Source organism: Temnothorax nylanderi, unplaced genomic scaffold (genome assembly GCF_030848795.1).
Source record: "Temnothorax nylanderi isolate EJ_2023f unplaced genomic scaffold, tnyl_v1.0 TNYL_tig0938_pilon, whole genome shotgun sequence".
NCBI lineage: Eukaryota > Metazoa > Arthropoda > Insecta > Hymenoptera > Formicidae > Temnothorax > Temnothorax nylanderi.
The window spans coordinates 1-51003 of NW_027250000.1; the positions used below are offsets into that span (position 1 = coordinate 1).

The 51003-nt window shown below is 39.7% G+C and overlaps 3 protein-coding genes and 4 long non-coding RNA genes across 12 annotated transcripts; 3 read left to right on the forward strand and 4 right to left on the reverse strand.

The window, feature by feature from the left end:
• Positions 1-4767: 4767 nt before the first annotated feature.
• Positions 4768-5995, reverse strand: LOC139786023 (uncharacterized). Its single transcript, XR_011722158.1, has 2 exons — positions 5068-5995; positions 4768-5012 (listed from the first exon to the last, which is right to left on the reverse strand). It is a non-coding gene; the product is annotated as an uncharacterized lncRNA (long non-coding RNA).
• Positions 5996-7872: 1877 nt separating this feature from the next.
• On the reverse strand, positions 7873-9769 carry LOC139786025 (uncharacterized). Its single transcript, XM_071725188.1, has 2 exons — positions 9195-9769; positions 7873-9122 (listed from the first exon to the last, which is right to left on the reverse strand). The coding sequence occupies exons 1-2, from the start codon at positions 9361-9363 to the stop codon at positions 7873-7875; spliced, it is 1419 nt and encodes a 472-aa protein (XP_071581289.1). The 5' UTR covers positions 9364-9769.
• A 512-nt stretch (positions 9770-10281) lies between these two features.
• LOC139786018 (uncharacterized) lies at positions 10282-13868 on the forward strand. Of its 3 annotated transcripts, none has more exons than XR_011722152.1 (4): positions 10282-10389; positions 10929-11215; positions 11300-11517; positions 12181-13868. It is a non-coding gene; the product is annotated as an uncharacterized lncRNA (long non-coding RNA). The 3 variants fall into 3 exon arrangements; XR_011722153.1 differs by lacking the exon at positions 10282-10389 and adding an exon at positions 10674-10716; XR_011722151.1 differs by lacking the exon at positions 10282-10389 and having other exon boundaries at positions 10680-11215.
• A 4930-nt stretch (positions 13869-18798) lies between these two features.
• On the reverse strand, positions 18799-21009 carry LOC139786020 (uncharacterized). Of its 2 annotated transcripts, none has more exons than XM_071725186.1 (6): positions 20708-21009; positions 20255-20459; positions 20148-20207; positions 19664-20080; positions 19348-19581; positions 18799-19231 (listed from the first exon to the last, which is right to left on the reverse strand). In XM_071725186.1, the coding sequence occupies exons 1-6, from the start codon at positions 20849-20851 to the stop codon at positions 19158-19160; spliced, it is 1134 nt and encodes a 377-aa protein (XP_071581287.1). In that variant the 5' UTR covers positions 20852-21009; the 3' UTR covers positions 18799-19157. The 2 variants fall into 2 exon arrangements, with proteins under 2 accessions (XP_071581287.1, XP_071581288.1); XM_071725187.1 differs by having other exon boundaries at positions 18799-19271.
• A 184-nt stretch (positions 21010-21193) lies between these two features.
• Positions 21194-26441, forward strand: LOC139786021 (uncharacterized). 3 transcript variants are annotated; one of them, XR_011722155.1, is made up of 7 exons: positions 21194-21570; positions 21699-21837; positions 21942-22064; positions 22332-22546; positions 22639-22842; positions 22968-23125; positions 23216-26441. It is a non-coding gene; the product is annotated as an uncharacterized lncRNA (long non-coding RNA). The 3 variants fall into 3 exon arrangements; XR_011722156.1 differs by having other exon boundaries at positions 21699-22064; positions 22968-23129; XR_011722154.1 differs by having other exon boundaries at positions 21699-22064.
• A 4392-nt stretch (positions 26442-30833) lies between these two features.
• LOC139786022 (uncharacterized) lies at positions 30834-40850 on the reverse strand. Its single transcript, XR_011722157.1, has 3 exons — positions 38025-40850; positions 36159-36270; positions 30834-31507 (listed from the first exon to the last, which is right to left on the reverse strand). It is a non-coding gene; the product is annotated as an uncharacterized lncRNA (long non-coding RNA).
• Positions 40851-41649: 799 nt separating this feature from the next.
• On the forward strand, positions 41650-43694 carry LOC139786019 (uncharacterized). The gene has a single exon (XM_071725185.1). It carries the CDS (start codon positions 42286-42288, stop codon positions 43690-43692), a length of 1407 nt encoding a protein of 468 aa, XP_071581286.1. The 5' UTR covers positions 41650-42285; the 3' UTR covers positions 43693-43694.
• The last annotated feature ends 7309 nt before the right edge of the window (positions 43695-51003 follow it).

A 51003-nucleotide genomic window follows, 5' to 3' on the forward strand; every position in this document is an offset into this window, starting at 1 on the left:
GAGAGAGAGAGAGAGAGAGAGAGAGAGAGAGAGAGAGAGAGAGAGAGAGAGAGAGAATAATAGGGGGAGGGGGAGGGAACTCGACGAAGGGAAGGAAAAAGATCATCCATTTGTATTATTATCGCTCTTAATCGAATTCAAATAATTGTAAATGTTTTTTCATATTAATGATACGCAGCAACTGTGTTCTGCGCCACCACCATCGCCCGCTGTTATTGTGATTATGTACAGTGATGTGCCACTGAGACTAATTATTATATCGGAGTGTGACCACCCACCCACCCCGTACTATTATTATTATTATGATAATACTAATCTAAGTACCACTACTGCATTGTCACATTGTTTACTGCCAAGTGATGAAGATCAGCGATGTTGACATAGGGATTGTGATGGCTTGTATTAGTTAAGAGAACTCATTGAAGCCTGCGGTTTATTACGCGATGACTAGATGTTTTGAATCTATATGACGAAGCATGTGTGTTAGATAGCTCGAATGAAATAAATAACGTGGGAGAAGAACGGAGAAGTTACAAACGGAAATTAGAAATTGAAGAGACGGAAGTCCAACTTTGAGGAAACAGAAAATGTAATAGGTGTAGACAAGCAGAAGACGTAGGGCGAGAATGTGATATTTAGTGAGTATGCGCACGCGAGAGAGAGAGAGAGAGAGAGAGAGAGAGAGAGAGAGAGAGAGAGAGAGAGAGAGAGAGAGAGAGAGAGAGAGAGAGGGAGAGAGGGAGTCTTTAAACGGAATGTGTCTGTGTGTATTTGTGCGTGGGGCACGCTATCAAGCGTGCTGCAAGACCTTCTATTGTTGGTCTATAAATGTGTACAGTCAGTGAAACTATTATTATTAAGAGTCACACAGGTAAAGTTTTACAAAAGTAGCGAGTATGAAACGTTGCAACGGCTCTGCGAATGTCTCCCAGATTAGGTTTTGATTACGGTCACGCGAGGGTTCTATTGGGTAAAAAAAGGGGAAAATGAAAAAAAAGAGTATTGCTCACAATCGAGAGAAAACCCACTTGTACAGTAAATTTTTCAATGACAGTATCCAAGTAGCAAGGTAAACTCGGATCCAAATTATAATATATTTATTTGTTAATGTGTTTCTTTTTTATATTTGAAAAATTAAAAAATCGATCGTTGAAAACAAATATCTAAAGTGAATTTTCCCTTTGAAAGGGAAATAAAAAAGAGTGTATTGTTTCTTCTAAATTTTATGTAAAAAGTAAATTTGTTTCTTGTATTCTTTTACAAAAGAAAAAGAAAGAGAAGTTTTTAAAGATGACTGACTACGAATTTGATAATGATAGTCACAGATTGAAGTAGGATGTAAAATGTAATGTTTACAAATGCATGAACACATACAGCACACATTTTGAGTGTTGACTTGTTGTTATTGTTAGTCTGTTAGTTAATTAGTAAGAGTTGTAAGTGCGGGCTGTAGTTGGTCCCTGTCCCTGGAGCCCAGACACCCCCTGTTCTGGATGATTATTTGAAAAAGGAAAGAAAAAATGAAAACACGCAAATCATTTGTATTTTACATGCACCCCCGGAATATGAAGACAAACATGGCGTAAAGACAAAAAAAGAAAAATAAGAATATTGTAATAACGGAATAGCATATCAGACTTCTGTTTGTTATAATACACCAAATGAGACGCGACACAACTGCATACATACATATATACGTGGCTATATGCGCATACGTGTGCGTGCGTCCGCGCACGACCACATCCATCTATTCTTAATCCACATATGCGCTCTCAAAAAAACACGCACGCATGCGCACGCGCGCGCGCACACACACACACACACACACACACACACACACACACACACCGCACGCACGCACGCATGCGTGTACGCGCGTAACACTTGACATATAATGGTTATACATATTAGCCTCTCGGATTGGATTTGGTACAATAGTAGGATTGACGGATGATGTATGTATGTAACACGATATTAAGTAATTTTACACCAAACAATAATGCCACAGATCAATTAATCAGAGATAAAAAAGATCGCATATACATCCTACTGTAATGTGGTAATTACTATGTATAATTTTATAGATTCACGCTACATATACTACACAACATACACACACACACACACACACACACGGTAAAAAATGCGAAATGATAGACGCACCAACGGACGAAAAGTCTGGATGACAGATAGATTGTTCGCCGACCTCGTATTTTATGAACACTTTGTTAATTTTTATTCATGTTTTACTTAAGTCTAATACTTCGTCATTGATACTGTTTTACTGGTAACGATGAATTAACGACATCTAGTAGTAATGATTAGACAAGAGAAAAATTTCCCGTTCTTATATATACGTCTTGTCCCCAGTAATTGCGATCATTGTTTCTAAAAACGAAAAAAAGAAAAGGAAAGGAAAATTCGAGCGAATTGCGAAAACGCGGTTTGCGTTAGCTATCTACTTTTCATTCTCGTGCCCTCTCCTTTTTCCACCGTCCCTGATTATTCGCTTACCATATTTTATATCTACTTACCTACTCTACTTACCTACACATCCTATTTATAAAAGCATAATATCGAGGATATAATAATATTAATATTAACAATATGATAAGGATGATATTGCTAATCATAATTGAGTGGGTTTTTGTGACACATGATAATATTCCAGTATAAAAGAAAAAAATCTGGTTTTTTCATGCAAAAAATGTAATTAATAAAAGGAAATAATAAGAGCATGATAGAGAAAAGAATAAAGGCAAAAAAAAGATATTGAAAAAGAAGCAAGAGGATATGTTATATATATTACACATGTATACACACACACATACATAGATGCAGAGATACGATTAAAGAGAGAGTTCGGCTTGCGGGGGCAAGGAAGCATAACTTGGCTAAAGCGGAGACAGTTCACGGTGACGAGATTCTTAGACTGATCTAGGTACTAGCGTTTATCGATAATACTACCGGCTCTGCCCCAGTTAAAAAGGCGCCCCAAAAGTATCACTATCGTATTCCTTTCCCGTTTTCACTATCGCCACTCTTATCCTCCTCCCATCCTAATTACCCGTTCTTACTCTATTTTTTCCACTTTCCTCTTCCTCTTTTCTACTCTGATAATCGGTGTGGCAGCTGGGGTGCCTGGGGTGGTTATCGGTTGCATTTTAGGATAATGCACCACACACACTGTGGCTGGCGATGCCGTAGCCGTGCGCGTGCGCGCTTTTCTTTTTTTTTGCCCGGCCAATGCCCCGATTAAATAATAACAATAATTCGCAGCACATCATGTCCTTTTTTTTCTTTTTTTTTTTAAATCGTTCACATTATTCGGGGCTTGTATCGCGATTGGCCACCTCTCACGTGTCAGGCGGATATTGTGTGATCCATGGGCCGAAATGTTGCGAACGTTAGTTCAAAGTGGCCCACGAACCACGTGTTTTTTTAATTATATATATAAAATATATTATATATTATATTCCTACGAATATGCATTTTTGTGACGTGATGTTATTTAGCACTAATTAACGAGAAAGAAGGAAATCGTACGATAATTAACGAAAGATTTAATAAGAAATACCGCCTCCAAATCCCCAAAAAGGAAAGAAAAAAAGATACATATGTATGTTATATCTTTTTTGCGCTACATGTCAGCTCTGCGGCTGTAAAACAGATATGCAAAATTTTTATCGCCAAATTCTTCATATCACTGCTAATTGTATTTTGCGTTTTCTCGGATTCTTTAATTATTCACCTCCTCTACCAATCGCTTCGCTTTTTAATTCCCGCAATTTTTATTTCTCCAAGTTGCCCCTAATTTTAGTGTGAAACGTAGTTAAACATAATGATTAATGATGAATTTAAAGACAAATGTTATAACATGGTTCCTTTTTTCGGGCTAGGAGCTTGATTTAAAGTGTCAAAGATTTTTGTGTATGACCAGATGTATTCTACATGTCTCAATAAACAGTTGTATGTGAATTACCTTTCTTAAATATGCGCTGCTCTTCATTTCGTAATCCTTGTTCCTGATTCTCTGTCAGTCTCCCCTTGATTGTAGTAACATTACATACATACGTATACACATATATGTAGATATACGTATGTGTCCACGGCGCGTGGATATGTGAAGTAATAAAATATCTTTATATAATTATTACAGACTTGTGACTATTAAAGAAGCATTGTAACATACATCAGCTAAGTTTTATGTTACATTGGGAGCTTACCAGCAAGCGACACAAGTCGACACAAACATCGTTCTGTCTTTCTTTAGCAATAAGTAACAAAAATAAAACGATATTTGTGTCGCTTGTGTTGCTTGCTGGAAAGCTTCCAATATAAAATGTAAATGCTCCTTATAGTTAACCAATATACCTATATTTTTTAAATAATTCAACTTTTAAATAGTTGACATTTTAGATGAATATTTAATCAGGATGTCTAGAAGCAAAATTTACATTTTTCAATATTTTTTACTATTGATAAATAGTAATACAATTTTATTCTGTATTTCACTATTCTGTAAAAATTCTTTTCAAGTAAAAATAAATCCCTGAGTAAGTGTGTCCAAAGTGATGTTTAGCCTTTCTAGTACCATTAATAGAACTAGAAAGAAATCTAGATAATTTACCATAATATATGCTTATACTCTATTGTGTAACAATTACTTAAAATGTTATGCTTTCAAAAGTTTTACAATATCAGAAGGAAAATGTGATGTGTGCAATAAATTTTTTATAGCATGGTTTTTTATATTAAATATATACATATAATATTGTAATATATTTTATTGTATTAAAATATTTAAAAATTGAAGAAAAAAGGGCTATCAGGGTCGAACGCGGATCTTAGTGCGTGATGTCAATCATTAGATTTATTCTTCAAAATACAGTACGTTTCGGCTCCATTCGAGCCATCCTCAGCAATAACAATAATGTGTCACAACGTTCTAAATGCCCATTGGCAAGTTTACCGATTAGAATTGTCGGAAACACTGACCAAATGATCGATATCTGAAAAATATCTTTGTAAGAGTCATGTAATAAAAAGAAAACTACAGCAACTCACCAAAAGGCCGAACAATGTGGGACATAAAACCGTGTAGAGACAAAATGATTCGCGAGGAGACTTAACGGTCTCCTCGACACACCAACAGCGACGAAATGACAATCATTCCGAAGGTAAGCGTGTCACGACAAAGCGTGTCGAGTCAAAACAACAGTGCGGATAATACATAGTGAGTAAAGTCGATGAGAGAAATATTAGATAAAATGTAACCAATAGCAAAAGCAGGATCTGGCCGCGTTAACAAGTTGAATACGAATGGTAAAACGTTCATGGGTGTGGATTATAATTTATTTAAGACATCTATATATGCATGGTGTAAAAATTCCGTATCATTTTGTGAGTTAATCCCATTTTTTTGTAGCTTAATGTGAGACATTTCAGATACAAGTCTTCTGGAGAGATATCTTTCACTGTCCAAAATTTCGACGTTCTCCCAGTCAAAGTCATGATCGAAATTCAATCTGTGTTCTGTAATAACCGATTGAGTAGTAGTATTTCTGTGAATGTGGTTACGGTGTTCTGAGACTCTCGTTTTCAATTGTCTCATCGTCTGGCCTACATACGACGCGTCACAGTTGTTACAAGATATTTTGTAAACCACATTCTTATTAGATTGAGTTGGGAGAACGTCTTTTTGTACTTTGATAAATTTCCGAAGTTTATTTAGACTGTAGAAGGACAAGTTGACATTTTGGTCCTTGACGACCCTTTTAAATTCTTCAGAAATACCAGGAACATATGGGACAGTGAACCAATTACGACGTTCATCTTCAACCGTAGATGGAGATACATTTTGTTTGCGAGTATATTTGTAAAGTAATGATTTTATGCGAGTGTTAATGGTATCAAAAATAAATGTCAACGGATAATCATTCTCCAGAAGAACGTCTATTATGAACTTAATGTTCTTAACGTGGAATTTTGGATGAGAAAGTAAAAAGGCCCTATCCACCATACCCATAATCGTGCCTCTTTTCTAGTATGTTTTCATTTTTGATAATTGTCAAATCTAAAAAATTCAACCTATCACCCCCAACTTCAATAGTGAACTGAAGTCTGGGGTGATAAGAATTAAAAAGTTTCAAAATAGTGTCAAGAGCATAAAAAGGTACAGCCATGGCTATGTCATCTACGTATCTGAAATAAAAAGGTAAATTGAAGGTGAGTTGTCGCAACACACTGTCTTCAAGATCCTGCATTACCATATCCGCTGCGATGGGAGAAAACGGAGAGCCCATGGGAGAACCAAATTGTTGTTTGTAGATAATCTTGTTGAAACAAAAATAAGTAGAATTTAATATTAGTTCGACTGCTTTAATAAAATCATCCTTAGGTATCTTGCAGTTTTTTGAGATATGTGACCATCTATTTGAAATACTTTCCAAAACTAAATCTATCGGAATATTCGTGAAAAGGGAGATCACGTCTAAAGAAATCAGTATGTAATCATTATTCAATTGAGTTCCATTTAATTTCTTAACAAGTTCAAAACTGTTATCAATGTGGCTATCAGGTATCGGAATACTTTCGGAAATGATCTTATGTAGAAAAAATGCTAATGCGTATGTTGGACTGTCAATAGAGGAAACTATGATTCTGAAGGGATTACCTATTTTATGAATTTTTGGTAATCCATAAGCTCTCGGGAGAACCCCATCGGTACACAATAATTGTTTGTATTTCTGGTCAGAGATATATTTCTGATTTTTCCATCTCACGATAATATCCCTAATTTTTATGGGCATTTAGAACGTTGTGACACATTATTGTTATTGCTGAGGATGGCTCGAATGGAGCCGAAACGTACTGTATTTTGAAGAATAAATCTAATGATTGACATCACGCACTAAGATCCGCGTTCGACCCTGATAGCCCTTTTTTCTTCAATTTTTGAATTTCGAGGGTCTACTAGTAATTTATTTAAAATATTTAATATTTAATATTTGTAAATTATTAATATTTTTTATTATTTTATCTTGATTCTGTTCTATATGGAATAATTATTAAGAATCAAATACTTAAAAAAATCATATATCTACATTTAGAGCAATAACGACAGCATTGATCTATCCATCTCTATCTCTTCTCTATCCTATATAAAAAAATCCATTTGGTCCTATATTAAAAAAGTCATGGAGACGCGAGAAGTTGTTGTTTGGAGTCGAATATCTCGCACGTAGTGTTGCCGCTTTTCCGTGCCGGTGATTGGCCGGTCGAAGCCGGGCGATCGAGATTGCGGCGAGATTGAATAATATGTTGTGACGGAATGATAGTTCGTGTCATGTGAGATTAGTAGTGATAGTTTCGTAACCGACGTTTTGTTCCCCGGAAAAAATCTCCCGGAAATCAGTTCCCGGAAAAAATCTCTCCGGAAAAAATCTCCCCATCAAAAAATCTCCCCCGGAAAAAATCTCCCTCGGAAAATATCTCCCCCGGAAAAAATCTCCCCCGGAAAAAATCTCCCCCGGCAAAAATCTCCCCCGGAAAAAATCTCCCCCGGAAACATTTTCGGTGCCCAGCAAAAACCGAGGTGCCACATGGGTTTACAACTTTCCACGTGTGAAAAGCCCACGCACGTACTTTTCAAGGCACACTATGTGTATAGTTTAATGATAGTGGAGCCCCCCGCAGGGCCGTGACTAAAAACAAAGACAATAAATACATAACTCATGATAATTTAAAACAACGAAAGATTGACAGCAACATTCCTCAGGAATTTAAACGCATTCAACAAAGCGCAATTAACGTAATACAATCGGCGTAACTAACAACAAAGATAAATAACACATAAATCATAACACATTTTTATAACGACAGATTGGCAGCGACATTTTTCAAATATTGTAACACATCCTGTCGGTTGTATGCTGCAACGAGACTCTTCAATCGCGCATCGTTGTCTTTGTAGCGCTTGTTTCTATTATTCGCAGGAGCGTGAGCATTCGTGCGCGCAATGTGAGCCCCGACGAGACCCTGCTCTGCCTGAAGCAACTCGATCATTTTCCACAGTACGAGATGCGAACCATTTGCTCTCCGATTTAGTGCATGGTGCCATCCTTCCACTGCATTGTTGGTACGAGCAACAGCCACCATCACTGAGGAGTAGTGGTTCCACAAAGAAACATCAAACATTGCGCCGCGTCGTACTTTACGACGACCTAACACGCCAATCCAAGTGTGCTCAAAATAATCGAGGAAACCTCTCAAATCCTTCTCATTATCAGTGAAAAATTTCGACAGTAGCAAAGCATCGTACGCGTAATGTACATCGCAGAAAGGAACGAATGCCAATGCGAATAACATTCGTAAATTACGAGCCACGCGGCTGCTCTCGCGGTACAATGGCGCAAGGTCGTGATCTTGTATACTACGCCAAAGTGCTTGACCGAAATGGAATAAACACCCCTTGAGTTCACATTCGGGAAATTCTAGTGTAACGGCTTTTAAAAATGCCATCTCAAAATCCGACATTACATTTTTTGGGGCCACCCCGGGAATAGCATCTTTTAGAACCCGCAACAGAGTTTGATATGTTCTCTTGCGTCGATTAGGGCATAACGCATATACAAGAGGCACAACCTTGCCATTCACCTCCCCATGTACGGTGTACAGTTGGTCGAATATTTCAGGCACTACTTTAAAAGTACCATCACAATACCATGTGTCACATCCTCGCAACACCTGCAGATTATCCTCCGTAGCAAATATAAGCAGTCTGTTGTTAATATCCTCAGAGTCGAATAACAAGAATTTCACGCTCTTCAATGTCTGTTGAAAGTGTTCTGGTATTTCATACAGTGTGCTCTTCCTGGGATTAGGCGGTAAAGGATTGTTCCTTTGACGGATTCCTCGGACAGTCCGACTCAATGACTCAGCACTCGGTAATTGTGCAGCAACAGGAGACGACACCGTACCCAGCACAGACGCCACTAATGACGATGATGCTTCCTTGCTTGTCACCGCTTTCTTCCGTAATTTTGCAACAACGCGCTTTGTCTCAACTGCTGCAGCGTTAGGAGCGTGAGTTGTGTGCTCAGTTTGATGCAAAATGATGCCTATAATAAGCAAAAAGTAAAAGAGTAATGAAAAATTTCCGATACTGCTGTTAAGTACATTAATTTACGTACCATCGCGTAACACCGACGACGTGTGACAAATCCCACGACACCCGGTTTTATACTGCACACACCGCCAAATAACTTTTCCATTAGACCCCTCCCCATGCTTGTAATACAATTCACCATCAGCAATCAGCTGATTCTTTCCCTTGTTGCTTTTTACAAATTTGAGCGGCATGGTGCACGATAATATCGCTACCAGTACTTACAACAGACTGATTACTGTTAATCGAGGTGATATTGCTGACGATGAGTAAACACAGCACAATCAGTTGACGGTTCCGAATAATAACATATACAAGCACCAAATAAAGTCGCACAGTCTAGTGTAACGGCCCTTCAAAATGCCGTCTCAATTTGAAATACAGTAGTGCTGGATTTTTTCCGGGGGATATTTTATCGGGGGGAGATTATTTCCGGGGGAGATTTTTTCCGGGGGAGTTTTTTTCCGGGGGAGATTTTTTCCGTAGGAGATTTTTTCCGGGGGAGATTCTTTCCGGGGAGATTTTCCCGGGAACTTGTTTCCGGGGAGGATTTTTCCGGGGAGATTTCTTCCTAGAACCGATAGTTTTCAAATTTATTGTTTATTATTAATGTGGTGTGAAAGATAATGCGTGAGATCGGTGTAAGAAGGTAAAACGTGTATCGATATCATCAGTTAGTACGAATGACGCTAATATTGCGATTTAGTACGATGCGATAGTGCGAACTGTCACGGTTCGTGTCGAGTGAGGTTAATGTGGTTCTAAATTGTCTATTGTCTATTTGTCTTTTTATATTATATATATATATGTTGCAGTGTGTAATATGTTCCGTTTAACCAGCGGGAGAGGGAGAGAGAGAGAGAGAGAGAGAGAGAGAGAGAGAGGAGAGAGAGAGAGAGAGAGAGAGAGAGAGAGAGAGAGAGAGAGAGAGAGAGAGAGAGAGAGAGAGAGAGAGAGAGAGAGAGAGAGAGAGAGAGAGGAGAGAGAGAGAGAGAGAGAGAGAGAGAGAGAGAGAGAGAGAGAGAGAGAGAGAGAGAGAGAGAGAGAGAGAGAGAGAGAGAGAGAGAGAGAGAGAGAGAGAGAGAGAGAGAGAGAGAGAGAGAGAGAGAGAGAGAGAGAGAGAGAGAGAGAGAGAGAGAGAGAGAGAGAGAGAGAGAGTTTGGTTTTTTCTTTGAAGGGTAAAGTGCCTTTAACGTTGCATCGAAAACTTCGTTTATTAGGTAAGTTGGTAACGAAAGGTATATTTGCTTCATATATGCTATGTTTCAATATTTATTGCTTTTATTAAATATCTAAAGTACACGTAATAGTAATTATAGATTTTAATATGGATAATAATTATTGAAACATAGCCACATTTAATCTTGCAATCTTATATTTCATATGTAAGTAGGTGTAAATAATAATTTTTATGTTATTTTGCAGTATATTGTATCACGTTTAGCTAACGAGACAATTCTTACATAGTACAGATGTAATATTGAGTAAGTTCAGTAATAAGAAGAAAAAAGAGTGGGTAGAAGTTTCATTTCTCTCGAAAGGTTGAGGTAAAGCAGTATACATATTATTATTTACATCAATTTACATATGACATTAGATTATAAGGTTAAGTATGACTGTGTTTGATATTCATTTTTTGTACTGAAAATATATAATTATTCTTACATACACTTTAGATTTTAATACGAGCAATGGATACTGAAATGCAGTAAATTCTATGAAGTTAATTTTTAACTCAATTAACCTTTTCTCATTGCAGTAATTACATAATTTTAAAAACAGAGAAAGAGGGAAGTTTTGTCCTTTTCTTAGAAAATCCAGATGCTTTGAACGCTGCAGAAAGAATAATGCATACGTTATACATATAAGCATATACAGTATTTGAGGATATTGAAGATTGACTTTACACAATCTGAAAAACGCATTAAATTGGCCAGCATTTTCGTCACTATTGTCTATTATGGCAAGCAATACATTCCATGTATGGATGCTTGGGGCCGATGCATTGTCGATTTTACGCTAAAGGTCTCGCCGCTCTGATAACAGGTAAGACGCGAAATATTGTATATTTAAAACGCCGATAACATGAAGCATAATATATTATATGACACCATAATTTTTTTTACATAGGGCTTTAGCCTAGGAGGAGGACGATGATAAAGTGAAGAGGAAGGAGCAACGTAAAGAACGCAAAGAAAAAGAACGAGAAAAGAAACGTGACGAAGATGATGGCAAAGGAAAGTGGGAAACCGATAAAGGCGGCGTGGCTATTCCCTTCGAGAAACTGAAGATGTTTGCCAAGGACGCAGAAATTAATATTGGTGCGGTATTGAAAAAACTTTCTGTCGGTATGTATCATGTTACAAACTTACGATAAAATTAAACAAAGTCTACACTCATTTACGTCTTCTTTTTGATTAATTAATATTCAGTTATTATAAAGATTATAAAATGGTAAAGGGTTATACATATTTTAAAAGTTTAAACAAGTTAATAAGAAAATATTCAATTTTTCAATGTTTTGTTCAATTGTATTACGTGCACTTAATTTAGTACACATTGGTTGATAAAGTATAATTTAAAATGTGTCTATACTTTGTGTTAATACTGATTAGAAATGCGACCTGATTATGCGATTTTACTGTTGTATCTTTATCGATTTAATTTCTACGAGTTAATTTTCGATTTTATTATGTATTCTTTCAAAAATAATAAGATAATTTTATAATTTTGTTTATACATGTTCTATTTTGCTATCTTATGTATAAAAAAAATGCATATCGTAATTACTAATCTTGCGTTCGATTTCTCCCGCTGGAAAGTGGGAATCTATTGTTAACGTGATGTACACTATAGATTTTCATTATTGACGCTTTATAGTTTACGCTACATACATTATACATCTTCGGTTCCAGTGGGAGAAACCAAACGTATCTTAAATAATTACGACAAAATAATGTAAATATCTACATTATTATTGTAAGGAATTCATGTTTAACAATAATTTGCAGGGAAAGGCCAAAGAGAACATCGGTCTCATCCTCCTCGTATGCAGCAGAGCAATAAGCCTAAAGAAGCTCTGGTTAATGGTACAGTGGCTGAGCAACTACGTTGCGTTGTCGCTAATCGTCAATTGCTAATAACGTTGCTATGTTATACCTGATGAGAGTTGTTAACTCCCAGCATGTAACATGATGCATACCGACGCAAGGACTACACGATTATGGAACGCGGCATGATTAGTCTACGCTCGTTGTTAAGACTGTTTGCTACCGACATAAGAATACGGCAATTGTTTAAGAAATCGTCATTCTCCTTAAACAAATTTAAGGGCACAATATTAATATTTATGCATGGTTTAGTTTAATGATGGTAATTACAATGTCATGTTTGATATACGGATACATTCATTGGGAGATAGAGGAGTAGCATTTGGTAGAGAATTCCCCGATTGTGAAACTGTGCCTCATTTTTGTACCAAGCTCCTAACTTACGTGGCAGTGCTTTGGATGTACCGTATGGTATACCTTGGTTACTCATTAACGTTTAACGATCTAATATTAGGCTAGATAACGCGCGGCTCATACAATTATCGCTCTGGATAGGTTTTTTATCTAGATATGTCGCTCAGTACTTACACAATATATATAATTTGGTATTTGCAGTGTGATGTTCTGATATCGTTCTGATATCGAGTTTATTTAATTTAGCTTAATAGAGTTTTAATCCGATAGGCAAATTATTCAACATACTTTTCACGAATGTTCCGTATTGAGGTAAAATATGTATATTGTTGCTTTGATACTTTATCACTTTATTACTCGATCCGATAATCTCGTGGATTACTTTGATATGCGCTATCGGAGATGATTATAAAAATCGAAAAACGAATGCGATATAACTAAGATGCAACTCGATGCGGTACAAGGAAAATGGATTTTCGTTGTTATTTAATCGTAACAATGGTAGCTGCAATCTCCAAGAAATTCTGGTTCAAAGGTATTCTCAATAATGTTCCTTTCTATTTACATGAGAAAATTGAGTTTTTGATTTATGATTATTAGAGTTATTTAACAACACTAGATTTTTACGTTTCAAAGCTGTGTTAATTAATAGCATCATGATGATGGCGAAAATGACTTGTTCAATTCTAACATTCTTCTAAACTTTAGGATTCGATATCGAGTTTTTTTCTGCATTGTTTCGCGTGATTTAAAAAGAAAGTAAACGTATACTTAGTAATACCAATGTATGATGTGCTAGAGAGAAAGAATGATACATGTTTTATGATATCTAGCTAAAGTGCAGACTTAGCGCATACCTTTATTACTATAATACTACTCAGTCGAAATGTGGATATCTGAACAAATAAACTAGCTTTACTATACTAAGTTATAAAATAGATATGACCAATTGTTTTAAATTGATTATCAACATTTATTAAAAATCAGTTATCAATTTAAAACAGTTGTTTCTTCGGATATGACAACAACTATAATCAGACGTGTTTTATGAATTTTGCAAAAACACATGGCGGTTGATGCAATATATCGACACCTAACAAAACAGCTGTCATTTTATCTGAATATTCGTATAGCAGCCAAAAAATTGAGATATCCCTCAACCTGCTTGTTTCAGATACATTTGTATTGATTGTAATTTGTGCATAATTTAAGAATAAAACATTTCTGTACATAAACGCAATTGGTACGATAAACCTTTCTCTTAATATAAATAATGTGACACATTTTATTTTTTTGTAAAATTGTAGAAATAGTATCTCTTCCCTCTGCCTCCCTTGCTCACTTAATAATTATACACGCGGGGGTATACTCAAGTAGTGAGATTGAATTTTTTCAATTAAACTTGTTTAATTTTACATTCTATTTGATTAAATCTAATTAATTTAATAAATAAAACTTGCATGTTAGTAAAAGAGTGTTATATTAATTAAAGAAAACATTTGTACGACACAAATTGTAATGATCTTTCTTTATTCAGGAAAAACATTGAACGCGATTATTTTTGCATGTATATATATATATTTTGTCCAGTAAATAAGGACTACTCTAATATATATATATATATATATATATATATATATATATATATATATATATATATATATATGTAGGTATATATATATAGGTATATATATATATATATATATATATATATATATATTACGACTTACGACATCCATTGTAAACCCGGCCAAATAGCTCTGTGAACATGAGGCTGGATTTTCAAGGAAAGAAATAGCAGAATGAAATAATAGTAGAATTATTTTGATTTAGCCCTGTAGAACTAAAACAAGTATTACAAGGCTAACCAATCAAAATGATTCCGTTATTATTCCGTTCCACTTTTTCTTTTTTTATAAGGAATATAAGGATCCAGCCTGAATCAGACCGCGATCATAATAAAAGCAAAATGGCGAATAATCGCGATAAATCGATATATTTACCGTTAATGTCACCTTTCTGATTATCTAGGATTCTATGCACAACTTGCTTCGTGTGTGTCACAGTCAAATTGTCAGTAAAAATTTTAACAATTTCATTTTTGCAAGTTGAAGTTAAAATTAAAGAAGAAAGAGAGAAGAAGATAAAGAAGAAAAAATAAATAGCGTTACAAATAAAAGTAATGTACGTATATTATATTGTGTGTAATATTAGGTGCTTATATCAAAACTTAAATAATTGTCACTTGTGACGTTGTCCTATCCTTTTTGACAATTAATGAATAGTAAAGACAGAATGACGTCACAAGTGAGAATTATCTGAGTTTTGATGTAAATGGAAAGCATTTATTAATGTACTCTTAATAATGATGTATATATGTTATGGGCGAAGTTTGCATGGTATGCAATATTAATATAGTTCGGACAATATTAGCATTAAATCACGTATTTATATATACTGGCTCATATTCTCAATTTTCTTTTAGCGATAAAAAAGTGCGCTTTTATTTCTAAGATGCTATAATATATGTAACATGAACTATAACATTTCAGAAATAAATGCGCGCTTTTATCGATAAAAAAGAGTTGAGAATATGGACCGATATCAGAGTCTCCGATTAATGTGAGCCTCATGATTAAACTCACTCTTCGTCTCTTTCTAAGGGGAACAGTTAGAAAGAAATGCAGAGTGAGTTTAATCGGAGGATCACGTTAATCAGAGACTGTGATATCGGCCCTATATATGTATATTGTACATAACCTGGGCAATGTTGATACCTATATTATGCGAACTTCGCCCGTATATATCAGGTATATATATCAGGTAAATCAGGGATTATATTCTCGAGTTTGGTGCCCTATTCTCGAAAAATATCGCATACGATATTTTATAAGAATTTCACTAGAAAAATCACACTTTGCAAGTGTGCTATTGGTTGCAGAGTGTGATATTCATGACATATCGTATGCGATATTTTTCAAGAATAGGGGCCCTGTCTTAATAATTTTTGTATGCGACTTTCTATTTGAAAAGCATTGAATTTTGCATGCGAGTTTCATGAAAACGATTCGAGAATAGGGCTCATTAGGCACGTTCAGCAGACACAACTGTTGAGTTCGTCTTATCAACACACTGCTTTGATTGGTTGGTTCTAAAAGTAAAAACCAATCACGTTCGACTGCTATTGAGCGGCTTGGTCTGCTGAACGCGGCCATTATCAACCCAGCGAGTAAATCAATTCGAGTCGATATATCGATATATGTATGTACGTGTGTGTAGTGTACTGCGCTCAGGCTGTAAGCAGCTGTAAAGTCAGTTATAACCTAGAAATAGTGACGATCGTAATCATCGCTGCGTGATAGATAGTGAAATATATATTGACGACAGAGATCAAGGAGCTGTTCACACGAGGCGTTTCTGGCGCGTGGTTGCCGCGTGTAAACATTTGCATGAGCCGCGTGCTGTCGCAATTCGAGGCATCATTTATCATGTAATATAATATTTACGTTTTGAATGAATTGATACACCGTTTGTCTCGATTCTGATCAACTTGTTTTTAGGCATATCTGATAAATGAGTCAATGAGTAATACAAGATGCAAGTAAAAATATTATAACTGCCTACATGTATCAAGAATCTAATGATTGACCATACGTCCTTTAGAATTTAGAGATACTTTGGACGGCAGTGAAGATCGCGTTTGGGATTTACCGCCAAGAGGTGGTCATCAGGGAGAGTCGGTAATTCAGGGTATATAAGTGGCAGACAAGGTCGTCCTCCAACCAAGGTCGGTAAATGGACGACGGCGTAAAGGAAGGTCTTCTCACCCACTTCAACAACATTGGCACCAAAATGGCGGTCGCTATCTTACAGCTGTTCAAAGTAATAATTTCTTTGCCAGAGCTGTCAGTTTAAATAGAGGTTAAGAGTAGACAAGAGTTGTTCGAAAAGTAAATGCAATTAAAATTACAACGAGAAATGGTAAAATAAAAGGAAATAAAGTGTTTTGATAATAAAATTAATGTAATGAATTGTTAGTAGAAGATTTAAATATTTATTTATATTCAACAATTGTTTGAAACGTTATTATAAATTGTAACGATATAGTAATTTTGAAAATATATAACGTATGTGTTATTATTTTATATAAAAATAAAAAACCATGACATATAAATTCTCAGTTATATTTATTTTTCTTAACATAAAATATGTTATTATAAATTTAATATCACATCAAAAAGTATATAATGTATGAGAATTATTAACTAAACGCTTGTCTGAATGCACTTTTTGAACCAAAAGATTTATGTTTCGACTGTTTAATTATTTGCTTTTGGTTATTGACATAAATAATTTGACGAATGTGGATATAGCGACGGACAATATTTTGAAATGCATTACAAGATTTACAGGGTGGTATGGTAGAATGTACCCAAGTTTTAATCATAAGTAATAAGTGTTCAAATAATTGAGGATGTAGCGCACATCGATACAAATGCTCTTGAAGATGTGCTTCGACTGCAGTTATGTATTTAAAAAGTGGAGCGGAAGGATTTTCTAAAAATCCGAAGGAGAGAACTTTGGTATAAATAGAAAATCGATTGCTGTCATTCGTAGTAAGTGTCATTGCACATGATCGACAAACGTAATGTTTGCGGAGAACGTAAGATATAGCACTTCCAATAACATTATTGATGACATTACATTGAATTGTATTTTCTATGGGTGTAACATAGCTATAATCTTGTTCATCTGCGCATGGTACATTCATACATTTGTAAGGAGGAATACTTGTATCTTTTTCTTCTTTTTTATTTATACTTTGTTTTAAAGTAAAAAAATCAACGTAATGTTCATCATCATCAGATTCATAATTTTTTTTTGTCTTATGATTGTCAACAAATTGACAAGTAGTAATGAGACGAAGACATCTTTTCACTTGTAAAGCCGTTGGGTTAACATTTCCATGTCTTCGCAATGTAGAAAATAAGTTTTCCAAAGCATCCTGATTTAAGCGAGAAGTGAAAAAGTATTGATAACCATCTTTAAAAAGTTTGTCTACAATCCACATCGAATTTAAAGCTGATATTTTGATACCAGTTTGAACTGGCTTCCATGCTCTTCCAATTACAATATGCTCAATTAAATACAAGAAATTATCAATAACTGCCACTTTTTTCTGTTTATTTCCTGGTGTGATTGCATCATTTTGATATCTACCATTCATAACATTAAACCAGGATCTGACTGTTCTTAAGAACCAAGCTGTTGTTAACGCATCTCGTTCTATAATTTTTAGTTGTACTAAAGTCTCTAAAGCGGCTGCTGTTCTCTCCGAAAATATATGAGCTGCAGCTGCAACATTCATTTTATTGAAACTTGAAGGTTTCAAGATATCCGCAGTGATATTTGGCGCAAGTTTCAACTGATAACGTCTTTGAATCTCTTCTAATTGCTCGAGATATCGAAACCGAACTTCATTACAAGGTAATTCTTCAGATTGCATAACCGTTACAGCTACTTTTATAATCAGATTATTCATTAGAGCTGATCGTAAATTTTTTAATAGATGAGGAACATCTGGAAATATATATAAAGAATCATCCGGTCGTACGGGATGAGTTATAAAGGGTGTGTTATTATCTTTGCCCACTTTGAAACCTAATGTTCGCCAAACAGCTTGGTTCTTTGATCCCATATCTGAGACAAGACCATGTACTTTGTAACCTATTTTTTCTACATCCTCAATTATTTCTAAAATTAATTTACACATGTCTTCTTCATCTGATGATTTTGTTGTAAGATGCCACGCGATGTTTTGTTTCCAATTTTCATTTAATCCTCTCAGCATAAAAACAACAACACTTGAACTTAGTGTATTTTTATCTTTACATGTTGTTTGACCGATGAAAGATCCTAAAGCCGTAAATAAAACAAAGAGAAGGAACACTAAATATAGGTATAATTTATTACTACATACGTAAGAAACATCAAAATTTATGTGAAAATTAGGAAAAATGCAAATTAAATAGAAAAATTTAAACTAATAATCTAAAGCTGTAAAATAAAGTAAAGAATTTTTTGGATTTGGATTGGAAAAAATTGTTGGAGAGCATATATAAGTGTGAAGTGGGTGCTTGATTTATACAAAATGAAATAAATATACAATGTTAACAAGTTATTTCTTATTCACAATAATAGAACTTACTTATTTCATCGTGTTACTTTAATTAAGATACCAATATCAAAAAACCATTTTGTAATTTTAATAAATATCTACTATCTTACTAATACTACTTTCTACTTTTAATAAATACTAAAAATATTAATTGCTCTATTTATTCTGTAAATAACAGTTGTTTCCAGGAATTGCATACTCGTCTATTATGTTGAGATGTTGTTCATTCTCCAAAAAATTCTCGTATTAAATTGACTGTACAAAAACAGTCAAATCACCATGATCATGTTACAGATGGGGTGGGACCCGATTGCTCACGTCACCGATTTAATGTAAAAATATCAGATTAGCTGATCCAGTGGAAAAACTCCAAGCAACGGTCGCTGTGATCAATCGCAACGTGGTCAAACGGGGCGCTCCCTACAGACGACCAGTAGATTGATGGTGTTGTGACAATGAGCTATATTTTTATATTAATTTAACTATTTAATTATTTAATTTAAAAAATCTATTTCCATTTTAATGCTTTGTATTACCTGTGCTGACATCATACTCCAACGTTTTTTGAATATCCATCTCATCCATTAAAAGTACACAATCCGATTGATGTGAAGATTTGTGAGTTTTTCTTTTTTTTTCCATTAAGGAAATCACGTCTTTTAGCACGCCAGGGCTAAAATCTAGTTTATTTATATGTTTACATAATGTGGAATAAGATGGAAGAGGTAATCCCATATCTTTCTTTAAATACAAATATGCTTTCCATCCTACTGTAAGCCAAAGAACATATATCATCGTTTTATTTCATTATCATTCATGAATAAACAAGTACTCATAAACTATTCCACTTACCAGCATATCTTATTTGCGTAGCCAATTTTAAACATTCCGGGGACCATTTTGATTGTGAACCAATTAACTCTGATGCAAATTGTTTAAGAATTGGCATTTCTTCCAATTTTTTCGATAGTGTTGCATATTTTTTCTTCAAGTTTTTGTATGCTTTTATGTGTGCATTTGTGTGCTTCTCAGCTTTTAATCTCAATAGCCTTTCTTTTCCAAGTTTTGATTTAAGTATATTATTTTTTTGTTGTGTATGAACTAATTCTTTCTTAAAATATTTAATTAAATTGGCTTGTCTGATTGTTCCATTATTATTAGAATAGTATGCAGTTTGGAACGTTGTAACATTACTATCTTCCTCAGTTTGAGTGCCGGTATCTGCGGAAACGAACACAGGCTGACGATCATCATGCTGAACATTTGTGTCTACAAAATAAAGATAAGATTATGATTAAAATGTTTAAAATGACATAACATAATATTTACCACTTACCATTAATAACATTTTCTTCAGATAAAATAGTTGCAATTGGTTCAGTTTCATCTCGTGGACCTTCTTCAGAAAAATAGTTGCAGAAAATACAATTTCATCTCGTAAACCTTCTTCAGAAAAAATAGTTGCAGAAGATACAATTTCATCTCGTAAACCTTCTTCAGAAAAAATAGTTGCAGAAGATTCAGTTTCATCTCGTAAACCTTCAGTAACAATTTCCTCATTTACAAAAATAGTAGGAATAGCATTGGGTTTTAATTTGCGCCATCCATCCTGCCGCCCACCTTCAAATTGTGAATCGTCAAAATAAAACTGCAACGACAACAAATATTAATTGCTTATTTATTATATTTGTTAAGAATTGCAGCAAATGTTTAACTATACAATTTTAAAACCTAGTATATTAATAACACACTTGCTAAGTCTCGATACCTATTATGTCTTATTGTTAGTTAAATTAAATTTAATAATTTTTGATTTGCAAATTGTCCTGTACTAGGTTTTACAATTGAACACTATAGTATAAAATTATTAGTTACATCAAATAATATTATCAATACCTCACATAACCTCGAATTCTCTTTCGGATATGTATTACATTGCTTGCTCCAAATTTCTTTACGCTGTTTATCGCGAGGAAATCTAAATAGACGAAATCCTTGTTCCGCACGATTACGACAATTCTTTGCACAACAGGCTGGCATTATTAAATGTATTTCCGTTCCGAACTAAATATTTCCTTCCTTCAACAAATTTTACACTACCTCCTATTTTACACAGTCGCTTTTCTCGTAGTGTCACCGTGACTGCAATTAATAATGCTCGATAATAGTGCTCGATTGTATATGTATCAAGAGACACGGCAGTGTCTCGCGCCAAGTATACGCGGAGCGAGACCGACCGTGACTCTTTTACGCGACGCGACGGGTTGCGAGTATACGAGATGTTGAGATCTCGATAACGAGTAAACGGATCAAGTTCTAAGTAGGCTTGATCGATAGCTTGGGGTCGAATTAGGGGGGGGTTTCTGTTATAATATTCCGCTACGTGCCCTACGAGCGGAGATATTGCGACGCAAAGTCCAAATGTTGAAAATTTTATTTTAAGATACTTTCTTCTACGTCGACCGCTCTCATCTCAATATAACATATATATAACAGAAAAATGTCACTTTCACTTTTTCGACACTGGCGGCTAACGGCGTTAGTATCGCAGCGCAGTGCAGTGCAGTGCAGACAGTGCGTTTAGCGCGCTGTCAGTCAGTTCATCAATTATATCGCAGCGCAGTGCAGTACAGTGCAGACAGTGCGTTTAGCGCGCTGTCAGTCAGTTCATCAGTTAACCTATCTCGTCGAGAGACACGGTAGTACGCGCGGAGCGAGACCGACCGTGACTCTTTACGCGACGCGACGATTAATTCAAGGTAATTGTTTTATTATGTAATTATCTCCTATTCTATATATTACTGTTACTTATTTTACTGTTTACTACGTTTACGCGAGTGTTTACATACAGGTTAACCTATACTATATTATTATATATTGACGGCAGGGAACTGATACTGAGATCAATCAATCAAGGAGTTGACGGCAGGGAGCAGGGAGCTGATACTGAGATCAAGGAGCCTGTTCACACGAGGCGCGATTGCGGCCGCACGTTAACGTTTGCACGAGCCGCACGCTGTCGCGAGGTAAGGTGCGACAACGCGCGCATACGCGCGTACGCGAAACGGTAGTAACACCGTAATCGTGCCGGCGATATACTGAATTTGAATTGCTTCGTGCTTATCTGGAGATTTCGTATCCCTACATCGTGTTACCACCGCTGCCGGAAAAGAAGGTTCTCTACGCTTGGCAGAAAGTGACGACTGACACGTTCGATCCCGACTTCGTTGATCGCAGAAGAGCTGGACTCGAGGTACGTTTCCGATTTGCAATTATAACAGTATCGTGCGATGAATGTTGTACTAACCTCAAAGTCGGAGCATCCTTGCTCACCGCTACGGGATCGACGTAAAGTTTTAGCGGATTTTAATCTTCCGAATTAGCGTCGGAACAATATTAGTCTTCCATTATCTATTGCCTCACAACTTTTCGATTTTAATATTCTGTAGCTGTATAGTTATTTGTACACAATCGTGATATTAATATACATCAGATTGTTCATGTTTTTGTGCTGTTACAGTTCTATGATTTAGAGGAACTGTTTCGTAACGGTGGCCCCGTGCCAGATACAAATTACATATTCCTGGGAGATTTTGTCGATCGGGGCTAGCTTAGAAACGTTTACTCGTCTGCTCACACTTAAAGCTAAATGGTCCGACAGGATCCGACAGGATAACGTTACTACGCGGTAATCACGAAACTAGACAAATCACGCACGTTTATTTGGATTTTACGGTAAGTGCGCAACGATACTTTCTTTTCTGGGCTTTTTTTATTTGTGTATAATAAAGCTTTGATTTCATTGGTTTCTTCATTTTCTGTTCTAGATGAATGCCAAAACAAGTACGGCAATGCTAATGCGTGGAAGTACTGTTGTAGGGTATAACTCCACTTTTGATTACGCTCGAATAAAATTCTGTTTTAGTTAATTGATGAACAGGTTCTTTGTGTACACGGTGGATTGTCTCCAGCTATTAGAACACTAGATCAAATTAGAACGATTGAAAGAAATCAAGAGATTCCACACAAAGGTATTAATTGTATAAAGTGATATGTCATTGCAAAAGTTACATAATAATTAAAAGTTACATGACTGGATATTTACTGTTATTGTACAATAATAATAAAATATCGTTGCTTAATTGCCATATTACAGGTGCTTTCTGTGATTTGGTCTGGTCCGATCCAGAAGATGTAGAAACATGGACAGTAAGTCCGCGTGGTGCAGGCTGGCTGTTTGGCAGCAAAGTGACTTACATGTTCATGGAAGTGAATGATCTTAAACTCATCTGTAGGGCGCACCAATTAGTTCAGGTAGGTATGTCTTTGCTCAAATATTTCTGTCGCAGATTTTTTTAAATATCTCGGAAGTATGTATTGATGACGCATATTTTTATCATGCAGGTTATAGGTACATGTTTAATGACAAACTCGTCACAGTGTGGTCGGTCCCAAATTATTGTTATTGATGTGGTAACATAGCTAGTATCATGCAGTTCACGACAGTGGATCAGAGATCACCAGTGCTGTTCCAGGCAGTGCCTGATTCCGAGAGAGTAATCCCACCTCTAATGCCCACTCCGTACTTTTTGTGATCTATCTTAAGTGGCTCATCTGTACGAATGCGGAAGAGAAATGTCTGTGTCTAGACTCTACGGAATCACATGATTTGATTGGCCGGATCCAGGCTGGTACCATGACGGACCCACACATTCATGAGAATATATCATTGATTATATACATATTACTTTAGAAAATTTTGATTCCCTTAAAAGAAATTATTTGATGCGTTCTACGATCAAAGTACGATACTTAGAGAGGACTGAATTGTCGTGTGATTGATCTTATTCAGGGAATGTTCTTTAGATTTTTTAAGAACTTTATCAGGTTTTACATGTTGTAAAGTTAATTACATGTTGTAAAGCTAACTTTTATATATCTACATAGTATCTGCCATTGCATCAGCCTGATTTTTGTAGCTCGAGAAAAAAAAAGAAAACGATATTTTGCATCAGAGCAAATGTGAACATCCTGTGGTATAGACGCTTTTGCTGTCTACTATGTACATTCTGTAGAGCATTCATATCTCAGAGCAGCATTCTGGACTTTAATGTTCAAAAGACTAAGAGCTTTTAAATAATTTATGAGCGCGAATAACGCAAATAGTCCAGTGCTGTGTGTGAATATAAAAAGAAAAGAAAAGAAAAGAAATATCACGTTTAAACATTCCGGCAAAAAGTACACTCTCTGAGTACAGTAAATGCTTCTCTGACATTACAATCGTTGTGCGTAGAATTCAGATTTATTAAAGCGTGAGCATATATAGTACTGTTAAGGTCTTCCTGAACATATAAATGATCTGTTGCTGGTTTAGGTACTGTGTGTGCTGCGTACCGTTCTTTTTTCTTCTAAATGCGCAATCGGTGTTCTTAGCAAGAATCGTAAATTCGGCTCTTTTTCGCCGAAGTACAAATAGCGTGTAGCAGTAGCCAAAGTTTTCCTGCTTAGGTAAGGAAATCCGATAGCGGGATCGTTATAGCATCTGTAGAGAGTTGTCTTATTATTTTTATGCACATGGCATTTTTTTACGCTTAATTTTAAGAAATTCCGAGCTCAAATATTGTCTTTAAACTACCTTGACACACATTAATGTTCTTTTCAAGAAAGATATCCACCGTTCGTTCGTCACACACACTTCTCTCTTCTATATATATATATATATATATACATATATGCCAAATCGCTGACGTATTGAATAATCGTAATTAGCTAATTGTCATAAGTTCATTAATGTAGGGAGCAACTTGAAAAGAAAAAAAACCGAGACCCTTAGCAATGTGCCTCTAAATTAATAAGCGTTTGTGTAATATAATGATACGATATTGATATGACATAATTAATGGAAATGCACCGGCCATTGCGTATCATAAGCCTGAATTCTGACCATCGATTTTTGCTAGCTCACGATAATTCCTAAGCGATCACAGACCCGACAAATATGGCATTGACATTGTGGCACAGGCTGTCAAGTTGAGACTACTCTATTTTGAATTTTGTGATATAGACCGAAGGAGGCGTGTGCAATGGTCATGTCGATGTTTATAACGACTCTCCTTGTCGCACCATTCGAAGAGGTGTTTTGCGAAGACCCGTTATTCCAAGAAATGTAATAAACTTTTGAACAGTGCCTTCAGAACTATAACACGACGGTCTACTAGAAGTATAAATGCTTTCTTATTCTATTTCATAAGCCTTCCGCTATTGTTTTGGAACGAGCCTTTGCTTTTTCGCGAAACTTTTCTACGATATTTACGTTTTACGATTTTACTACCTTTTAGGTCTACTCTTACAATTTTACATCACGCGCGCGCGGTATATTCTCTATTTGTACTACATATTATAACGTACAATTACAATTGCGCGATACTTTACGCGAGTAATGTATTACATAAGGTAGAGAGGAGCGCATCTAGAACGAATTGGGACACGGAGCTTGCGTTACAAACTCGACTCGCTACATTTGCAGCCTCCGAGTCGTGAAACGGTTTTGCAACGACGGGAACGCCCTACGTGCGGTACGGACCCTGGTTGAAATCTTCTCATGGGTAGGCAAAAAGGGTAGGCAAAATTATAATTCTTTATATTTTAATTAGTAACTTCACTATCAATTTATTTTGTAATTACGCATTATAAAGATATTAATTACAAAACAGACACATTAAAATAAACTACAGCGATAAACAATATTACACATTGATCTTTCATTACCCTGGTGGAAATCTTCTCATAAGTAGGCAAAAAAGGGAAGATACTCATGGGGAGAATTGGGACTTTTTTGCCTACCCATGAGAAGATTTCCACCAGGGGATATCATTAGAAATCCTTAAAAAAAAAGAAAAGAAGTATTAGCCTCTGTATCTATTGGGGTGTTCGCGGCGTTTCGTTTACCGGAATGCCTCTGTCTGTGATCGCTTTAATCTTATCGAAGTGTCCAAGCGCTTGCGGCGACTCGATATTAATAATCGGTAAGCTCGCGAGAGAGAGAACAAATAAAGACAATTTGCAAGATAAAAATAAAATAACGAAGACTAATTTAGCTTAATGTGCTCCGTGCGGGAGCTTGAACACTGCGCATAATCCTTAAAGATCTCACAGGTAGACACCATTTTAAAACGATCATCATGTACCTTGAAAGTATAGACTTTGTTATGTTAATGTAATGAAGAACGTCTGTAATAAAAATGCGCAAAAAATCGCACTTGATCGCATTGTCAATAATAGAGAAGAACACGATCGCATAGTGCAGACCAAACGCTTTGGACCAAACGCTATGGTACATGAGCATATTTACAGTTCGAAGACCAAGAGGCAGAGCCGCGGGGATACGACGACAAGAAGAAAGATGTCGTCAGCTAACTACCATTGGGGTAGACGAGGCAGAAGACCGAGACAGTAACATAATTATTTTTAAGCCGTATTTTTAAGCAGTAATATAACCCGTCAGTATTATATATTCGTACCTCTGACCATACACATATGAACACACACATACAAAGTGAATATGTGAATATGCTACGTTTCTTATACATACATGAAAACATAATTGCTAAATAAACATTTAATAAAACTATTATATTGTTATTTACTTCATACTTACCAAATCAAGTTTTATTTAATATGTATAATCTATTGTAACTGTAAATAAATTTATTATTTACTGTATAATTAAATGCTGGTACATTCAAGAAATTTGTAATTCTGACCTGGATTTATATCCTGTCTAAACTACACATGTATGTTTAAATTGATGTTTTACCTAGTTATTGCACCAATAATGTTTAAATAAATCGTAGCTTTAGTTTTTAACGCAGGAAAAGAAAATTTAACGTTTAAGCGCTAACCAATGTTGATGCATTTTTCTGAAGAAATACTTACATATTGATTTTGTTGCATATTCGAAATCTAAAATCCGAGCATGCTAGAAGCACTTTCATTATCTTCAATGTGTCAGGTATTTTAAAAGAACACTAAATTTATCTTTAAAAATAGGCAAAATTCAAGCAGCTGTAACTTTGTTAAAAACGAATAAAATTTAAATTTAAAAAAAGGATTTTAAAGCTTGAAATCTCTACTTTTGAAAGTTTTTATCGTGGATTGAATAAGAAATGAGCATTTTGACTTTGATTGCTCATAACTTCCTTAAAAATCATCGTATTGCAATTCAAAAAACAGATTCTTAAAGCTGAAACTTTGCTTTATTGAACGGTATAATTGCCAAATTTTTTAAAATAACAAATAGACATGATACAAATGGATGAAAATAATGTAAATTATTTTTAAATGCAGAGTACTTAAAAGTACAAAAAAACATAAAGAATAAATTTGTTTTATTTGTATCATGTCTACATGTTATTTAAAAAAATCTATTTTCTTAGAAATAATAGTCTGTAACACCTTTAGCTTTACAATCTGTACATACTGTTTGTAAGATATATTCTTTATAAGACTAGTTAGAAGAGGATGCGTAACACTACAAAATGCATGATATCAGTACAAAATTACCTTTTTCAAAAAAGGTAAAAAAAGGGCGCCAAGTACACGCGTGGTTGTTACCTCGGAAAAAAACCAAGTGGTAGTATCATTAATTTTATCTCACAAAATTGTCTCACAAAAATTGTCTCACAAAATTGTCTGACAAAAATTGTCTCACAAAATTATTAAATTACAAAATTGTTACTTTATTCAATCCAAGTGATATCTATCTTAACAAAATTATTAAAAACAGAAGTCGTTTTTGTTCGACCCAACTGGCCTAATAATTATTGTAATATATTTAAACTCACAACGTTTCGAAAAATTATCTCACAAAATTGTCTCACAAAAATTGTCTCACAAAATTATTAAATTACAAAATTGTTACTTTATTCAATCCAAGTGATATCTATCTCGAAAAAACCTAAATAACAAGTAGTATCTATTTAAAAAAAAATATGTGAAATCTTTTAATACTGCGCCAATTACAAAGAGAGAATATATATATATATATATATATATATATATACCTTATGACAAAATTATTATTATATCACGAAATTGCGTTACCAAACTCAATCCAAGTGATATATATATTTCAAAAAAATATATAAAATCTTTAAATTACGCCAACTACAAAGAGAATGTATATATTGCTTTGAAAAATAATTGTAGTGCAACTACTCTTAAAAAATAAAACAAAATTGTGTTACCTAACTCAACCCAAGTGGTATGTATCTTTGTATTCCTGAGGATCTTTCTATCAACCCAAGTGGTAGTAGTTTTAATTCTCCTTGATAAAATTATAATATTACAAAGAATCATTTAATCATTTTAATCACAAAGAATTAAAGAGGTAACATTATAAAATAAAAATATTTAATTAAAATAAAATAAAAAAATTTTTCTTGTAAAAAACTTGGCGCTGCTTTTTTAAAGTCTATCCAGACAAATTTGCATCGCGCATAAACATAAGCGTAAGAAATTGATTGGTTCAGATATATGTGCAAAAGGAAATAGACCAATCTATCTCTTTATGCATATGCTTATGCACCTATGCAAGTTTGTCTGGTTTAACCTTAAAAAAGCAGCGCCAAGTTTTTTACAAGAAAAATTTTTTTATTTTATTTTAATTAAATATTTTTATTTTATAATGTTACCTCTTTAATTCTTTGTGATTAAAATGATTAAATGATTCTTTGTAATATTATAATTTTATCAAGGAGAATTAAAACTACTACCACTTGGGTTGATAGAAAGATCCTCAGGAATACAAAGATACATACCACTTGGGTTGAGTTAGGTAACACAATCTTGTTTTATTTTTTAAGAGTAGTTGCACTACAATTATTTTTCAAAGCAATATATACATTCTCTTTGTAGTTGGCGTAATTTAAAGATTTTATATATTTTTTTGAAATATATATATCACTTGGATTGAGTTTGGTAACGCAATTTCGTGATATAATAATAATTTTGTCATAAGGTATATATATATATATATATATATATATATATATATATTCTCTCTTTGTAATTGGCGCAGTATTAAAAGATTTCACATATTTTTTTTTAAATAGATACTACTTGTTATTTAGGTTTTTTCGAGATAGATATCACTTGGATTGAATAAAGTAACAATTTTGTAATTTAATAATTTTGTGAGACAATTTTTGTGAGACAATTTTGTGAGATAATTTTTCGAAACGTTGTGAGTTTAAATATATTACAATAATTATTAGGCCAGTTGGGTCGAACAAAAACGACTTCTGTTTTTAATAATTTTGTTAAGATAGATATCACTTGGATTGAATAAAGTAACAATTTTGTAATTTAATAATTTTGTGAGACAATTTTTGTCAGACAATTTTGTGAGACAATTTTTGTGAGACAATTTTGTGAGATAAAATTAATGATACTACCACTTGGTTTTTTTCCGAGGTAACAACCACGCGTGTACTTGGCGCCCTTTTTTTACCTTTTTTGAAAAAGGTAATTTTGTACTGTAGAATACAGACCTGACAGACCAATACAGACTGCCGCTCTCGTACGACACACACTCACACATACTTCGTGGACCCAAAATGGCGCCCGTGAGAAGACCGTCCTTTACGCTGTCGTCCATTTACCGACCTTGCCTCCAACCTAGCATAGAGATCGTAGAGACGAACGTTGTTGTACTACCGATGACAAAGACACTGTTTTAAACAGCCAAGACGTTTCAAGTATTGATAGAGGTAATAATAATAATACTTATTGGTCGTGCGCGTGCGTGCATACGTGCGGGTGTGTGTGTGTGTGTGTGTGTGTGTGTGTGTGTGTGTGTGTGTGTGTGTGTGTGTGTGTGTGTGTGTGTGTGTGTGCGCGTGCGTGCGTGCGCGTGTATTATCCGATCGCTAATATTATGCAGTAGCTTCCTCTTTCTTTTTTCGCTCTTCCCCTTCTTTCTCTCATTTTTAAGAAGATAAATCTTGATAATTATTTTTTCTTTTTACTGTGTTATGATATGATGACTTTAAGTTTCAATGTAACAGAATTCATAAAGTTAGTATCTAAATAAAGAAAGAAGATAAATCTTGCTAATTATTTTTTCTTTTTACTGTGTTATGATATGATGACGTGATTATTATTGTATTATAAATAAAATGTAATTCCAGAATTTTTTGTTATTTTATCTTCTTATAAAATAAACGTTAGAATACGCGTGTAAATGGATGGGTGTGTGGGTGTGGATGGGGGTGTATACATATACATGTGATTGTAGATATGGATATGTGGGGGAGAATGCGTGTGTATGTATGTATGTGTACATACACACAAAACTTGTGATACTACTACAAGTACCGCATACTTAAATTAATGATTGCATGTAATGTATAAATTAACATTATATATAATATTTTAATTAATTAAACTGTTTTGATTGTAACATGAGAAATTATTTTTAAAATATTTCAACTTATTTCTAAGTGTATGTATTTACGTACGTTGCATGGCTGTTGTATTAGTTGAAAATTTATCACATACATGTGAAAAATGGTCAATTTTACAGATATAGTCAGCTTCAAGTAACACATTCATTTGTATCTGCTAAAATGCAAGCCATTGACAAAAATTTTATTCCCTCACAATACAAATATATTTATAGTATGTTACAACAAAAAATATATTACAAAATAGATAATTATATCTACTAAAGTATCTCCAATATCATTTTTAAGTTATAATTGATATATATATATATATATATATACAAATAAATATATATATATATATGTACAAATAACAATTTATGAAAATAACAATATATATACATATGGTGAATCTTAATGGATGCACCAACTTTTTACCATAGGAGATGAGTTACCGACCGCAACTGTAATGAACCGAACGATCCATAGGTGACACCAGCTTGAATCGACCTGTGGGGAATTGTTACCGCCATTTCTCCCTAGCGTAGAGTGGGGGAATCGAGAGCCTTTTTCTTGTTAGCGTGCTGCCTGCGTGCAGCGTTAGATAGATCAGACCTTGTTCAGCGCTCGACCGAGAAGGTTCTTAACGTACTTAATAAACCTGTTCTTTTCCAACCATTAATTTTGTGTGGTCTACCATTTACCCTCATCACGTCTACAACGGATTGTGGATCCGTCCTGGGATCAGACGAGAGTCAATTTCCCACATTGGTGACCCCGACGTGATCGGCAAGAAGGAAGTCACCGGATTTGCCGGCAGCCGATTGGGCAGTACCGCACAGCGAGCAGGGAGGAACCTGGACGTCTTCGTCAAGGAAAACGAGGCGACACACAGCCAGGCTTCGGCAAGAACGAGCGTTTCCGCGAGCCCACGACGTTACGAAAGCAGGCGCCGGCGCGCGGGACAACGTGCGGCGGGCAGTAGCAACGTGCATAGTGCACCGCTGCAGAGGACGTCGCCACGCAGCTTCGTGGCCATTCACCAGCACGGGAGTGCTGCATCGCGGCCTAGAACGCCGCTACGAATGATACGTAGCCATCCACCACGGGCACGCTGTATCGTAGCTGAGAACGTCTCATCGGCGGTGCCAGTAGCAGTGGGCGCATACGAGGACATCGTCGTCTTCGGCAGCCGTAGATCCAGTGTCTTCAACGGTCGAGGTACAACCGGGAGGTTCGGCTAGTGAACAGTCTAAAAAAAAAAAAAAAACATTTTTGCTTGGCGCGTCGCGCGTACCGCCATTGCGTCTCAGAATTTTCGAACCATCTTATGTTCGCGCGTGTTGGTGCAAGTCCGCGCATGTCAGTTGCCGCCCAGGCAACGCTCTCGTTCTAGTTCGCGCGTCCAACGTCGGTAAAACAGCAGAACGCAGCGCAACGCGACGCGATCGTCTTTTCGAGCAAAATAACATCGCGCAACGCGACGCCGTTATCGTCACTACCGAGTGTGATCGAAATTATCGACTTCGCGAGCGATAATTTAAGAACAAACCGTACAACGCGTACGCACCACGATGCCGCCCCCCACGATTGAAGAATTGCAGGAGCAGGTAGCGCAAATGCGGGCCGCGCTTCAAAACGTGCAAGGGCAAGCCGTTGTAGGGCCTCCGCGCGTTGATGCGTATCGAGTTCCGAAAATTCCACCGTTCCTAATCAAAGACCCGGTTATATGGTTTATTCAAGTCGAAGCTACGTTCGAAACCACGCGTATAACCGATCAAAAAACTAAGGCACATTACGTTATTATGTCACTGGATGCGGAAGCTATCGCTTGTTGTAGAGATCTCATCGCAGAGCCTGATGAACATGAACCGTATGACAAATTAAAGGCGCGCATAATTGAAAACTTCTCAGCGTCAGCCGAAAGTCAACTGCGTCAGCTAATTAAGGGGCAGGTCTTGACCTCTGGCAAACCGTCGCAAATTCTCGGCAGATTACGTAATCTGAATCCGGACAAACGTTGTGACGACGCGGTTTTGAAAACAATTTTTTTTGAGTATCTTACTCCTTACACGCGCGGAATTTTAGCAACTTCCGAGTGCACAGAATTGGACAAGCTAGCCAAAATGGCCGACAAGATAGCCGAAACATCCAGCGAGTCTACCTACTGCGCGGCTGCGTCTAGTAATGAATCAACATTGTCCGCTAAAAAATCACAATCATCCGATTTAGAAAGCAAGGTCGACCGCCTTGCTACCGAACTCGCAGCTCTCTCGACATTAGTCAAGCGATCGAGCAGGTCACGTACCGACAGCGGTTCGAGTCAAAATCGTGCGCGTTCTAAAAGCAGATCCAGACTCTGTTGGCCTCACAGAACCTTCGGGGATAAGGCGCGCGCATGCAAGGGCACCGATAAGTCCCCGTGTTCGTGGCCGAAGTGCAAGGCCATTACAAATGAGAAAGAAAATGAGAAGGGGGAATAGTCGGGTCTGCCAAAATGGAGGCGAATGAAGCAGACCCCAATTCATCGGTACGTCTCCACATTCGCGATCGTCTCACAGGGGAACAATTTCTTATTGACACGGGCGCAGAAATCTCATTACTTCCAGTCGGTAGCGCCGTCAAGCAAACTCCCAGTAATTTTAAATTATACGCAGCAAACGACACTCTAATTAATACATATGGGCAGTCATTTCGAACCTTGCACCTCGGCATACGTCCACTCACGTGGAAATTTTGTGTAGCATCAGTACCGTATCCAATCATTGGGGCCGATCTGATCAAACACTACGGTCTCCTGCCTGATCTTAAGCATCGCAGGCTTATCGACCCAATAAATAACGCGTTTACTCGAGGCGTGGTTAAAACGGTTTCAAGCTCACCTATCAGCATGATCAACCCGAACATGAAATTTGCGCGAATTTTAGCTGAATTTCCGGAGGTTATCGGGCCTAAACAATCGGTTCGAACTGACAAAGAAGAAATCATGCATCACATAATTACAACAGGCCCACCCGTTGCTGAGCGTCCGCGTAGACTAAGCCCAGAGAAATTAAGAATCGCGAAAGCAGAATTCAAGCGGTTGATCGAGCTCGGTATTTGTGCGCCGTCCAGTAGTCCTTGGGCCAGTCCCATCCATATGGTTAAAAAGAAAGACGGTTCGTGGAGAATCTGCGGAGATTATCGTCGTGTCAACGCGGTTACCGATCCGGACAGGTTTTCCGTTCCGCATTTGCACGATTGCTCCTCCAACCTTCGTGGAAAAACTATATTTTCTAAGCTCGATCTCTACCAAGCATATAACCAAATTCCGGTCGCGCCAGCAGACGTTCCTAAGACGGCAGTCATCACGCCGTTCGGACTCTTTGAGTATAAATTCATGACATATGGCCTTAGAAACGCCAGTCAAACATTCCAGCGTCAAATTTACTGTGCGCTTGGCGACCTGGAATTTGTGTTCGCTTATATCGATGATATTCTCATAGCATCCTCAACGCCGGAGGAGCATGAGAAGCATCTGCGAATTGTATTACAGCGGCTTCAAGAACATCAATTACGACTCAACGTCGAAAAGTGTCGGTTTGGAGAATCTGAAATGGAATTTCTCGGTTACATTATTAATAGCGAAGGATGTACACCATCCCCCGAGAAAGTTCAAGCCATTCTTAACGCTCCCAAACCCCGCACTATTCTTGAATTGCGCCGTTTTCTCGGCAGTATTAACTTTTACCGTCGACTTTTGCGCGACGCGGCCAGCCTTCAAGCGCCACTTAATGAATATCTTCGAGACTCGCGCAAGAACGATAAACGATTGATCGCGTGGACTCCTGTCACGGAGGAAGCTTTTGCTAAATGCAAAGAGAACTTAGCCAACGCAGCTATGCTGGCACACCCGGCGGAAGCGGCGGGCACTCGTCTTGTTTGCGACGCGTCTGACTACGCCATGGGGGCAGTTCTCGAACAACGCCTCGACAACGTATGGAAACCTCTTGGGTTTTTCTCGCGCAAATTTTGTCCAGCGCAACTAAAATATAGCGCCTATGATCGCGAATTAACAGCCATCTATGAAGCGATTAAGTATTTTCGATACTTTTTGGAGGGTCGTGATTTCAAAATAGTTACAGACCACAAACCGCTCATTTACGCGTTTTTACAACGTTCGGATAAAGCCTCGCCGCGACAGCAAAGGCAACTCTCGTTCATTTCACAATTCACCACGCGTATCGAGCACATATCTGGTAGCGACAACGTCGTCGCCGATTTTCTTTCTCGCGTTGAAACCATTCGCTTGCCAACCGAAATCGAATTAAACGAGCTCGCAGAGCAGCAGGAACGCGACGAAGAACTACAAGTTATCCGCGAGACACCGGACTTTCCGCTAACAATGAAACGGATTCAATGGGGTCCAACCCATACCACGCTTTATTGTGAGATGACCGGAGAAGCCATCCGACCGTACATACCGGCATCTCTTCGCAAACGCGTATTCCATTTATTTCACGACACGGCCCACTCAGGTGCCAAAGTCACAGATCGCGTTATTCGCCAACGTTACGTGTGGCCTAACATGCATCGTGACATCGCGAAATGGTGCAAAAATTGCATTGACTGTCAACAATCAAAAATCTCACGGTACGTGCAAACGATTCCAGATAAATTCGTCGCACCGGACGCCCGTTTCGAACATATACATATGGATATAATAGGTCCCATGTACGAGTCGGACGGGTACAAATATTGCCTTACGCTCATCGATCGATTTTCGCGTTGGCCTGTAGCGGTCCCTCTAAGGAATATCGAGGCTACAACAATCGTGCGAGCGTTTTACGATAATTGGATCGCAAACTTCGGTGCGCCCAAAACATTGACCACCGACCAGGGCAGTCAGTTCGAATCGCAACTATTTACAGCGCTTTTACAGCTAATTGGCTGTCAGCGCATTCGCACTACAGCGTATCATCCTGCTTCGAACGGTCTAATAGAGCGATGGCACAGAACCCTTAAAGCCGCAATTATGTGTCACGCGAATGAAAAATGGACTAATGTGCTTTCAACCGTATTACTGGGTTTACGCACTCACGTCCGTCTCGACACCGGAGCGTCGCCCGCGGAATTTGTATACGGAACAACCCTGCGTATTCCGGGCGAATTCGTACTTCCAGACGATTTCACTCCTAACCCGCACGCATTTATCGAAGAATTTCGCGAACACATGCGTAAGGTCAAACCCGTTCCAATAGAACACAAACACAAAAAACGTGCATTCTACTTCAAGGACTTACAATCTTGTACTCATGTTTTTCTTCGCGTAGGAGGCACAAAAAGAGCTCTCGAACGTCCGTACACAGGGCCGCATCGTATTATTAAGCGAGTTTCCGACCGCGTTTTCGATATAAATGTAAACGGCACCGAGCGCAGCGTGTCCGTAGAAAACTTAAAACCGGCATATTTTGTACACGACGACTTAGCTAATCCGACGCCAACGTGCAATCAAACACTCAACCCGTCCGTCGTTGCACAACCAGCGTTAAGGACATACGCGCGTCCTAAAAAGAAAGTCACCTTTGCCTCTCAAATAAGTACCCAAAAAGTTTATGTTCCTCACGAAGCAATGTACACCAAAGTTTAAGTTAAGTTAAGTAATATATTTAGTATAACAAGCAAGCTATTCAAATAGTAGCATTAATTCGTTGCCACTCGGGGGGGAGTATGTGGGGAATTGTTACCGCCATTTCTCCCTAGCGTAGAGTGGGGGAATCGAGAGCCTTTTTCTTGTTAGCGTGCTGCCTGCGTGCAGCGTTAGATAGATCAGACCTTGTTCAGCGCTCGACCGAGAAGGTTCTTAACGTACTTAATAAACCTGTTCTTTTCCAACCATTAATTTTGTGTGGTCTACCATTTACCCTCATCACGTCTACAACGGATTGTGGATCCGTCCTGGGATCAGACGAGAGTCAATTTCCCACAGACCGCTTCGATCGACGAGTCCGAGGTGATGTACAGGCAAGTTAAAAACTGTGAATCAAATAACGTATATCGTATGTACATACTTTTCTAATATATCCAACTGTCTTACGCATTTTTCTTTTTACATATAATTTTATTTAATAACACGATTTCTTATTATTCTCCATCTATGCGCAACGTATTTACCGCATGTACTATACGTTTACGCGAGCGTTACTTTTGTAGTAACTTACGATAATTCACTCGTTTACGCAGAGTAAATTATCGTAAGTTACTACAAAATTTCCTTTACGCGAAGGAATTATCGTAAGTTACTACTGAAGTAACGCTCGCGTAAACGTAGTAATATAGTACGGGATCCGGCCGCGTGATTTATACGTTTATCTGTTATTTTATCGAAATGCGATTTTAATGGAAGATTACATATCAGGTCATACATCGCGGCCGGTGTGCCTAGCAAAATCTTGCCGCAAGTACCCTCAATTAGAGCTGTTTTAATTAAATTTTTTTAGACAACTTCGTTCATTTGTTTGCGAAGGAAATAAAGCGTCATCTAAAAGAGAGTGATCTAAAAAACTTGAAAAAAATAGGTCGCCATCTCTCAGTCTGCCGCAACCTCCTTTCAGCCAGGTGCAAAAAGGTCCTTTTTCGTTAATTATCAACGTTCATCGTGTATCGAGACAATTTTTACACAAATTGAAGCTAAATTTTTCCTCTACACGATAGAATAAATGTTGCCTGCGTAAAAGCTGCCGCAACTGGTGGTTGCCAGCATTTGAATGACTCGCTCTCGCCTGCGCGAGCTCTTCAATCTTACAATGTGTTACAATGGAATAATCACAGCAATTTCCTTGAATTTCTTTAATATTACAATAGTTCCTAATGCAATGAATGAAAGATCTGAAAACGCGAATGATAATTCTGATGATTTGGAGTATGAAGTTGCGAGTTCAGACGAGTCGGAAGACGAATGAGCGGCGGAATTTATTTATAAAAGGAATTTTTGAAAACTTGTTTAGGAACTATTGTAATATTAAAGAAATTCAAGAGTAGGTATAGACGGCCGCTTCCACCCCGGGGGCAATGAGGGGGGGTGGGGGGAGGGGGGTATCGGGTTACGCGGGGGGGTGAGGGGGAGGGGGAGGGGGCGGGGTATCGGGTTACACAGGGGTATCGGATTACGAGGGGGTGAGGGGGGAGGGGGGGTATCGGATTACGAGGGGGTGAGGGGAGGGGGGGGGAGGTTTCGGATTACGAGGGGGTGAGGGGGAGGGGGGGTATCGGATTACGAGGGGGTGAGGGGGAGGGGTGGTGACCTTGGCATACCACATGTATGACTCACCGGGATGACTCACCGGGATGACTCATATCCGGGATGACTCATCGGGATAAATTTTTGCATAACGCATAACCTCTGGTTTTACCGGGATGACTCACCCGCGCCGCGGGTCCGGCCGCGCCGCGCGGGGGGGTCCGCGCCGCGCCGCGGGTTCGCGCCGCGCCGCGCCGCGGGTCCGCGCCGCGCCGCGCCGCGGGTCCGCGAGGGGGGGTCGGCGTCGCGCCGCTGGTCCGCGAGGGGGGGTCGGCGTCGCGCCGCGGGTCCGCGCCGCGCCGCGGGTCCGCGAGGGGGGGTCGGCGTCGCGCCGCGGGTCCGCGCCGCGCCGCGGGTCCGCGAGGGGGGGGGGGGTCGGCGTCGCGCCGCGGGTCCGCGCGAGGGTCCGCGGTTGCACCGCGTATGTATCTAGCTTCTATCAGCATTGTAGATAGCAAATCATATATTTACACGCCGCGGGAAATCCTACCTTAGCAGGGCGGTGAATCTCTACAAACTCGCTACGCGGTTCGCGTAGACAATCAGCGCCTCGTCCACGAGGAGAGATCGGTCCCCCGTCAGGCGGAAGAGGTCTTCCCGCGCGCGGCCAGGCGCGGATATCGTGCCGAAAGACGGAAGCCGGGGCGCGGGAGGAGCGCCTTCAAACGTCTCTATAGCGTCTTCAAATTGGGGAGCATCAGGTCCCCCCAAAATTTCACTATCTTCTATGTCTTTAGGTATAAAAGGTTCGCGCGGAGACATCACAAAAAATCACATAACACGTCCGAACACGCGTTCGTACACAAAAAAACTCGTAAAAAACACGTGAACTACTTTGCGCTGACTCGATGCGACTGAATTCAATGACGGTTGCAGAACGGAGAAGTCGCCAGAGAAAAAAATATAATGGGCGGTGTATAAAACTGATAGCAATACGTCTCGCATTACACCTGCGAGCGTAGACGTCCGCTGGAGCATCGACGCCTCGCTTCTATGTTATGATATGCGATATTTGATTGTAAAATTCAAGCAGCCGGAGTTTTGGCGGACGTCGCATATACGGCTCGAATAGAAATGCGCGCGAAGAAATTATAGTATGATTTATACTTAAAAAACAATCTATCTACGCAGTACGTAAAAGACAAAGGAAGAAATGACGTCATCGGGACGATGATCGACTCGATAACGCGTCGAACCTGTCGGAACATGTTCGTCGTAAACAACATTTTTCTAGAAAAAGGGGGTGTTATCGCGTAGACTAAACAATTTCACGTTATTTTTTACGACGCAGTACGCGAGACAAAGGAAAAGATCTTTCAAAAATCAGTTGGAGCGAGAGAGATAGCAAAGGGTATATAACGAGGGATGAAGCACGTCGAGCCGCAGTAGTGAGATTTGAGAGCTATAGATCGATCGAAAAGTAACGCGGTTTCTTCGTTATTGTATGGTTGAACATTATCATGTGCAAGTGCTCTGTAAAAGAGATTCTTTTATCGCTCAGTCGCAAAGATGTTCGTCCTGCTGTCGAGACCGTCGGACATTCGCGATTTTAGCGCCGAACAGCTGCAATTCGTGCCGAAAGCCGTTCTATTGCAAATGTGCGGCGATCACGTCTACTACGTGTGGGACAAACTTCCGGAGCATATAAAGGCGGATTTGGAGGTTCAGACCTATCGTCGCTGTGACGAACACTGGAATCAACCGTGGCAGCAAACGCACATCGACGGTCCCGCTCCGATGATTAAGGATTGCGGCGAATGTCAGCGAAAATAAAAACATTAGCTTTTTCGCGACGTGAACATTTTTTAATAACAGTGAGCAAGAAGAAATGACGCTTGACAATAATCGCTCGTGGACACCGGACTATAAGAGTGATATCGATTTAATCGAAGAAAACTTTATATACTTCGGCCATTTTTTTCATGGTGACTATTTATTAGATGAAATCGCCAGTGCTTTGCGTGAAGAAGAAGAAGATCGGGGAGGAAAATCACTGGTGCAGTTTGTTCGCGATCGCGAACTCGGGATACGAGGAACCGATAAACGCATCGTTAGACAAGGAGTTGTTATCGTGGATGACGAGTATCGTTATAACTGGATGGGTAGCACAAAATGGAAAATGTACATACAGGTGCGGAACTTGGACAAAGAATATGAAGCTCGTCTAGCTTCATTTGTGATGAAGCCCTTTCCTTTTTCAATAAACCTAAATTTAGGTCCGAGTATAAGGAGTGTCACTATTGGCAAGTGGCAATGGGAAATGTGTCAAAGTAGTGGTTGGCATGATGGTGATGAACAATATGTCTCTGCAACGCTATTATGATTCTATTGTTCTCTAAATAGATAAAACATGGATCAATTCGAGCAAACCGAACGCGATCTGTTGGAGCTGTCCGACCAAGTCGCTACCTTGGGTGAATATTTCACATGGGCGCTGCAATGCACGGAATTCGTTGAGCAGCTCGAAGAAGGTTGTCGTGCCAAACGTCCGCGGCTCTCAATCGGGCAGAGGCAAAAGTTGGTTGCCAGAATCGCGCGACTCGAGGGTGCGAAGACGCGATTGGAAAGAAAATTTATCCGTAGCGGTGGTGATTATGCGAATGCCGGTAACAGTGGCGACACGCGCGCGACAGAACTCGTATGGCGAGAAATCGACGCCGCGTTCGAATCGCGGATAATGACCGGTGCGGTAATTAATACAGACCATGTAGAACCGCGGCAGTTTTTGGAAGACGCCTGCAGCGTAGTGTGCAAGCGAGTGCGAGACATTATAAAAAAACATAACTGTGTCAAAGTGAACACCGCGTTCAACGGGGAGTTTGTGGCGGGTGATAAACGTGCCAATAAGAGTTTTAATACAAATAACAAAGAACTCTGTCGTACATCGCACTTGCGCGAGTGGTACGAGCGGCACGTTATCGAGCCCACATTAGCGAAACTCGAGGAGTTCCAGGAACGCGACAGTGGGTGGGCGTTGACGCGAATCCTCAATTTGACGGTGAACGTCAACAGATACAATCCTTTGCGCGCGGGGTGTCACTTGAAATTGCCTCAAGACATTAAAACGAAGAATGCGGTAATCAATGTACTGTCTATGGACAATGCGTGTTTTGCATGGTCAGTGGTAGCCGCCTTGCATCAAGCCGAAAGACATTCAGAACGGGAATCATCATACCCGCATTATTCAACGGTATTGAATGTACGAGACATTGAGTTTCCAATGACGTTGAGTCAAATTAAAAAGTTCGAACGGCTCAACAATATATCCGTCAATGTCTATACCATCGAGGGACAGAAGACGTCAACCGTTCTTCCAATACGGCTTACCGACCGCACGAGTGACAAACATGTGAATCTGCTGTACGTGCAGGATCCACGAGACAACAATGTTGGACATTTTGCGTGGATTAAGCATCTATCCCGCCTCGTGAGCTCACAAATTAACAAACATAGACACACAAAGTACATTTGTGATCGGTAAGTGTCTATACTTTTTTTAAATAATATATAGAATATTTTATATTTTGTATATAAAAAATTTATAATATTTGTGTTTCTTTTTTTGCAGATGTCTTCACTATTTTAGTTCGAGCGACAAGTTGCAGTCTCACACTGTGGAATGTCGAAAGGTAAACAAATGCGCCATCAGACTACCGAGCGAGGACAACAAGTGGCTGAGCTTCAAGAACCACAGCAGGAAAGAGCGACTTCCCTTCGTGGTATATGCCGATCTGGAGTGCGTGCTGCAGAAGACACAACCGGAGACGGAACACGCGTCATACGTCTATCAACATCATCGGGTATGTAGTATAGCATACTACGTACAGTGCTCGTACGACAAAACGTTATCAGCGTATCGATTTCGTCGCGATAATGACTGCGTCGCGTGGTTCGTCGAGGAACTCAAAGGATTGGCGCATCGCGTAAAGAATATCTTGTCAGACAATGTATGCATGGTAGACCTAACGCGAGACGAGTGGGAGACATTTCGCAGTGCGGCGCAATGTCACATTTGCGAAAAACCGTTCGCGCCGGATGATAATCGTGTACGCGATCATTGCCACCTGACCGGGCGTTACAGAGGTCCAGCACACTCGATGTGCAATCTGAATTATAAGGATTCTCACTTCATCCCAGTAATATTCCACAATCTGTCGGGCTATGACGCACACTTTATTATCAAGGAGATAGCTGCCGCGTTCGAAGGCTCGATCGATGTACTGCCTATAACAAAGGAAAAGTACATCTCATTCACGAAGCATGTGAAAGACACAGCGGAAAGATCAGATTCGCGCAGCGACATAAAATTAAGATTTATCGACTCGTATAAATTTCTGAGCGCGAGTCTCGCAAAATTGGCATCCTTCCTCGACAAGGATAAATTAAAAATTATACGTTCCAAATTTTCCGCGTTATCCGACGACGATTTCAAATTATTGACGCGAAAAGGTGTCTTTCCATACGAATACGTGGACAGCGTCGAAAAGCTGGAGGATACGTGTTTACCGCCGCGCGATTCATTTTACAGTTCCTTGACCGGTGAAACCGTATCCGAGAGCGATTACGCGCACGCCGCGAACGTATGGCAGCGATTCTCCGTTCAAACCCTGGGCGAATACAGCGATCTATACCTGAAAACCGATGTCTTGCTGTTGGCCGACGTGTTTGAAAATTTCCGCGACAGCTGCGTCGCGAGTTACGGACTCGATCCCGCGTACTACTACACTTTACCAGGCTTTACGTGGGATGCCATGTTGAAACATACGTGTGTCAATTTCGAACTGCTGACCGACATTGACATGGTTATGTTTATCGAACGTGGTATTCGCGGCGGCCTGAGTCAATGTTCCGGCAGATACGCGCAGGCCAACAATAAGTACATGCAGTCGTACGATTCATCGAAACCGTCATCATATCTAATGTACTTCGATGTAAATAACCTGTACGGCTGGGCGATGTGTCAACCATTGCCCTACGCGGAGTTTCGATGGGTCGAAGACGTGTCGAATTTCGACTATAACGCGATCGCTTTGGATTCGCCTACGGGCTATATTCTCGAGGTCGACCTAGAGTATCCGCAGGATAAACACGACGCGCACACTGACCTACCGTTCTGTCCAACGCGCGATAAACCGCCCGGCAAACGACAGGACAAACTTCTCGCCACGGTGAACGATAAGGAGCGTTACGTTATTCATTATCGCAATCTACAGCAGTGCACGCGCCACGGTCTTCGCGTCACAAAAATACATCGCGTATTACAATTCGTTCAATCTGCGTGGCTCCGCGCTTACATCGAACTCAATACAGAATTTAGAACACAGGCCAAAAATGAGTTCGAAAAAAATTTATATAAATTAATGAATAACGCAGTTTTCGGGAAAACGATGGAGAATGTACGCAATCACGTCGATGTAAAGTTACTGACGAAGTGGGACGGACGATACGGCGCGGAGGCAATGATCGCGCGACCGAATTTCCACAGCAGGAGCGTGTTTTCGGAAAATCTGGTAGCCGTCGAAATGCGCAAACTCGAGGTGAAATTCGACAAACCGATCTACGTCGGCATGTGCATCCTCGACTTGTCGAAGGTATGCCTATACGAATTTCACCACGAGTACATGTCTCCCCTGTACCACGACTCGTGTAGAATCATGTATACCGACACGGACAGTTTGATTTATCATATCGAGTGCGACGACGCGTACGAGACGATGAAACGTGATATAGCCAGGTTCGACACGAGTGATTACGCGGTAGATAACGCTTACGGTATACCTCTCGTGAATAAAAAAGTGCCGGGCCTGATGAAGGACGAAAACAACGGCGCGATCATGACCGAATTCGTTGGACTTAGAGCGAAAATGTATGCCTTGCGAGTCGATGGCAAAAAAGACTGTAAAAAAGCTAAAGGTGTCAAAAGCAACGTTATCGCGCGCACCATTACGTTCGACGACTACACGCGGTGTCTGAACGATGAGATCGAAATGACTCGACCGCAGTCGTGCATACGATCGAAAATGCACGAAGTGTACACTATCAGTGAGACGAAAATCGCTCTGAGTCCTTACGACGATAAGCGATATATCGTGCCGGATTCGACAGATACATTGCCTTGGGGACATTATCGCATACCTTTATATGATAAGGAACAGTGAAGATTCATGTATGTATGTATATATGTATGTATAATATATATGTATGTATGTATAATATGTATGTATGTATGTATGTATGTAATGTATGCAATATATGTAATAAAATGTATGTACGTATATACATATGAATATATGTATGTAATGTACGTAGTAGTAGTATAACACAACATATGTATGTAACGTAATATAATATGTAATGTAATGTAATGTAATGTAATGTAATGTAATGTAATGTAATGTAATGTAATGTAATGTAATGTACTAGTATGAATGTATGTATGTATATATGTATGTACGTATATGTATAATGGAAGGAATATTAATCACGTATATATTTTATATTTTATATTATAAAACATTTATTCAATAAAAAAATTTTTATACAATATTAATCACATATATTTTTTATATTATAAACATTTATTCAATAAAAAATTTTTTATATAATATTTCCATTTATTACTTCCCTAAACATTTTGTTCCTAAAGTACGGCATGTCATCGTGCGTGAACGTTATCTTCCTGCTTGCACAGACGTATTCGGCGAACATGCAAGAGAATACACCACAATCGCTGCCGTTCGTCTGTTGCGGAATATTCTTGGCGGAATAAAATGTCCAATCACTCATATCATAAGGTTGTTTCTTTTTGTCAAGACTCTCATCTTGTAAATATAGTTTTAGCGCAGCCAGACATTTCGGATTTTCACTGCCCATACTGTCGTAATAAACAATTGTTTTATCGCGGAAATCTACTATTGACATACACCAGTGCACGTTCAAATGTATTGGGATAATAATGAGATCCTGCGCAAAGATGTCCACCTTCTTGGTCCATCGCTTCAGAGACGAGTGACCGCTCGACAGAAGTTTTGGGTAAAAGAACGTGTTCATCGCATGTACTTTCGGATATTTGTTCGAAGATATACCTCTGGCGATCAGCAGATTCATATAAAAGTTAATCACTTCGTCGTTGAGCCAATTTAAATCGACCAGCGTGTGAAGATCCTTTTGCGTGAGCTTCAGACCGAAGCCTTCCACCACCATCTCCATACTGCGATTTTGTCAAAAACCTTTGACAAAAAATATGTCAAAAATTATACCACAACACATTCCAATAATTTTAAATAATAATTTGCAAATTTACCAGATGAACTGTTGCACAGATGAATCGCTGCACCATAGATTGTTAACTGTTTCGATCGCTCCGCACAGATTTTAACTGTTTCGATCGCTGCACACAGATTTTAAATGTCTCAATCAATGCACAGATGTATCACCGAGGTGTTTAAGCTCTCAAATCATACTACTGTAGCTTGATGCATCCCTCGTTATATACCCTTTGCTCTCTCTCTCTCGCTCCAACTGAATCTTGAAAGATCATTTTTTATTTGTTTTGCATTTCTTCCTTTGTCTCGCGTACTGCGTCGTAAAAAATAGTGTGAAATAGATACGTATACGCAATAACAGCCCCCTTCTTCAAGAAAAATATTTGTTTATAGCGCCACGATGAACACGAAACCCGCAATAGTAGATAACGTATTATATTAGAAAGGATATTAATAAAGATATCGTATATGTATTTCAAACATTTTATATGTATTTCAAACATTTTATATGTTGCATACGTCGTTACATATTTTTTATATATTGGATATTTTGTATTTAATATTTTTTACATAGTTTATTTTTTCATATGTTTTAAAAAAATACAATCTGTACGAATTAAATAACATTATTCTTGTGTATCCAAGAGTTGTGCGATCCATCGAATCCCAGCCATTTCACGTAAACCTCGTCGCCCTTCCTGCGCAGTACTTTCTCCACGAGATACACGTCAGGATACGTCGCGCGATGCAACTCATACTCGTAGAACGCTCCAGCGACGGATTTTCCACGATAGTCCTCGAGTAGATAGGTTACGGGATTGGTATGCTGCACTTTAACGATCTTAAACACCTCGGTGGTCCAATTCGGCGTGTAACCCTTCTCGAAAATCGTCTTGTATTTGCTGACGCGTACCGAGTCGCCCGTTTTGAACTTTGCCGGGCCCGCGATCTTTATCGCGCTGTACACCGTAGCCAAGAGTCTTTCGGCGATCGCGGGGGTAACGTCGACGGGTCGCATGCCGATCGTTCGATGCTTGCGCGCGTTGTAATCCGACACGAGTCGCGGCAAGGCGTCGACCCACTTGTAATTTCCATTGAGCGTAAACATCTTCCACATATTGTTTTTTAACGTGCGATTGAATCGCTCGACGACCGATGCCTTCATCACCGAATACGTGGAATAATGATTGATGCCGTGTTTTCTCACGAGACGTTGCACGTCGGTGTTGTAAAATTCCTTCCCCATGTCGGTTTGTAGATTACTAGGGCACCTCCCGCTATCTCGAATTATCTCAGCGATAGCGTCAGCTGTCTCGCTGCCGCCTTTACCCTTGAGCGGCACGGCCCACGCGTACTTGCTCAACACATCGATGACGGTGAGTATGTAGTGGTGGCCTCCGTTGAAACGCGAGTACGGACGCATCTCGACGATATCAGCCTGCCACAGATCGTCGTATCCTCGCACTATGACGTGTCTGCGGGGAAAATTTCTTCTCGCCGGTGCGTGCAATTCGTCCACCAGCCGTCGCTTTTCGATATTTTTATCCACATCGGTCGATTTTAACGGTCTCATGTTCGGTTAACGTTTCGTTGGTTGTTCTTCGTCGTTCTTTAACTGTACGTAGCCGTTTCTGTTTATGTTTCTGCGTCGTTCGTCGCTGTTTCTGAACCGCTCAGATACGATTTCGAGCCGTTCCTGAACCGTTTGACGGCCGTCCGACAACCGTTCCTGAATCGTTCGTTGTCGTTCGTCGTCGTCAGTTAACCGTTGTTTATCATTCATCGTCGTCGTCGTCGTCGTCGTCGTCGACGTTCTTTAGCCGTTTGTAGCCTTTCCTGTCACCGCGTAGTTCGCACCTGTTTCTGAACCGCTCGTAATCGTTTCTGAGCTGTTTTTGAACCGTTCTTGAACCGTCCGACAACCGTTCTTGAACCGTAAGACAGCCGTCCGACAACCGTTCTCGAGTCGTTCGTTGCTGTTTGTCGCCGTCGTTAATTAACCGTTGCCTCTCTTCACTCGTCGCCGTTCGATAGTCGTTTCTGCTGAACCGTTTCTTGTCACTCATCGTCGTTCGCGAGTCGTTTCCAATCTAACAATATTCGCACGCCGAAGCGTGTTTACCGCAGTCTGTAACGCTCGCACGTCCTTCTCGAACGCGGTAAGCTTCTCGTCTGACTCTTTCCGTTGATCTCGCAAACTTTTAACGCACTGATCCACGTATAGTTTGTTAACAGCGTCACCGTCAGTCTCAGGTTGCGCTACGCGACGAATCTTGCACGACCTTGCGTCAAAGTCCGTGGCGATGCGACACAGAGCGTTGTCGCGCACGAAATTTCTCACTAATCCGCTCCACCGATGGTACGAATTGGCATTCGTCGCGTCTTCGCTCCGCTCGAACAATCCAAATTTATTGATTGGCATTTCAACACCGATTGAACGGATCGCTGTCGCGCCGTTTAATTTATAATAAGCCCAGCCTCGCGAAGTTCCTCGATGATCGACGTGATCTCGTTGTCGTGGGCATTGTTGCCAGCTTGACGCGATGCGTCAAGCAATCGCAGACGATCCACCAGCTCGTTGGGGTCGTCCCAGTGCACGTAGTCGATCTTATTGTCGGTTAGCGTCATCGCGCGAGGCGCGAATACGCCCTTTCCGGATTTTTTCGTCTTGGATTCGGTCGATATCAACGGTGAGATTACAAATAGATACTTGTATCCCCTGTTACCCTTTACTCGCTCGCGAGGATCGTGCTTGTATTTATGAGCACTCGTCGCCAACAGTATGCTCCTGTACTTTTCCCTATCGGCCTCCGTGTAGAGTTTATCATCGGGTATTGTCTTGAAGATCAACTCGTAAATACCGGGTGTACCGGCGTATCGTACGCCGCCGATATAAATGTTATCCGCGGCGTCCACGTCAAAAAGTTTATTACCGAGCATCAATTCATTCTTGCCGAGGTAAACGCCATACACGTTGTCTATCGTTGGATCGGCGCCCAAAACAGACGAGATATACACTCGGCTCAGTGGACCCAAGTGATCTTCCAACGTTTCTATAAACAATTCTCGACCCTTCGACGTTTGCAACTGCTTTTGAACGGTCGTCCCGATCGAGTCGTCCGTGGTTTCGAAAACATACTCGTTTTCGAGAAATTCGGGACTTGTACGTTGCACGGTTCGCGTCGGTGTAGAGGTTATCGGTGTAGAGGTTATCGGTAGTACTATCGAGCGTTTCGATTGATTAGATTTACGCGGTGTCGACGATGAGAGATCCGACCAGGAGTCTAATCGTTCCCTCTTTATCTTCGGTGTAGCATCCTCCTCCTCCTCACCAGCGACGCTTTCCGGCTTCTCCTTCTTCACCGCGGTCAAGCTCGAGTTGTCGACGATCTTTTTCAGCGGCCCGATGAGAGGTTTAAAGTGCGTGTCCAACTCAATGTCCTTCTCGATCTTACCGGTCTTCAAAGCGCGAAGTTTCTTACGAATCGAATTACTCGTTTTCGCAATATCTTTCACGATCTTCTCGCGTTCGCGAATCGTCTCGCTCCCGTCGATCGCAGCCATCGCGGGGGAAAAAAAACAAAGCAGAGCGTCGATCTCTCTCTCTGTAACGCTAACGTTTCACCTTCGACGACGTATCGGCGACGACTGACCGCTTTTGCGGTATCGCGAACACGTTAAACCCTTTTCTGTATCGGCCGTCCGAAAGCGCGCTGTCCTTATCTATCACTACGAATCCGTACTTGCATTGCCAACAATCGTGGCACAACGAGCAAAATTCATCGTACGACATGTCGGTATTTACGTGATCGTTGTACACGTGTTTCAAATTAGTACCATCCTGTTTGAATAGGATCAGCAGATTCGCGTTGTCGCGTATCAGATGTTTAGGTATTCTCGCGTACGTCTGACAGAGATAAAAGCAGTCGACGCTCGAGTGCCTGCCATTGAGAAATACTCTCTCACAGTGTCTTGCTTATCGCACGCCACGTCGTCGAAGACGAATATCGAGTTTGGGCACGCGTCGCTCGGTGGAATGACGTCACTGTTATTGGAGAAGGTGTAGTAGCCGATTTCGTCGATCGATGTCAATAAATTCTCCAGATATCGGTATTCGGTTGTCGCAGCGATTTCGAGTACACGTACACATTCTCGAAACGTACACCGTGCGGACTTTCCAGCAAACTTATCAGAACGTTGGTTTTACCGCAATTCGAGGGACCGCAAATGATCGCGCGTATAGTAGTCGGCAGCATCGTACCGTGTCTGCGCTTCTCCGCGTTGCCCTCCATCGGTCGTGATCTGTCGTCGCAATTCGTCACGCGAATCGCCCACGGTTGTCGCACAAATCTCATTTTTTTTCCTCACGCTTTGTACGACTGAATCGAACTTTCTCGTTGAACGTCTATTTATAGATGCGCGGCACCGCGAATCGCTCAGTCGCACAGATGTTCGTCCTGCTGTCGAGACCTTTGAACATTCGCGATTTTAGCGCCGAATGCGGCGAATGTCAATGAAAACAAAAAAAACAGGTGGAGGTCTGTTTAATCGCGCGATTGGTGCACTTCCGTTCGAATTGCACATTCCCGGCTATCAGTTTTGCGGTCCGGGTACTCGTTTGCAAGAACGATTGGCTAGAGGTGATCCGGGTGTAAATCCATTGGACGCGGCGTGTCGCGAGCACGACATAGACTATTCGCGTAGCAAAGAGCTCACCGAGAGACACGCGGCTGACAAGATACTCGCCGAGAGAGCGCTGGGACGCGTCATCGCGAGAGATTCGACTCTCGGAGAGAGGGCTGCCGCTACAGCCGTCTGGGCGGCTATGAAGGCTAAGACGAAGCTCGGAATGGGTTTGAAAACACGACAAACACGAACGAGGAAAAGGTCGACGAAGAAACGGATACTTCCGACAGCGAAACGAGGTGGCGTATTGCCGATTCTACCGTTGTTGGGAGTTCTCGGTTCTCTGGCCGGCGGAGCGGCCGGAATTACTACGGCGATGAACGCTAGCAAAGCCGCGCGGCGTCAGCTGGAAGAGACGCAACGTCACAATCGCGCCATGGAAGGTCGCGGACTTTATCTCGCTCCATACAAATATGGACAAGGACTGTATCTCGGCCCGCACAAACGCGGGCGAGGAGTAGCGTTGAAGATTAGAAAGAAAAAAAAAACGTCAAAAAGACGTTAAATATGCCCACGGGTATTACGACTAACGTACAATTGAGTCGATTGGCAAAGCGAATGCGCGTACCGTTCTTCAGAGGTGTTTTCATGCGTGATTCGTTACCGATCGTCGATGGCGTACATCGAAACGAGAGCGGTATCGTGAATTTGGACGATGCAGCGGGCCCCGGCACCCATTGGGTTAGCGTACGCCAAGAGGGGAGATCGAGTCGTATATTTCGACAGTTTCGGCAATCTTCGGCCACCGAAAGAACTGGTGCGATATTTCGGACCGAGCGTGACGAAGATCGAGTACAATCACACGTCTTATCAGCGATACGATCAGAGCATCTGTGGACAATTGTGCTTGCAATTTCTCCGGACGATCGACGACGATCGACGCTAATTTAAAACCTGACGACGCGCCTTGCGGAGACTCAGTGTTCGTCGAACAGCTCTCGTCGACATGTCTATAACGTTCACGCTGACCGGGAAGAGCAGCATCCTCGCGGAGCACTATTTTCCCGCCGTGGATCTGAGCGACGGTGACTACGAGCTCGGTCTAACGTGTTTTGAGACTTATCACACGATTCCGAACGTGAATTCTTTGAATAATAAATTTTATTTCGACGAGGATGACACGGAAATTACGATTCCCGAGGGATCGTACGAGATACGGGCCATACACGAGTTTTTGAAACGTGAAATTTCACGGAAACGTCCGCGACGCGTGGTTCGTTCCAACGACGACGACGATCGTATGTCGGTCGCGAATATCGCGCGAGAGGAGACCGTTCGCGCGAACGGCTACGAAGACGAGGTCGCGGAGTACCCGATAGTGCTTCGCGCAAATTACAATACGATGAAGAGCGAGATCAAGTGCGCTTTCAGAGTGAACTTTAACAAACCAAACAACGTCGGATCGCTACTGGGATTCTCGTCGACGCGTGTATTGCAGCCGGGACAGTGGCATGAATCGGACGCACCGATTAATATTATCAACGTAAACATTATCCGCGTGGAGTGTACGTGAACGCG

Coding starts and splice junctions, on each gene's coding strand:
- LOC139786025 (XM_071725188.1), bottom strand. CDS start 9,363: ATGCCGCTCAAATTTGTAAAAAGCAACAAGGGAAAGAATCAGCTGATT. Junction 9,123..9,194: donor GTCGTCGGTGTTACGCGATG/GTACGTAAATTA, acceptor TGCTTATTATAG/GCATCATTTTGCATCAAACT.
- LOC139786020 (XM_071725186.1), bottom strand. CDS start 20,851: ATGCCAGCCTGTTGTGCAAAGAATTGTCGTAATCGTGCGGAACAAGGA. Junction 20,460..20,707: donor AGAATTCGAGGTTATGTGAG/GTATTGATAATA, acceptor TTGTCGTTGCAG/TTTTATTTTGACGATTCACA. Junction 19,232..19,347: donor GGAGTATGATGTCAGCACAG/GTAATACAAAGC, acceptor GGTCGTCTGTAG/GGAGCGCCCCGTTTGACCAC.
- LOC139786019 (XM_071725185.1), top strand. CDS start 42,286: ATGTTGAAACATACGTGTGTCAATTTCGAACTGCTGACCGACATTGAC.